General features: G+C 36.5%; 2 protein-coding genes across 4 annotated transcripts; both read right to left on the bottom strand.

Moving 5' to 3' along the window:
• Positions 1 to 7801: 7801 nt before the first annotated feature.
• On the bottom strand, positions 7802 to 11153 carry LOC137818413 (E3 ubiquitin-protein ligase RMA1H1-like). Of its 3 annotated transcripts, none has more exons than XR_011082073.1 (3): positions 11003 to 11153; positions 9225 to 9367; positions 7802 to 8756 (listed from the first exon to the last, which is right to left on the bottom strand). XR_011082073.1 is itself a non-coding variant. In XM_068621838.1 (3 exons), exon 3 carries the CDS (start codon positions 8713 to 8715, stop codon positions 7990 to 7992), a length of 726 nt encoding a protein of 241 aa, XP_068477939.1. In that variant the 5' UTR covers positions 8716 to 8756; positions 9225 to 9335; positions 11003 to 11144; the 3' UTR covers positions 7802 to 7989. The 3 variants fall into 3 exon arrangements, 2 of the variants coding, with proteins under 2 accessions (XP_068477939.1, XP_068477930.1); XM_068621838.1 differs by having other exon boundaries at positions 9225 to 9335; positions 11003 to 11144; XM_068621829.1 differs by lacking the exon at positions 9225 to 9367 and having other exon boundaries at positions 11003 to 11142.
• A 21891-nt stretch (positions 11154 to 33044) lies between these two features.
• LOC137835189 (filament-like plant protein 1) lies at positions 33045 to 53305 on the bottom strand. The gene is made up of 2 exons (XM_068643571.1): positions 52446 to 53305; positions 33045 to 33081 (listed from the first exon to the last, which is right to left on the bottom strand). The coding sequence occupies exons 1-2, from the start codon at positions 53303 to 53305 to the stop codon at positions 33045 to 33047; spliced, it is 897 nt and encodes a 298-aa protein (XP_068499672.1).
• Positions 53306 to 63149: the final 9844 nt, after the last annotated feature.

Genomic DNA, 63149 nt, shown 5'->3' with positions numbered 1-63149 from the left:
ACTAAGACTTGTTGAGAAGAAGTTTAATCCATCTTCAACACATCTGAACCCGAAGTTCATGAAGACGAGGAGTAGAGGGACTAGAGGAGTACGAAGAGGACATTTAAGTAGAAGGGAGGAAAGGTTGATCGACCGATTAAGGAGGAAGGCAATTGTTCTCTTGGTTCCAACTCCATTCTAGAACACTAACAATCAATAATAAAAAATCACGTAGTACTGAAACATTTGCAATCTTTCTAGTCTTGGATTGGTCCCTCCAAACATTAACAATAATAAGTCCATGGTATTGGTCCTTCCAACATTAACCACAATTGTGCATGCGTTTCAAAATCACTACTCTTCTTATTCGAAATTAGTTTGAATGGTTTGAGGTGGATATACGAGTTTTTTAAGTTGATTGGCCTTTTTATGAAGGATAACTGAGTTTTGTTGATGAAAATTGAGTAATGGTCCACCTGTAAAATAATTTTTGACACTCAAGTTAGTAAGAACTTTAGAGAATATGTAAGTAAGAAGTGAGTAAAAGTATTGAGTTGAGATGAATACTCCATAAGAAGGTATTTATAGACTTTTAAACTAGTGAAAAAATCTTAGTAACTGATATTCATCATCGAATATCAAGTTGATTCTAGCGGCAACATAAGTCAATTATTTCCAGTATGTCCGAGTTATGCAAACTCTGTAGGTGATTAATTTCCACTATTATGAGTGGGTATTATCTACTCATATTTTTCAAGATTTGGGTAGTACACAAGTCCCCAAGCTGGGGAACTCAGTTTTAGGGTAATCAGGCTTTTATTTTGAATTTTAGCTCCATTTATATCTTTGTTAAGATCTTAGAAATGTTTTGTATTTTCATTACTAGTCATAGGTTGGACTATGCAACAACATATATAGTCTTAACCTAATGAAAGAAGAACCAGAGACATGTTTAGTAAGGAGATAGACTACTTGAAACTAAGCAGGAAGGTGCACCAGATTTAGAAGACGTCTGCACCCTTTCACGGACGAAATGTAGGTCTAACTCAAAATGTTTGGATTTGGAGTGCATTACTGGATTCATAGCCAATAAAACAACTCCAAGGTCGTCTAAAAATATCTTTGGAGTGGGAGTTAGAAGATGCAACTCGATTAGAAGAGATTGAATCCAGGTTATCTTAGCAAGGACGACAACGATACTCTTATACTATGCTTCAGTGTTGTTACGAGAGGCAACTTTTTGTTTTTGAGAAACACATGAAACTAGAATTTTTCCAAAATAAACACAATAGCCCGTTGTGGACCTTTTGTCATCTAAATCATATGCCTAGTCTACATCATTGAAGCCAATAAGGCAAGCTTAAACTGGTTTGAGGATGAGATCATGATATTTAGTTCTAGTTAAGTAAAGTAAAATTTTCATGTTGAAAAACAAGAGAAGATGAAGAGGTAAACATGATAACAAGAAGAGATTAATAGCTCTTGATTGATACCATGTGATGATATGAGAAAGATAGAGAAGGAGAAAAAAGAAAAGCAAAGTATTTTCATATATCAAAATTACATATAAAAGGCATACATCAAAATATATATATATATATATATATATATATATAATAACTTTATGCATGCATATGAAATATACGAGACTCGTACATATGCTACATTATATAACAATCCACATACATAATTTGTTTCTTTTTTCAAAATTAGGACATTCATATTGAAAGTGTTTAAGCTTATAACACTTTTATTATTCAATAATAAATTTGTTGAAGAACTAAGGTCCTCTCCCTTTATCTTGTCTTCTAAAGGATTTTTTACCATGACTTTATGTAAATCCAAAAGATTTGTATGAGTTGAAAGGATTTTTCTACTCAAATTTTGAAAAAAAAAAAAAATTTGACAAATTCTATGAAACAATTCTTACTTAAAGTTCATAACAAAATTAATATATAATATTGCATTGGTCAGGAGTGCTCGGAATCTCGGTCCAAGTGTTTAGGTATGGTCAGCTCGGTTGTGCGAGTTATGCCTAGTTCGGTCTGAACCGGGTATGGGTCCAAAGTGTGTTACGAGATCATCCCAGGTTTTCTAGTAAGTTTACATAGGAAAGATAATTAAAAATAACTGAAGAAATAATTGAATTGGTTGAAGAATATTATTAAATACAAGAATAATTGAATTGGTTGAAAAATATTATTAAATGAAGTAAAAACGGTTAAAAATGTTTGTACCCGAAAGTAACAGGTACACAGTGAACCAATTATTGTTGAATATTATACTCTGGATGTTGAGATTATATTCTCGTTGATGAAAATTGTTGAAGGAATGTCTATAAAAGGGTTTTGAGACCCCGAGTAAATGTACGCTTTCTGAATACTCTAGACTCGAACAGTTTTTAATTTGAATGTTCTCACTGACTTGATCGTCAAAGTGTGATCAATAGGTAAAGCCCCTGTTATCCGAGTAAAACAGTATCTCAAAGCACCAATTGGAGACCGATCAGAAGTGGAAACAAATGTAATGCATTTATTACAAATAAATAAACATTCATCTATTAAAAACCATTAAAAATGAAAGCAAAAACTCTCACTGTCTATATTTCATCAAAATAACCATATAAAAATTATTAAGACTATAGGGTTGCCTTTTTTTCTTAACTTTAATTGTTTAATTTTGCTACATATCTAATAAATTGACATCTAATTTTAATAAAAATATATTAATACAACAGTGCTAACATGGCACGCGACAATAGTGTCACACCATTGTTTTATTGAATATTAAATATCAAGTTAACATATAAATCAATATTGTATAATTAAGGTAGTGGTGAAACTCATTCCGAAAAATTAGAGGACTATCTTTATAAAATATCAATAACAAGAGAATAAAATGCAATTAAAAAATAATAGTTATTTATACTATTAGTTTAATTATTTTAATTATTTATTGGTATGAAGTATTTATCTAACTTAATTAATGATTGATCTTCATAAAAAAATTTAACTAACCAACTTTATTAACGTGCGATATGGATCAACTACTTGTTCTTAATGAAACAGTTTACCCAGTTTAACAAGTCAATATGACCACTTCCTATATTTGGATTTGTTTAAAAAACTTTAGATAGATTATGCTTAGCATTCCATTTTAATTAGCAGTTATCCATGATATGCGTATTAACTAACTTAATTTTAAATTTATTTACTTTGTTTATGTTGCTTGTAAATGAAATAGTACCTTTCTGTTCCAATTTTTTTTTTTTAAATGTTGCACCCAAAAAAGCAATGAAATACATTTAATTAATAGAATACTCCCACAATTACTACCTTCACTCTCATAATTTTTATCTTTTATAATTTATTTCAGATACAATATTGTTCTTCAAAAACATTCATGAACAACCTTTTCATAATATTTTAATCTTTGTTGCTATTAGATGCGATGGAGGTAGTGGAAGCAAAAGCGTCACGATTCTTGTGTAGTGTTTGGTTCTTTATGGGCTAAAGCCTGCCACACCTCAAGGCCCCAATAAATTATCATTGCGAATGACTCCTATGTTTTATGTGAAATAATAAAATAAATCCTAAATCCTAAATCTTAAACTTTAAACTTTAAGTCTAACTTAATTATATGTGAAATTTTCAACAAACTTTTATTAAAATGAATTTTAAATAACTTTAATATTATATTAAGAAGTAGACTTTAAACCTAACTCACAATTTATAAAGTGAAATTTGTATTCATTTATAAAGAATTAAATATTTTAATCTCTAGTCGACGCGTTATTTCCAATAATATTTTATGTGAAATGATAAAAAAACACATTTTTAATTTTTAAATAAAAGAGTGGGTGTAGATTAAAATATATTATAAATTTGGTATTCTTGAATATATTTTTAAATGTAACACTTTTTAGGTTTAGGTTTTGGAATTTTTTTTCTGAAATTTCAGATTTTTTTAAAAAAAAACTATATTCTTTTTTCTGGATTTTTTAGATTTTGTTTTCTAAAAAAATATTTAAAATATTTGTTTATTCTAGAATTATTTTTTTCTAAAACAGTTTTTTAATTCTATTTTAGAATTTCATTTCAAGAACACAAAAATCTATTATAATTTTTTTTCAAAAATATATATTTTTATTTTCAAATTTTCGATTTGAGAATGAAGAATAATTTTAGAAATTCAAAAATTAGTTGGATGCAAGTAGAAAATCAATCGGGTGCAGAAAGTCTCAACCATTAATATTTAATGGGATAAAGTTTATGCTATGACTCTGATGTGTTCTTTAGTTTACCATAACACGTTTAACATGTTGAACTATATAATATAACTAGTTAGATAAATAATATAAGTAGTTGAACATGCTGTGACCAAATCAATTTAATTTATTCATTAAAGAAAGATAATAATGTGAGATGCATTATTCTAACAATAAATCAAATTCATATGCTTATAAGCTGAAGAAAGTACCATTGGAGATTGACAGTGAAATAGGATCTATGTTCATAGAGAAAATACAGCGAGTTGAACTACTACGAGTAATATTAACTTGTTTTTTTTTTAAACAAAGTTTATTATTCATGACAGAAAAATAAATAAATACTTCAATTCTTATAAAGATGAAGGATAAGTGTGTGGGATGAAGCTATTTTTTATTTCCACTTAATTGTGACATTATATGTGAAGACCAAAGAAAGTGAAGAAAAAAAAAAGCAGCAGAATTGACAATTCAATGTTCAGCAAATGATTATATTAAAAAGCCGGTGAACGGTTACGGTAGGTTGCTATTAGATATATTCATTTATATAATTCACAATGTTAGGTGCTATACAATCTCAGCATAGGATGCATGTTTATCCAATGTTATTTTTATTTAAAATTTAAATTATATATCAAATATTAAAATAATAATATATAAATAAATATAAAATGTTAAATTTTAATTTATCATAATTTAATAGGATAATAAAATATTTAATTAATTTTTAAGTTCCTAATAAATTTGAATATTTTTAATTTAGTCTTTATTAAAAAAATCAGCTTATTATTGAGTATAAAAAAATATATTTTCAATTTGTGCTATCGTCAAGTGGAATGGATGAATGAGTCTATCGTTTTACTTTGAATTATCATTACTTATGTGTATTCACATAAAATAAAATAAAAGATTACATAATTAAGTTTTAAGTTTTTCATAATTTTAAATATTTTTAATTGAGTGTCTATTAAAATATATATATATATATATATATATTTGATTATATATATATATATATATATATATATATTTGATTCAGTATTTTAATTTTAATTTTTTTAATTAAATTATTACTATTTGATTTTGTTATCAATTAAAATGACATAATATTTTGAGGCACGACATCATAAACTTGAACAACAATGAAAACAAAAATTTAAAACTCTAATTAAATTTATAAAAATAACATTGTTTCACTTTTTTAAATACTAAAAAAAATTAATCCAACCATACTAATAATATGATGTCACAAAACAACATCATTTGATAAAGATAACTAAGGTTCTTGGTTTTTTATTTTTTTATTATCTAGTTTGTGGTGTTGTCCTTTAGACATGTTAATTGATTGTAGCAACTCATTGAAAAATATGATTTGGACACTTATGGTAACAAATTCTTTTAACAGGAACTTAATTAAAAATAATCTAATTTATAAAGTAGTTTAAAACTTAATCAAGAAGTTCTTTGATTTACATGTGGAGACATATTAACAATGACAATGCAAGGTAACCAACTCAATTGATACTAAAATTAAACAATTGAGATTTAATTGAAAAATATAATTTTTTAAAATATTTAATAAAATGAAAATGTTCAACTTAACTAAAATAGTCAAATTTAAACTTAATCAATTCATAAAAAAAATATGAAAATTTGGTTTTGGTGTGTATTTTCGGTAGTATTGATAATAAACATAATTAATTCTGATTTAACTGAAAGAGGGAATCTCACGAATGTAAATTCTAAGTGTGGTAATGGATTATTCTTTAAACATCTCATGTTAAAGTCCTTCGAAGGAAAAATCCTAATCGACAAAAAGAGATCCAACTAAAAATACTTCCTAGACAAAAATTAATCATTTACTGATCAATAATTGAAAAATAGTTTTGATCGTCTTTAATCCTTTTTCATGAACTACGTTTCTAATCTCTTGTTCGTACCAATACTAATTGATAACTTCATATTTCTTAAACCTAAGAACTGTTTTACTTGATATGCTCTATCTGTGTATGACAGCATTTGAGAGCATGACAACTCCCATTTCATTTACCATTTCCTTGTGGTGAATATAATGGTGAATTGCTACCTCTGCCACACCTCTTCAAATCAGTGTTTCACGTGGAAAATCGTTATTGGCATGGCATGACAGTGCAATCTAATTTGGATTCAGCCTTCAAAATGATGAAGGAGAAGAACAGGGACGGAGTGGCAATTTCGCTTCAAACAACAACTGGGACCACAAGTCACTTTCATTATCACTAAACCGATCTTTTGTGAACACTAGATGCAGTGCCCCCCCTTACTAGTCATTTTCAGTTTAAGGTCATGAAATTGAACAAGAATAACGTAAAGAAATTGTGTTCCATACACACAAGTCTCTTTTAAGATGTGACAACATACGTTCAACATTTTCCCACCATTTACCATTTTACAACTGAAGTACAGAACCAGCTCCATGCATTGGCATCATTCAGTTACCATTTCTCATAAAGGTTTTTGTATATGCTAAGCTTGAAACACATAGAATACGTATATTCAATGTTCTAGACTCCTACGCCTTTTATAGTCACTCATCTATTTAGGGAAGCCAAACTTCGAAGATTAGAACAACTTGTAGTTGATATTTTATTGCATGGACCACAGCAACTAGCTTCATCCAAAGCAATGGATACGGTATGACTTTCAAGGCTATATGCATCCAATGCCTGCCTCTACCAATAAGTCATTCCTCCTATTTCGCCTTCCTTTGTGTAAAAGTATTATTAGTTGGTTTTAACAAGTCTAAAGGCTAAAACTAGAATACCAAGTGAACTTGTTAGAGATCTATGACTTTGATTTCAACCAAACTTGGAAATACTCTCAAAGTGGTTCTCTCTTTGGGCATGACAGGTCAGTGGTAAAGGGTTGAGATTCTTACAAATGCACTACTCACAATACTGCAAATTAGTGAGAAATTTTACAAAGTAACTGTAAATGTCATAAAGGTGAAATTACACAACTGATAATGACTTGTTTATGAGGATGTTTTTAAATAAATTAAGATAAATTGGATTAGAGGTGTGTAAAAAAGGTTTGATTTAAAAAAAATATACGAATATTAAATGATTAATCAATTGAACTGAATCATGTCAAATAATAAAAATGATCTGTTTTAAGGGGGAAAACTGAACCAATTTAACCAAATCATTTATATAAAGTAGTTCAATTCGGGTTTTCTCAAAGATGCAAATCTAGTAATAAATTGTGTAGGGTCCAAGGCTTATGTTAGACAAATTTTACAGTTTCAAAGTAATATACTTACTCGCCAAGGTATGATTCCAAGCTGCAGGGTGTATTCAATTTATTTTCTATTTGCAACTCAGTGGATTGAGCTGGTGTAGTCAATGTAAAATATCATCAAATTATAATCCTTTGTTTCTCTAGTGTATAATTCTACTGCCGCAAAACTCTTATGAAAAATGTTACAGTTAGGAACAAAATGGGATAACAAAAGATAGAAGTCAACAATGTGATGAAGAGATATGCACAAACAATACAAAATGTTGTACAAGAAGGTAAAGATAAATCATGTAAGAATATCATTATTCATTTCATATATAACTCCTAGAGAGAATGGTAGTAAGTAATTACACATAACTCAGCATTAATTTGAAACTTCTCTAACATAGAATACATATGGACCAATGGGCTATTGTATTCAATGCAAGGATGTGCTATAACTAAAGATATAAATGAAGTGTCAGTCAGAATAAGAGGAGACACAAAACTAGGCAGCATAGGAGGAAACAACTTATTCTGCTGAGTGATTTATCAACGTGCATTAAATGTCTTCTCATCCTTGGGTTACTGATCCCTGAAAGATTGTACGAATTAGCATATGGATGCATGTTTGTCACCTGGTTACCAAACACCCTTGCATATATCATTTCCCCAAAGATTCCAAATGAGTTGTCTAGTGAACCACTTGTTCTAAGCATTGGTGAGGTATAACCGCTTGGAACTGAGTTAAATTGCTGAGTATAATAAGGATTACTATAGGGATGATGATAACTTTGAGAAATAGGTTGGGAAACACTGCTAGTATTCAATGATCTCGGACCATAAGGTCTCTGTGGTATGACAGTCCCAACTTGATGTGCCTTCCCCTTAGAAGGTCTGGTTGTTAGGCCACGACCATATAATGGAACAAGGGAGGATTGAGAAACTTCTGCTTTGCATACTGGACATTGTGGATTCTGTTGCTCTTCACTGTCTATAGAGGTACGTTGAAAATAATGAAGCCATTTGTATATGCAGGGCCAGCAATAAAGATGACCACAAAGTGTGACCACTGGATCTTGCACACACTCAAGGCAGATGTTGCAGTCAAAGCCACTAGAGGCGTTTATATCAGAATCTGCAATGACTTCATTGGATGATTTCCACTTTTCGTTTTGGGGCACAGTCTCCTCCAAGTTATCTAAGGCCATTTTTCCCCTTTTACAATATTTACTCTTACAGGTACCTGAACCTGAAATGCACAACCACATCATGTATGAGTTGAGTGCCTCATGTTATTAGATATTGGTCCATAGTTTTCACAGATGAAGTTTTGTTATGATCAGACGGTTTAAATTTTAAAAAGCACTCAAAATTAAAGGTTGAAATAAGAAATGTCAACCTTTAATAGTACAATGTTCAATTATTTCCAAATTTCCCCATATCTAACATATACTAACTGTTTCTAAAAATCAATGAATGTGGAATATGTAAATAAAAAAGACAAAAATTAAGTGAGATATATATCAACCAACTAAATGAAATGCAGTGTGTTCATCATCTATAGATTAGGAGAATTATGGTCACTTGGTTAGCAATTTTAGTTTTAAGTTGGAAAAAATAACTGGTATATGTAAAAAAAAAAGTCTTGAGGTCAAATCAAAAGGTTTACAGGATAATACTAGAGCAGCAACACCATTCACAGAAATTTGGAATCTACCTTTTATAAGGGGTGACGATTATTTTCATCAGGGCATTACTTGGTTGGTGAGGATGTGGTCCACTTTGGCTACAGTTGATAGTTCAAGTTATGGATGACAACCACTCCTAGCTACCAAAAGTTTATGTTTAAAGAATAATTTTCTGAAAAGTAAAATTTATATAAAAATATTTTAACTGTCTCAAATGCCAAATTTTGGAAGAACCAACTATTCCGGCCACATTTAAGTAGACTTTATCATGGAAAAAATATATATAATAGGAAAAATGGAGAATACTTTATCATCACAGGCCCTACTTTGAATACAAAGTCTGTGGTATGCGACTATAATTATTCTATTTTATTTCTTCAAAGTTGATGAAAATGGATTTGGATTTTCTTGTGAGATTAAATAACATAGCATGGTTATGTCGGAGAAAGAAGCACACAACTTTTATTCTATTTGTAACAAATAAGAACTCATCATGATTGGTTATACTGCACCCATAATTATATTTGTCAAAATTTGCATTTCTCTCTCCATCAAACCATATCACATTATCCAAATCCGTTAAAAATAACCCCACTTAATCTCTTCCTGGAAAAAAAAATGTAATGGTAATAAAGATTTACAAGTCTACAATCACCTGTGGTCAATAATTGCAAGGAAAATGACAATTAGACCTACAAACATGAAACATATTTTTTCTATATTTTACAGATTAAAACAATTGCAGGAAGAACTCATCAAACTACTTAATTAAACAAACTAATTTCAAGAAATAAGCTAGCCAGAATCTAGTGAATGAAATTTACTTTTTCCCCCACAGATATTATTCTCTTTCCAAGAGGATATGTTCATATCCTGTTAGACACTAAATATATTATATAAATATCTTTATGAACTGAAACTCAATCCTTAATTCATTGCATAATCAGAGACTAGTTCTCTTCCAATTGACCTAACTTTCGCTTATAGTCAATGCAATTTACTTATTATACTAATTACATTATACGAGAGATAATTATTATTGGGCTCAAGGAAAAGGTTCTTCCAATTGAAACAAGCAAATTAATAGCAAAATATCTCTCAGAGCTAAAGAAAGGTTGAAAAGACAGAGAAACTAATGTCCAAATTGTCATAGATGTCCTGCATCATGCACATCATGTACTCTGAAGGAAAAAAAAAGCTTCAGATATCCACCATCCATCACCAAATTACTTCTTGCAGGAACAAGAAAATTCCTATCGATTTCCTTTCCACTTTCTGGTTTTAAAAACTATTTTCTGAAACAAGTTCATACTACATCAATTTTGTTTAAGAACAAAAATCAGTTTTCAAAAAATAGAAATCAAACACACCATAAACAAATTTCTCTCTAGATCTGTCCTGAGAGAAAACAAATTCAGCCATCAATGAACAGTAGAGTACAGTGGCGCGTGTTGAACATAAAAAAGCAAGAAACAGTGGTGTCTGTTTCCATCTATAAGAAACATAGAAATCAGGATCTCAATCATTAACGCAGAGTATTGACAGCAGTTACTTCATAAGTTTCCTTGGGTAAAGTTAAAGCGCATCCATTGAAGACCAAACAGTTCCCACACAATAACAAAATTAAAAAATAAAATAAGAAAAAAAGATTTTTGATAGAAAATTTCAACACCCAGATGAACACAAGAGGCTACGAACATATAAATAAGGTGAGTAAAGGAAGATAAAAACGAAAGTGCATGACCCATGTTTTCATATAGTATGCAGAAAGAAAAAATGAGAGAAAGAGAGGAATTCGAATACTTACAGATAAGTAGAGAAGGGAAGTTTGTGCTTGCAGAGAACAATTAAAATTGCAAGGTGTTGGAAGGTGGGTGGGTTGAAGGACAGAGAGCAGAAGGAAGGAGGAAGAACAATGATGATGAAGTTGAGGTAAGATGGAAAGAAGGATTCGCCCATAATAGGATTTTATAATAGAATAATTATATCTTTAATGGTGACTACGGTATGATATACGCGGAATAAAATAAATAAATATAATAAACCTTATGATAAGAAAATAATGATAAAATATAAATATGAGGAGTTTTTTTTATCATGTAAAATCATTATCAATGCGATAGGATATAGTGTTTGTGTATTATTTTTTTATTTTTTTTAACTTTTCATAATGATAGAAATTTATCATTTTGAATGAATCAAAAATTGAAAAAAATAATAATATGATGTAAAAAAATAATTAATTGATTAATCAAACTTTTTTCTTTTCTATGGTTTGAGTTTTGTTTTTTTTTTAAAACTTTTTCTTATCTTCTATTGGTGGTATTAGGATTGAAGAGTGTGATGATGCTCACGTTAAGGTTAGGATTCACTTGATGGTGATAGAAAAAATGATGGTTTTATCAAAGAATAATGTTATTTGAAATGGAGTGCAGAGATAGAATAATTGGAAATGAAAGTTATTTTATTTGATACCTGAATTTGGTAAAGACTGAGTGAGGATGAGCATATGTTCTCTTTCTTTTGTTGCCTTGTAATAAAGAATTGAGAGAATAGTGTTTAGTTAGTTTGCATGTAAAAACTATTAATTTAAAAAATTTAAAAATAATTTTATTTTTAAATAATTTATATAAAATGACAAAATACTCAATTAAACTAATAAATAAGATATATAAAATAAGGTTAAAATCAGAAAACAATTATGTTAAAAAAAATTAAAAAAGAATTCCTTTTATTTATTTTTTTCCTACTTAATTCTTTGTCTTTTTATATTTATTTTAGTGTTCTAGAAATACTCTTATTGAAATTACAATTGAAATATAAACAATTTTATTCTTGAAACATCAAATTCTACTTAAATTGAAACAACCAACCATAATCTGCATTTTACATTCTTGAATCTGTATTTAATTTTTATTAGTACTTTTTTTTAACCAACCATAATCATATATGACCAGAAACTAAATTAATATAACATCTAATAAGTTCAAAAAATCTGTAATAATAGAAAATAAAATAGTATATACCATAATAATATTTGGGTGGGGGCAATTATTCATGACGTTCCCAATGTATCTACTAAAGTAGCATATCTTTATTTCATTATAAAAAAAAAGTAAACAAGTAATCAAGTAGAAATCATTAAAATGTTGTTCCTCTCTCAAGTGTGCATGCATTTAGAACTAAATTTTGATTAATAAGTTTTTAAAAAATTAAAATATACCAATTAAATTTTTTTTATAGATAATCTTATGTAATGTGAAATCATTCAAATGTTGTTCTTCGGACAAATTCTTAAGTGTGCATGCATTTAGAATTAAATTTTAATTAATAAGTTTAAAAAATTAAAATATACCAATTAAAAATTATAGATAATCTTATGTCACGTGCCACTTCGAATGATAATTTTTAATGGGAATGGATAACCTTGCTGATGTGGCTCCAACTAACGTCTTTTCCTAACAACTTTTAATCATTATATACATATTATAATTTAAAATAAAAATAAATAGATTATTTTCTTTACATGACTTTTTTTTAACTACTATCAAGTAATTTTATTTATAGCACTATAGTTATAATACTTAAATTACAGTTATTTTTGACAAAATTTTCTCTCAATAATATAATACAATCTTTTCATATGTTCATGTCATAAAACAATATATTAATGACGAATGAATAGTACATGTATTACACTTAATAATGAAATTAAATTTTCCAACTGTTTTATTATGTATATATTAGTCTACATTTCGCATTCATTAATCAGCATTCTAGTTTTTATAATTTAAAAAGACTATCCATGAAATTATAAGTGTTTTTACTATATAATTATAATTATAATAATTAATAAAGTTAAAATATTTTATAATTATTTTTTATAAATATTTTATTATTTTGTATTTTTTTAATGAATTTTTTTTATATAATTATAATATTACTAAACTAGTTATAATTATATAATTTATTAAAGAAATCTTTATGTAATCTCACTCAACTAGTGTTATAGTAATGTGTTTTCAAGTGATTAACATTTATAATAATATATGCACTATATATAACTAGTTATATTCAGTTCAGTTCTACATGTCCATTATTTTATAAAATTTATTTTGTGTACACTTATCATTATTGGAGGAAAGATATTTTTTCAATAAAAAAAAGTTGTTAAAAATATTGACAATTGGTTTCACTTCCTATATAGACAAAAGTGTCGCCTTCCTTAATTGCTGATAGTATTTTATTAATTCCTGACAATATTTTTAAGAAAACATTTTAATGTTGTACTTATGTAGCACAGCTGTGTGTTGACGCAACATATATATATATATATAGAAATCTTAATTTGGTATTTCAAATTGAAATTGTGAAAATAATTTCAAAAAATATATTTTATGAACAAATATCCATATAAAAAATTACATAATAATATTTAACATACAAGTTTTTATAAAATAAATATCCATATATGTTAATTTATAAATGTATTATTAGAGTTGAATGATTACGTCGCATATTTATATTTAGTACCGACCAAATGATATGGTCACGCATATTAACATATAAAAATTAGATAATATAAATTTTAATTGTGACATATCTTATATATTATATAGGTTTAATATTTGAATGATTCATTAAATATTATAAATAAGTGTAATAACTAAGATATATATATATATTATTATAGTATTGATAGTAGTTAAATACAAAATATTCACTTAAATGTTGAAAAAAAAATTTAAAGTTACACTCAACCGAGAATAAAGTCCGAAAATTAAAAATAAAAAAAAAAGAAAACAATTAATTATTCAATCAATAATAATTATTATTAATAATTACTGTTTTAGTTTCTCACAAAAGAATAATAATATAGAAATATGAACTGAAACATAGATTTTATGAAAAAAATTTAGACAAAATTTTGAACTCAAATAACATAGTGATGAGATAAATAGTGAATAAGATATGAGGTAAAATATGTAACAAGAAAATAATGGTTATTCTAAAAATTGTATTAATACGAAATTTGATAAAGAAAAATTAATTGACGTAATTAGTAGTATTTTTTTTAATAATTTAAGTAATGAAAATTCTCACATTGAATAAAGAAGAAAGAAGAGAAAGTTGAATAACACAGAAAGATTTATTATAAACATATTGTATCCCCTTTAAAAAGTTAAAAAATGAGAATCTCTTGTAGAACTAATGTGACTCTGATAATTTATTGGTGGTAAATTTTTTACAATATATCCCTTTAAAAAAAATAAAAAAATTATATTTAAAAAAAAAGTAAATTAAGTTAAATGATTATCATAATTTACCTTCTTTAGAGAAAAGAAAATGTAAAGAATATTGTAAGTATCTTAATATGTATAGATAGTATTTTTTTTTAGAGAAAAATCTAGTGAGAAAAAATTAAGAAATTTGAGGTGAGTCCATAATATTCCAAAAGACTCATGGACAACCTGGATTAGAAATAACATATTAAAGAATAGGTTTCAAAGAATGAGAAAGTTTTAGAAAGAAAATTAATATTTTCAAAACCTTATAAATCTGTATAATATTTTAAGCGTTCAATAAAATCGGACTTTAAATAGATTTACTTCATCAAAATATAATATTTTCGTAACATTTTATTTCCTTCCCGTTTCTTATTAAAATTTGATTTATACATTGCATAAGTTTTATGTCTACATTTGTTTAAAAAATGAAACTTCATATAAAAATATTATTCTTAAGATTTTTCTAAATAAGAAAAATCAACAGATTCTATGTATTATTATTAAATAATACTAAATAAAATCTTGATTTCAATTTCCCAAACAAAACACTAACAAATTCATTGGATAAGTTTTGAAATGTGGTAGAGATTGAATAAAAGGGAGAAACAAAAACATTGTGATGTATGACAAATACCTAGTGATGGGTAATGGCTCATTACTCGTGTCTTCTCATCATTAATTTAATATTTGTCTTTTATACACACATCAGTTCAATATTTATATTTAAGTAGTAGTGTCTTATTTTATAACACCATTTCATCCTATCTCATATCAAAATGTTAACCAATGAATCATTAACTCTTTCAATTTTGAACTTCACAACAAATGGCACAAGTAACAACCATATATATATATATATATATATATATATATATATATATATTTTTTTTTTTTTTGTTCGAACTAACATGTTCCCTGAAGAAAAGTAACAGTGAAACCTTTCATCTTTCCAAAGCAAAGACAAGTAACAACCATATTGCTGTAAACTATACATATTCTATAAAGTAATAAGAATCACCTTTTTCTAATTTTACTTAGCTTGGTGGGAGCAAGTGTAAAGATATATGCTCATTTATTTTATCCATATAAATATATAATATTTTACAATATCCATATTAAATAACTAAATGAATCAAAGTATGGAACTTATGCTAAATCCCTTTAATAAAGTTGTCAATATTGACCTTAGAGGAAAGCATATGGCCAAATGTAGGCATTTGTATAAAGTTAATTATTAATTATATTATATATTAATTTCATAAAATGCAATTAACTTGGTTGTTGGTTATTTATTTTAAGTATAAAATGTATTTTTAATTCTTGAAATGCTTTTCTGTTAAAATATAATTTTTAGTTCTTAATTTTTGTCCAGACCCCTGGTATTTTTTTAGCTTTGTCAATAACTATTTTTTGTTGAAAAATTTGATCGGTGTTGCTCTTAACCTTGTCTTTTTTTTTTTTCTAAAAAATGGAGTTTGAAATTATTTAAGAAATTTGAATCCATTTTTACGCTAGTCAACTATGGACTTAATATTTAATAAAAATAATGTTAATTTAGATTTGTATCATAGATTATAAATACATATATTCAAAAAAATTTAAAGATTAATGTACTAATTTATGAGACTCAGACACTTATCTTAAATAGCGTGTTCGTGTCGAACACACGTATCAGACACCGACACTTGTATGATACGTATAAGTCAAGTGTCAAATTCAAGAAATATTTATTAGATTTCTGACAATTCTAACATAGTTCTCACACAATTTTAAAAAGAATAAATGTATTAATTTTTTAAAAACTGAAACTTAATGTATAAATTTTTATTATGATTATAAAAATAAAGAACATATCTTTTTGAACCAGTAATGAAAAAATCTTTCTGCTCTAAACAAAATGTAAAATATACTTATGCAGATAAATCTTTATTATTAATTTATATAATTCAAAATTATGTAATATATAAATTTATGTCTCATATCGTATATTTTAAAAATTATACATATCTCAATATCCATATCCATATGAGTGTCCATGTGATATTAGTGTCTTACTTAGTTTTAGTTTCAATAAGTATCAGATTTGTTGAACTCGCCACCGCGATAGATAGTGAGAATTAAAGTCTTGTATACAGGAGATACTGAAAATTAACTACCTCAAATCGTTAGAACCGGATTAATATTTAATAATAAGTATTAATTATTAAGATATTATAGGTAAAAATCTAGAATACTTTTATGATTTCAATATTTTCATTTACTATTCACTCATTCAGATATTTACAATTTTTATTAATTTAAATGTCAAAGATTTTTCTTTTAATGTAAAAGAATTTTTACTAAATTTTCATCCATAAAATTTGACAACCTTTTACATGTATAAAGAAACTAAACATATATTTAGTTAACATTTTAGTTTGTGCTTGGATAAATACTTATTTAAAAATAATTAAAAAATTCATAATAAATCAAGATTTTGAATATATAATTTTTTATAATTAAAATCTATAATAAATATCTTTAAATATAATTGATTTTATTGTAGTGGTAATGTGGATGAGTCCATCTGTTTTAATTTGTCCTAGACTTGCTAAAACGACCACATAATGAGTTGCCGCTTATAAACTTTATGATTTAATTGGTGTAACTTGTCCCGCATAATTACACGTTTTTGAGTGTATTTATTAAAAAAAATTGAATAAGACCTTTGTAATTTTTTTAATTCCGAATTTAAATATCTTATAAAATTCAGATTTACTGAAAGATTAATAATTTATTATTTAATACAAATAAATAAGTAAACATGTTGTAAAAAAATATTAAAATCATATGAATTATAAATTATAAAAGTGATAAAATAATACATAAAAATATCTAATGATAACACAATCAATAATACATACCAATAAAAAATTTAAAATTATTAATGCTGAGTACACAAATTTAAAGGTACAACTTTTCCTACTCTTTTTCACAGCAGATAATTTCCTGAATTGAAAAATATGATTTCTAAGATTTAGATTTAAAAAGAGAGCAGTTTATTAGTTGGACAATAAAGTTTACAAATGGCAACTAAAAGTAAATAAAATAATATTAAGAATATGTAACCGAAACAATAAAAAATGAAGCACATAATTTTTGAAGTTGGATACTTTAGTTGTCACAGAAAAGTTATTGTGTACAAGTTATGATAAGACCAAACTCATGAACCTCTGCAACATCTTCCTAATGTTTTGTATTAGGAGAGCAGATAACGACAATATGTTTGATATTTTTTTGTGAATGAAAATATTGCGTGTCATTCTTATCCGTCCCAATGGAAAAAAATAGAATGTGATAATTATTTGTGGGGTTTGTGTTTTTTATTCTATATTTGTCCAAACAATTGGAAACGACAGCACGGAACATGATGTGGTAAGAAGAAAGGGTTTAAAAAAGTGGAAGGTGGTGGTGAAAATATGAGAAGCAGGGAAGAGAGATCTTGTTAAGAGTAAAGGAAGGACCGTCAAATTGATACTAGCAACTTAAGCACTGTTAGAAATGCCAATTCGAATATATTTGAGTTTCAACATTCCCTAAACAAAATTTGCATTTAACTACATTATTTATGGTTAATAAAAAATGAACCACAAATTACCAACACGTTAAAATTCGTTGATAATCGTGGTATTGGGAAGAATCGCCTCAGACCTACCATTAAATAAACTTTGTTAAAATATTATTATTAAAGATAATAATAATAATAATATTATAATTATTAATAATAATGTTATTCTTATTATTATTGTTAATAATATTTATAATAATAAAAATAACATTAATAACTATAATATTATTTTTATTATCATTAATATTATTATTTTTACTAATAAAATTATTAGTATTATCTCACCACAAAGAAAATGGTTTTAACAGAATTTATTTTTACATTATCCAGAGTTAAAACCTCTATTAAGTCATTTATTTAGGGTTGTAGTTTCACTACAAAGAAAAACGCGAATTACGTACGGATTAAATTTCATATGTAAACAGGATTAACCACTGCACCAAGCAAATTCTTTAATATTATTATGATTTTTTTTATACTTATTATTATTAATAATATTAACAATATGAATATAATATTAATAATATGAATATAATATTAATACTAATAATATGAATAATAATAATAATATTAATATTATGAATATAGTTTATTATTTTATTATTATTAATAATTATTATATTAATATGTATAAATTATATTAATAATAATAAGTATAATAAAAATGATAATATGACCAAAGAACTTGTCTGATTTAGTGGTTAATGTTTCCATGGTCACTGGAAGGACTTGAGTTTTTTTAATAATATAAATAATAATTAGTAATAATGAAAAAATTAAAAATAATTTTTTTTACATTACATACGGATTTTGGTTGTATGTAATTCCAAATTTTCTTGTAGTGTTTTTGTCGTAAATCTACGTTATTTATATATTGAAAAAGAAAGCGAGCTGTTGCAGTGCACGTTCCTCAGAGTCGTTGCAGTGCACGTTCCTCAGAGTCGTTGCAGATCGACGGACACTGCGGGATCTCTTATGTTTTTTCGGCGATCCATTTCTCCACTCGTTTTCTGTTTCAAGTTCGTGCCTTTAAGTTTGAAAGGGACTTTTTGGAACGTTGCAAGACCTATTTCATGGTCTTTCTTCTGTTGTGGTGGTCTTCCACCATTTCTGGCGCGTCTCCGAAGTTACCCCTGAACCGCCGGAATAGCATTCTCCATCTCTCCTTTTTCGTGGGTTTTGAGCTTCTCTCCTTACCTATAAATAAGAAGCACGAGAATGCTCAAACACACTGGCTTATTGCGCATCCTTCTACTCTTCATCTTCCTCACAGCACTCACCGTGCACTCCTCCTTTCCTCTTCACTTTTATTCTTTTTAATTTATAATATTTCTAGGTTTATTGGATTCTTATTCTTTTAAGAGTAACTTGCTAGTTTTGATCCTCGGACATTTCTGGAAAGTTACTGCTGTATCTTGGGGGACTTACACAATACACTGCGGCTAAGTCCTTACGGACAATGATTACTCACGTCTCGGAAAATCATTTTTGTTCGTGTTTAAAGCCTCACTACTACAATTGTAAGGACTTACGTCTGACACAACGGACAAGACCAACAACGCTGCTTCGGAAATGTCAAACACGATTTTCGCAACGCAAACCATTTTTGCGAAACCATTCCAGATGTCTCGAAAATTGAAGTCTTCACCGATCAAAATTTCCGACGTTGGCAAGAACGTGTGTCCACCCTATTGGACATGTATGGAGTTGTTCTTGCACTTACAACTTCTAAACCCGACTCTACCACGGCTGCGAAACAACTTGATGATTGGATCCATGCAAATAAGGTATGTCGTCACACCTTACTCAGTGTGTTATCTAACGATTTGTTCGTGTTTATGCTTCTTATAAGAATGCAAAAGATATTTGGGATTCTCTTATCCTCAAATATATTGCCGAAGACATCGTCAGACAAAGGTTTGTAATTGCAAACTACTACCGCTGGGAGATGATCGAAGACAAACACATCAAAATCTAGATAAACGAATATCACAAGCTGCTTTAAGATATCAAAGCTGAAAACATAGCCTTGCAGGATGAATTCGTGTCTGAACTCTTGATCGAAAAGCTTCTGCAATCTTGGACGGATTACAAAAATAACTGAAGCACAGACACAAACAAATGTCACTATCAGATCTGATCACTCACATCATCATTGAAGACACAAAGAAGAAGGAGTGTGCTGCTGTAAAGGCCAAAACTTTGTCTGCCAAAACAAACGTGGTAGAAGACAAACCAGCTCCAAAAAGGTACGAGAAAAAATCTAATCACAAAAAGAAATATAATAATAAATTCTCTTGTCCCAATGGAACTAACCTTACTTTCAAGAAAAAAGGTAATTGCTTTGTCTGTGGAAAGCCAGGTCATCATGCACCTCAGTGCAGACGTAGGGCCAAAAACGACTATCCTCCTAAGGCAAATCTAGCCGAAGGGGAAGATACAATTGTGGCAGTCGTTTCACAAGTAAATCTTGTGACAAATGTGAGCAAATGAGTGGTAGACTATTGGGCTACCAGACACATCTGTGCAAACAGAAATGTGTTTACCTCCTACACAAGTGTGGGGGATGGAGAAGAACAAGTTTATCTCGGTGACTCCATGAAAACTCCTGTCCTAGGAGAAGGAAAAGTTCTTCTGAAGCTCACATCTGGTAAAACTCTGGCTTTGAGTGATATGCTACATGTGCCATCAATTAGAGTTAATTTGATCTCTGTGGCATTGCTAAGCAAAGTTGGGGTTAAAGTGTCATTTGAATATGACAAGATTGTTATGACAAAAACCAATGTTTTTATGAGAAAGGGATATTGTGATCAAGGTCTTTTTGTATTGAACATTTCTGAAGTTATTAATGAATCTGAATCTTCTGCTTATATTGTTGATTCGTATGATATATGACATGCTAGATTAGGACATGTGAATTCTTCGTATGTTATGAAATTGCAACGACTAAGATTAATCATGCATGATAAACAAAATAGTAAATGTGATGTATGCGTAGAATCTAAAATAATGAAGAAAACATGTCATTCTATAAAACGTCAAATTGAACTTCTTGATTTAATTCATACCGACCTTGTTGATTTAAAACAAACCATGTCTAGAGGTGGTAAAGATGATTTTTCTAGATACACAGTGTATTTAATTAAACATAAGGATGAAGCATGTTTTTAACTTATAAAGTAGAAGTAGAAAATCAATTGAATAAGAAAATTAAAATAATTAGATCAGATAGAGGTGGTGAAAGGAAAAATAGGACTCTTAAAGAAATGATGAATGTCATGCTTATTAGTTCTAATGCTCCTTATAATTTATGGGGGTGAATCTCTGCTTACTGCGTGTTTTTTGCAAAATAGGATACCACATAGGAAAACTGATAAAACACCCTATGAGTTGTGGAAAGGTTATCAACCTAATATGAAATACCTAAGAGTGTGAGGGTGTTTAGCTAAAGTGATGTTACCTGATCCTAAGAAAAGGAAAATAGGCTTTAAAACATCTGATTGTATGTTCTTACGATATGCAGAACATAGTGTTGCCTATAGATTTAGTTCTTAATAGTGATATAATTGAACGTAACACTATAGTAGAGACGAAAAACGTTGAGTTCTTTGAACACATCTTTCCTCTAAAGAGTATTGGTACATCTGAACAACCTATAGATAGTGTTAGTGATTCCTTGAGTGAGGATGTTAGGAGAAGTAAAAGACAGAGAAAGGAAACATCATTTGGAGATGACTTTTACACTTATCTAGTTGAGAATGATCCAATAACTTTTTTAGAAGCTACTAGTGCTCCTGATGCTAAACATTGGGATAAGGCCAATAAAACTGAGCTTGATTCAATTAAGAAAAATAATACGTGGACCTTAGTAGATCTTCCTAAAGGAGCAAAACTCATTGGTTGTAAGTGGATCTTTAAGAAGAAGTACCATCCTGATGGATCCATAGAGAAATATAAGGCAAGATTAGTTGCTAAAGGTTTTACTAACAAACATAACATAGATTACTTTGATACTTTTGCCCCTGTTACTAGGATTTTCTCTATCCATGTGTTGTTAGCCTTAACATCTATCCATAAGTTAGTAATTCACCAAATGGATGTTAAAATAGCCTTTCTGAATGGTGAACTAGAAGAGGAAATTTATATGATTCAACCTGAAGGATGTGTAGTTCCAGGTCAAAAGGAAAAAGTATGCAAACTTTTAAAATCTTTGTATGGCTTAAACAAGCACCAAAACAATGGCATGAAAAACTTGATAATGTTTTACTTTGTGAGGGTTTTTCTACCAATGATGCTGATAAATGTGTGTATTCTAGATCTGAAAATGGTGAATATGTCATTATATGTTTGTATGTGGATGACATGCTAATTTTTTGTACATGCAAATGATATAGTTTTTAAAACAAAATTGTTTCTTGGATCAAAGTTTGAGATGAAAGACATAGGGGAAGCAAGTATAATTCTAGGAGTTAAAATCATAAGGAAGGGAGATAATATATTATTATCCCAAGAAAAATACAATGAGAAACTTCTTAAGAAGTTTGGTTACAAAGACTTTAAGTCAGTGAGTACCCCTTATGATGCTAACTCTAAATTAAAGAAGAATAGAGGATAATCTATTTCTCAAACTCAGTATGCCTAGATAATTGGGAGCTTATTGCATTTAATGAGATTTTCTGTACCAGATATTGCTTATGCAGTAGGTAGATTGAGAAGACACACTCAATGTCCTAGTTGTTGAAGATGGATGAAGCTCATCTCTACCTAGCCTTAGTGTGTTTGATGTAGATGTTAGCTAGTTTGCTTTGTAGGTTGCTATATGTCTTAGATGATTCTGTTGTTTAGGCTTGTGTGTTGTCAAGGTTGCCTTTTGCTGCATGACCCATCCTAGATACCAAATTAAGGTAGTAAGATCAAGCTCATGATGTGGTTAAATGTTTTTGGAAAAGCTTTTTAAAGTTTTCTTAAATGGTTTGATTCAGTACAAAAATAAATCTGTTTTATTCAAAAGTAATCGGTTTATTTCTTCTCTGTTAAAGGTTTTTCGAAATTTTGTTAGGGCACCAAAGGTACAACTCAGTCTGTTATTTCAGTTAAGCTGAGCTGGCAACTTTATCATCTTTTAACCTGTTGTTTTTCATAATCAATCTATTGTTTTGCTAACTGCTCTATAACTGTTTTTTTTAAGTGGTTGGAAACTGTTCTCTATAAAATAAAATGCCCTTCTCATGTAAAGGGATGCTGAACAATCACAATTTTAACAGAGATAGAACATTTTGTGTGTGAGAAAGTGAATTGAAAAGGTTTTGCAAAGGTTTTTCAAAAGTGAAAATACATGTGAGCTTGTTCTTGAAGAACCTTGTGCTGGATGAAGGTGCTGGTACTGTCTTGGAGCAAATAGAACAACTGGTTTATGTTCTTGCAACACTGTTTCAGGTGTAATCTTTTCCCTATTCTTTCTTGTAGTGGTTTTGAGTGTTAGTCACTGTAGATAGGGTTTCTTGGAGTGCAAGGTATGCTGGAATAGTGTTTTTCAGCCTTGATTGTTGAGGTTCTTGAAGGGTTCAAGAACTGCTGTGTGTTTGTAATTGATTGTATCAGTTTTAGTGGATTACACCTTGGAGTGAGGTGAACTGGACGTAGCTCTTGATGAGTGAACCAGTATAAAAATTCTCGTGTGTTTCTTTTCTCATCCCTACTCTTAATTATGTAATTTCACATAATCTGTCAAGAAAGGAATCTGTTATATTGAAACTAAATCTGTTAATTCTGGACATGGTTAAATATGCCGTTCTAACTTGTTAATCAATCCTCTAATCATAAATCAAGCTGCTGTGTGAATCTGTAATAGGATAAGAAGGGTGAACTGGTTCCTTTAACTAAACTGTGACATTTGGTTCATTACTCTAGATGGATTATGTTAAGTAAAAATTGATTAATCTTGTACTTTAAACTGCAACTTTATAAACTGAGAAAGTTAATCAATTTGGTTCTGGTATTGCTGCTGGTTGATCTAAACTGTGCTGATCTTGTTTTAATTGAACTAGATTCATCTGTAAAAACAATATGTTCCATTTAATATCAATCTGTTCTTTTCACCTCTGTTACATAGTAAATTAGATTGTTTTGCGAAAATTTGATAAGCTCAATTCACCCCTCCCCTCTTGATCTTAGACACTGCTTAACTCTAACAATTGGTATCAAGAGCTAGGGCTTGTATTTTGCTCTAGTGTATGCATGATGTCTGAGTTTAAAATGCCTTTTGCTGAAGGTGCGTCTATTAATAGACCTCCTATGTTTGGTGGTGTTAACTATGCTTTCTGGAAAATCAGGATGAAAATCTTTATGGAGTCTATTGACATGGGAATCTGGGATGCAGTGGTCAGTGGACCTTTCATACCTATGCAGGTTGTCAAAGAAGAAACAATAAAGAAGCCTTGCTCTGAATGGAGTGAAACCGAGAAGAAGAAGGCCCAATATGACTCCTTAGCCAAGAATATCATCACCTCTACACTGAATATGGATGAGTTCTTTAGAGTCTCTCAATGCAACTCAGCTAAGGAGATGTGGGAGGTACTAGAGGTAACTCATGAAGGGACTGATGATGTGAATCAGGCAAGGAAGCACTCACTAATTCAAGAATACGAATTGTTCAGAATGCAATCAGAAGAAAGTATTGCAGATGTGTAGAAACGATTTACACATATTGTAAATCACCTCACTGGTCTTGGTAAAGTCTTTGACAAGAAAGAGCTCAACATAAAGGTGCTGAAATGCCTTGATAGGAGCTGGCAGCCTAAGGTAACAACAATCTCAGAATCCAGAGATTTATCCAAGATGTCCATTGCTGCACTTTTTGGAAAGCTGATGGAGCATGAAATAGAGCTGAAAAGATTGAAAGACCAAGAAACTGTGGAGAAGAAAGCCAAAGGAATTGCCCTGAAAACTACCATGGAACATGATACAAGTGAGGAAGAAGATGATTCTGAACATGATGAGACTTTGAGTCTGCTCACCAGAAAATTCAGCAGGTTTCTCAAAAAGAAAAACCGTGACAAAACTCAACAAAGAAAGAGGTACTTTAAACCCAATGATTCAAATTCTTCCAATTACACTTGTTTTGGATGTGGTAAACTAGGTCATATAAAGGTTGATTGTCCAAACAATCAAAACAAAGAAAAATCAGCAAGCAAGAAGAGTGAAAGAAGCAAAGGCAAAAGAGCATACATCTCATGGGAAGAAAATGATGTATCCTCATCTAGTAATTCCTCAACTGAAAGTGAGGAAGCAAATTTGTGCTTTATGGTGAATGATGAAGAATCTAACTCTGATTCAGTAAGTGATTTTTCTACTGATTCTGAAAATTATGGTTAGTTGTTAATTGCATTTAAGGAAACACATGATGAAGCAAACAGATTAGCTGTAATTTGCAACAAATTGAATAGAGTAAATAGGGTACTTGAACCTAAGGTCAAAGCTCTTGAAGAAGAACTGCACAAAGCTAAAACTGAATTGGTTAGCCTTGAATTAACTTGTTTGCATGCATCAATAAAAACCTGTGATAATTGTAAGAAGCTGGAAAAACAGGTTGAATATTTGTTAAAAACACTTTCAAATTTCACCAAAGGAAGAGAAAATCTTGAAACTTTATTAGGTTCACAGAATGCTGTTCTTAATAAAAATGGTCTAGGATATAATTCTGAAATGAAAAGCAATGTGAAAAAGTTGTCCAGTTTTTTTGTTCCTTCCAAAACAGGTTTTTCTTCTTTTAGTTGTTAAAAAACAATGCATACTGCAACATGTTTTTACTATATGAAGTCTGGTCATATATCTAGAACATGTAAAGCTAGAAGGTACCTTCTTCCTAAAGGATTGGCCAAATGGCTTCCTAAGGAAAGGTATTAATCATGCTGGACCCTAGACTAAAAGGGGTACCATATAAGCTAAATCTGTTTTTTTGCAGAAAAACAACAGGAAAAATCAGTGGTACCTGGACAGTGGCTGCTCAAAGCACATGACTGGTGATGTGACCCAGTTCATAAATCTGAAACTCAAAGCTGAAGGGCATGTCACATATGGGGACAACAATAGAGGAAAAATTCTTGGAAGAGGAGATGTTGGTACTAAAGACTCAACCACTATTGAGAATGTACTGTGTGTTGAAGGGCTAAAACATAGTCTTCTAAGCATTAGCCAGTTGTGTGACAAGGGATACAAGGTCAATTTCGAAGCTAACACCTGTACAATTTCAAATGAAATTTCTGGTAAGGTGTTGTTCACTGGAAAAAGGGTAAACAACATCTTTCTCTTAGATATTATAAAGAGCTGTTCTGAAAATGAGTGTTTGTTGTCTAAAAGTGATGAGTCATGGCTGTGGCATAGGGCTAGCTCATATTCACACAAATCACTTGAATAAGCTAAAGTCTAAGGAACTACTTTCTGGTTTACCAAACATAAAATTTCATAATAACAGATTGTGTGATGCTTGTGTAAAGGGAAAACAGATAAGAACTTCATTTAAATCTAAAGATGTGGTTTCTACAAATAAAGCCTTGGATGTTTTACATATGGACTTGTTTGGACCATCTAGGACTGTTAGCTTAGCTGGAAATTACTATGCCTTGGTGATTGTTGATGACTTTTCAAGATGTACATGGACCTTGTTTCTTACTTCTAAAAATGATGCATATAAAGCCTTTAAGAAACTTGCTAAGGTTCTGCATAATGAAAATGAAAATAGGATAAAACAGATTCGTAGTGATCATGGAGGAGAATTTCAAAATGCAAAATTTGATAGATATTGTGAAAAACATGGAATCACACATAGTTATTCTGCTCCTAGGACACCCCAACAAAATGGTGTAGTTGAAAGGAAGAATAGGTCACTAGAGGAGTTAGCTAGGACCATGTTAAATGAATCTGATTTACCTAAATATTTTTGGGCAGATGCAGTATACATTGCTTCTTATGTGCTTAACAGAACTTTGATTAGACCAATTCTTAAGAAAACTCCCTATGAATTGTATAAAGGTAGGAAGCCTAGCATTAGTCATCTTAGGGTTTTTGGCTGCAAATGTTTTGTTCTAAATAATGGTAAAGACAATCTCGGGAAATTTGATCCTAAATCAGATGAGGGAATACATATTGGATATGCTATAAATGGTCATGCTTATAGAGTGTATAACAAAAGATTGCTTGTAGTAGAAGAATCTATACATGTTGTATTTGATGAACCTGGTATAGATGATTTAAGAACCATTTTGCAAAAGAATCAATCCAGTGAGCTTGATGCAACTAATCAAAATTCTCTCAAAGAATCTACTGTGAATTCAGGATTGCCTAAGGAATGGAAGACACCCAAGGATCTTACACTAGACAATGTAATTGGTAAAATTGAGAAAGGAGTCTCAACAAGGAATTCACTTAATAATTTCTGCAGAACAGTGGCCTTTGTTTCACAGATTGAGCCTAAAAGTCTGGAAGAAGCACTGCAAGACAGCAATTGGATAACAACAATGCAGGAAGAACTGAACCAGTTTGAATACAATGAAGTGTGGACTTTGGTTCCAAGAAAGCATGAGATGAATATCATAGGAACCAAGTGGGTGTACAGGAATAAGATGGATGAACATGGGGCTATCACTAGAAATAAAGTAAGGCTGGTTGCTAAAGGTTATAACCAAGAAGAGGGAATTGATTTTGGTGAAACCTATGCACCAGTAGCACGTCTTGAAGCTGTCAGATTACTCCTAGCACTTTCCAGCATACAAGGTTTCAAGCTATTTCAAATGGATGTCAAGAATGCATTCTTAAATGGTTACATTAATGAAGAGGTGTTTGTATCTCAGCCTCCAGGGTTCGAAGATCATAAAAATCCAGAGCATGTGTACATGCTTAAGAAGGCGCTATATGGATTGAAGCAGGCACCTAGGCAATGGTATGAAAGACTAAGTGAATTTCTGCTTTCTCAAGGATATAACCGTGACAATTATGATAAAACCCTGTTCATAAAGAAGAAAAGAGAAGACATTATACTTGTGCAAGTCTATGTGGATGATATTATCTTTGGATCCACAAATGAAGAGATGTGTGAAGACTTTGTAAAAACAATGAAGAGTGAGTTTGAGATGTCAATGTTAGGAGAAATGAATTTCTTCCTTGGACTTCAAGTGAAACAACTCAAGGATGGAATTTTCATAAGCCAAGAAAAATACTGCAAGGAGCTGCTTAAGAGGTTTGATATGGATCAATGCAAAGCAATCAACACTCCTATTTCAACAAGCTGCCAGCTGGATCAAGATTCTGCAGGAAAATCAGTGGATCAATCTAAGTACAGGGGTTTAATTGGTTCCTTATTATACTTAACTGCTAGCAGGCCTGACATTATGTTTGCTATGTGCTTATGTGCTAGATATCAATATGATCCAAAGGAATCACACTACAATGCAGCAAAGAGAATTCTGAAATACTTACAAGGATCTAAGGATGTTGGGTTATGGTATCCTAACAATGTATCTTTAAATTTAACTGGTTTTTCAGACTCTGACTTTGCAGGTTGCAAGGTTGATAGGAAAAGCACAAGTGAGACTTGTCACATGCTTGGATCAAGTCTAATCTCTTGGCATTGCAAGAAACAGGCGTGTGTTGTTCTCTCTACAACAAAGGCATAATACATAGCTGCTGGAAGTTGTTGTGCTCAAACCTTATGGCTAAGGCAGCAACTAAGTGACTTTGGAATTCTATTAAACAAGATACCTATAAATTGTGATAATACTAGTGCTATAAATCTGTCTAAGAATCCTGTCATGCACTCAAGAACTAAACATATTGAAATTAGACATCACTTTCTAAGAGAACATATAGCTAATGGAACTTGTGATATAAAATTCATTGGCACTGAATTTCAATTAGTTGATCTATTCACTAAACCACTTGCTAAAGATAGATTCTATTTTCTATTGAATGAATTGGGCATCATCAGTTTAAATTGTCCACTGCAGTAACATTTTAAATATGTTATTTTATTTTTTTTAACGTGTTTTCTCTCTGTTTCAGAATCACTGCTGTGACTAGGAAAGAGAAATATTTACTTTTCTCTCTCTCACTTTATCCTTGACTGCTTTTACGGTTATTAACCAGCAGGTCTTTGACAATCATTATGTGGGTATCCTAACTGATTGGATTTTGTGTGGGTGCAACAGATTTGATTTATCAAACTAAAATCTAGTTCCAATATATTCTTGCGCAAATCAACACCTGAATCTGTTGTACCACAGGAATAAAATCTGAAGCATATCAGATTGATTTGATTTTTTTTTAACCCACAATCCTTGAAATCTGATTAAATTGATTTCCTTTTAAAATTTGTGATTTTTGAAATCTGAGTTAAAGCTCTATATAAAACTAGCACTAATCAATTATCTCTCACACCTTCTCATCTCTGCTACGTGCTGTCCAGGTTCAAACAGATTACTGTGCTTAATTTCTATCTTGAAGTGATCATGTGAACTGTTACTAATCCTTTTACTAGCTGATTTATCTTTAAGTGACTAAGTGCAGGTAACAACAGATCAAGCATGGCATCCTCATCACACAGAAAGAAGAAATCCAAAGAGCAATCCAACAGCAGCCAAGGCATCCTGGAAAAATGGTTTGCTGGAGATTCTGAAGCCATGACTAGGTTCATCCATGAGACAAGCAAAAAGCAAGTCAATGTGCCCAAGGTGCTGGAATTTTCATGGTTAAGGGAAGAAAATTTGACTGAAGCAAAAGCTCTGCTCAAGCATCAAAAGCTGAAAAACTTCTTAGAAATGACTGGAAATGTCTATCCAGACTTGGTGAAAGTGTTCTACAACAATCTGGTTCAAGATGGCAAAAATCTGGTCTCCCATGTGAAAGGAGTGAAGCTGAAAATTACAAGGGAAATATGGAGCAATGTGGGAGGAATCAAGTATTCAGGAATGAAGGTTAGCAAAGGGAATACTGCTGGAATTCAAGGGTTTAACAAAATGCAGTTTTATAGGAGCCGTGTTAGGAATCCTGCTGAACCAGTAGCTAGATTTCATGCTGAAAATATGACATTAATTCCAAGACTCCTAGCCTACATAATTGCTTGGCAGCTTACTCCAAGAGGAAGTAATCATGCTACTCTCCATGAAGAGGATTTGATTCTGCTATACTGTATAATGAATCAACTCAAGTTAAATTGGGTGAGTACAATGGTAGAGCATATGCTCAAATCCACACGGCTTCCAGATTATCGTTTTTCATATGCTATTTTTGTGTCAAAGCTAATTGATTATTTTGAAGTTGACACTGCAAATGAGAGAAATGACACCATTAAGGCAGCAAGCGAAATAGATAACTCCACTCTCCTAAAGATGGGGTTCCAAAAGGAGGATGACAGCTGGGTATTTAGAAGGAATGCTGCAAATAGAGCTGAGAATGAAGCAGCTGATCCAGCAGATGAAGAAGAAGAAAATGCTGATGGTGTGCAACACATGGATGAGTCACCAGCCCACTCTTCTGCAAAGGAGGATGTTGCTGCTACAAGCCAAAATGCACCGGTTGCATATGAGGAACCTGTGTATAGAGGTGAACCTCTATCCATGTTCGAAAGATAAGTTCTAAGCAGGCTGGACATACTCACATATGACCAAAAGGCACATTATGAAATGGCTCAAGCCAGGTTTCAACACCTGGATGACCAAATTGAAGGAGTTCAGGAGCAGCTAGCTGAGCTTTACTACCACAACAAGTGATCCTATTTCATAGTCTTTATCTTTTATATCTTGTTGAACAATTTGGGTTTAGTCTATTTGTCTTTATTCTGCACTGGTTTTAGTTGGTTTTATTTTGGGTTGTAATAGAACTCTATACTGGTTGTTTGTTTGAACTGTTATGAATGTCTATGGTATGTCTTTATCCCATGCCTTATTCTGTTTGATGAATCCAAAGGGGGAGAAGAACAGAGAAACAACTCATAAAAGTTGATGTTCTGGTTCAAGCTGCAGGGAGGTAGCAAAAAACTCACACACTGCTATATTCTGGTTTTATTTCTAAATGTTGTTGTGCAGGTTTTGGCAGTTAGTACTGTGCAGGTTCTGATCATCAAAGTATGCAAAGCAAAGGGGTTTTGTCTCCATCAAACAGGGGGAGATTGTTGAAGATGGATGAAGCTCATCTCTACCTAGCCTTAGTGTGTTTGATGTAGATGTTAGCTAGTTTGCTTTGTAGGTTGCTATATGTCTTAGATGATTCTGTTGTTTAGGCTTGTGTGTTGTCAAGGTTGCCTTTTGCTGCATGACCCATCCTAGATACCAAATCAAGGTAGTAAGATCAAGCTCATGATGTGGTTAAATGTTTTTGGAAAAGCTTTTTAAAGTTTTCTTAAATGGTTTGATTCAGTACAAAAATAAATCTGTTTTATTGAGAAGCAATCGATTTATTTCTTCTCTGTTAAAGGTTTTTCGAAATTCTGTTAGGGTACCAAAGGTACAACTCAGTCTGTTATTTCAGTTAAGCTGAGCTGACAACTTTATCATCTTTTAACCTGTTGTTTTTCAGAATCAATCTGTTGTTTTGCTAACTACTCTATAACTATTTTTTTTAAAGTGGTTGGAAACTGTTCTCTATAAAATAAAATGCCCTTCTCATGTAAAGGGATGCTGAACAATCACAGTTTTAACAGAGATACAACATTTTGTGTGTGAGAAAGTGAATTGAAAAGGTTTTGCAAAGGTTTTTCAAAAGTGAAATACATGTGAGCTTGTTCTTGAAGAACCTTGTGCTAGATGAAGGTGCTGGTACTGTCTTGGAGCAAATAGAACAACTGGTTTATGTTCTTGCAACACTGTTTCAGGTGTAATCTTTTCCTTATTCTTTCTTGTAGTGGTTTTGAGTGTTAGTCACTGTAGATAGGGTTTCTTGGAGTGCAAGGTATGCTGGAATAGTGTTTTTCAGCCTTGATTATTGAGGTTCTTGAAGGGTTCAAGAACTGCTGCGTGTTTGTAATTGATTGTATCAGTTTTAGTGGATTACACCTTGGAGTGAGGTGAACTGGACGTAGCTCTTGATGAGTGAACCGGTATAAAAATTCTCGTGTGTTTCTTTTCTCATCCCTGCTCTTAATTCTGTAATTTCACATAATCTGTCAAGAAAGGAATCTGTTATATTGAAACTAAATCTGTTAATTCTGGACATGGTTAAATCTGCCGTTCTAACTTGTTAATCAATCCTCTAATCATAAATCAAGCTGCTGTGTGAATCTGTAATAGGATAAGAAGGGTGAACTGGTTCCTTTAACTAAACTGTGACATTTGGTTCATTACTCTAGATGGATTATGTTAAGTAAAAATTGATTAATCTTGTACTTTAAACTGCAACTTTATAAACTGAGAAAGTTAATCAATTTGGTTCTGGTATTGCTGCTGGTTGATCTAAACTGTGTTGATCTTGTTTTAATTGAACTAGATTCATCTGTAAAAACAATATGTTCCATTTAATATCAATCTGTCCTTTTCACCTCTGTTACATAGTAAATTAGATTGTTTTGCGAAAATTTGATAAGCTCAATTCACCCCTCCCCTCTTGATTTTAGACACTACTTAACTCTAACACTAGTTAGGATCATTGGGATGCAGTTGCGAGACTCATGAAATACTTGAGAGGTACAATGGATTATGCCATTGAATATTACGGATTTCCTGTTGTGCTAGAAGGCTACAGTGATGCTAACTGGATCTCTGATTCAGATGAGACAAAGTCCACTAGTGGTTATGTATTTACACTTGGGGGTGGTGCTAAATACATGGAGGTCAGTCAGGCAAACTATTATTGCAAGATCAACAATAGAATTTGAGTTTTTTGCTCTAGAAATGGCTAGTAGTGAAGCTAAGTGGTTGAAAAACTTCTTAGCAAACATTCTGTTAGGAATGAAACCAACCCAATCTGTATCAATGCACTGTGATTGCCAATTGGCAATAGCTATAGCTAAAAATAAAAGTTACAATGAAAAGAATAAACATATATTGAGACATAATTTAGTAAAACGGTTGTTAAAGAGTGGAATGATTTCTATTGACTATGTCAAGTCAGAATGGAATTTGGTAGATCCTCTGACAAAACCCCTAAGAAGAAAAATGATTTTAGAAACATCGAGGGGAATGAGACTTAAGCCACTTGCAAACAAACAAGTGATGAAAACCCAACCTTTGTGATTGGAGATCCTATGAATAAGGTTCATGTATCGACCTGTCCTCGGGCGTTGACCAAAGTCAACACTGGGTGGGACCCATCAAAGGCACAGGGAGAGGAGAAGGAAGATGGTCAGGCCTTGGGCGTTGACCAGCCTCGGGCGTCGCCTGGGTCCGAACCAAAGGGCGCTTACATCCGATGGGCGCCACCTCCCAATACCCACGGGTAGGAACGACCGTGGAGGAGGCGGCACCATAGGACACGCCCACAGATAGGAGGGGTGATGGAATTTCATGTGTTCTTCTTGAATCAAAGTAGTAAAAAAGCGATGCGGAAGCAATGGGTGAGTGAAACAAAGCCCTCCTAGGAGTTGTGTTGGCTTTGAAGGTGCATGAGGAGTGTGGTGTTTGAGTGGTTCGGCCAGCTCAAGGGAGAAGGTGAAAGGATTGATGTACCAATTACAAGGCTTTCCCAAACCGTAGCTTGATCCATGTGTGGTGAGCTAGACGGTCCTTCTAGATGCTCCTTATGTAGCCACTCCTTATCATGGTCTAGACGCTCCATATCTTAGGCTAGACGCTCCTCTTTGAGTCTAGACGCTCCTCTTCATAAGCTAGACGGTCTTAGCCTTGGAAGCTTGGCTTTCATAGTGTGGTGAGCTTGGGCCCTCCTCCATCATCCCCTCCCTCTTGAAAAGGATTTGTCCTCAAATCCAAGGCTTTTGCTTGGGGGATGGTTGTGGCTGGATGGTGTCCATCATCTCCTCCTTCATGAGAAGATCTATCCTCAGATGTGCATTCTTGATCTCGGATAGCAGCCTCTTGCTTCGTCAAGATGTATCCTCCCGGATCAAATGTCAATCTATGTGAATCCTGAAACAAAGCAAAGGAGTTAGGGTGAGCCTTTGGAAAACAATTAATTGTGTGAAGTTGCCATCTTTGTTTTTCTCTTGTTTTGGTCAACTTCTCACAATATCTCCCTTTTGAGGATTGTATTTGCCCTCTAATCCTCTTATATTTTCTAAAATTTTCAAAAGTAGTTACTTTTTCCTTAGGCATAATACCTTTAGGAAATGGTGACAACTTTAAAAAGGCAAGAGGACTATGTTCACATACAACTTCAAATGGAGAGATATGAGTAATCTTGTGGACTACTCCATTGTATGCATGTATAAAAGGGAAAGGATTCTCATCCCAAGAATTGTGGGTGTCCCTCATGATTTCGTGAAGCATAGAAGGGAGATCTATGTTTTCAAATTTTGGAGCTCTATCCCTTATTTTTGAAAATAAATCATGGAGGCTTGTCACTTTTCTTAAGAAGAGTTTATCCACTTCCATGAAGAAAGAATCAAGACCTTTTGTTGTCCTAGGAAGCTCTAATAGGAAATGTGTGTCTTCCCAAGTATCTTTTACAAAAGGTGAAGGAGTATAGAGTTCTTGAGACTTTGCTTTAGGTGTAGTTTGAAAACAAGAGTTGTACCTAAAGTAATGTCTTTGAACCTCTTTTCTCATGGGTGACAAAAGTTTTCCTCTTAAAAGCTCTAGAGTTTCATCAATTCTCATTTGCCCCATGAGTTCTCCTTCTTGTAGACTTTTTCTCTTATGTGCAAAGAGAGTCTCGTTGGTACAACCATTGTTTATGAAAATTTGTACATTTTGCAATGGTTGTCTCAATAAGACATGGCAAGTTGTTCTAGGCACTACTTCATACAAAAATTGGTAGGTGCTTATAGATAACTTGTCATTCTTTTGGGGATATCTTAACACATTGGAGAAATAGTCTTGATCTATGCAAGCTTCTTTTAAAGACTTTTCTTTTGTGCTCATGCTTGCAAGTGTTCCTTTACAATAGGAAAGGCTAGGTTGTTCAACAAGAAGCATGTTTGTAAAGGTAGTTTCATTGTGCCTGACTTGTTGAATGACCTTGTGGGAAGGAACACTATTCTCCCACGCCTTTTGTTTCCCAAAATTTTTTTCTTTTTCTATTTTTTCTTCATCCCTTTTTTGTTTCATTTGTATTTGGTCTTTTACCACTTGGGAATGTGGTAAAGGGCTAAGTACAAATCTTTTGTGCTTGTGGATGAAAGAAATCTCGTTAGTTAGACCATTATGCGAGGTTTTCTTATCAAATTGCCATGGTCTACCTAATAAGATGTGGCAAGCTTCCATAGGTACTACATCACATAAAACATTGTCTTTGTAGTTACCTATAGAAAACTCGATTTCCACTTGTTTGTCTACACGTAGTTCTCCATCCTCATTGATCCATTGTAAATTGTACGGTTTTGGATGAGGAACTACTTGTAGTTTTAATTTTTCAATCAATCTAGTGCTACAGCAATTGCAGCATGACCCACCATCCACAATAAGAGAGCATATATTTTCTAAAATATTGCATCTAGTATGAAAAATGTTCTCTCGTTGTGTCTCGTTGGATGCACTAGGTTGATTGTGGAGGATTCTTTGAATCATCAATAAGTCCCCCTCCAAAGGATTTATCCTTTCTCCTTCCCCTTTTTCTTGAGTACTAGGTTCATCCTCACCACTTGTGTACTCATCTTGTCCTTTTAAAAACAAAACCCTTTGGTTTGGACATTGTGCTTGCACATGCCCTCTTCCAAAACATTTAAAACACTTGGTGTCCCTAGCACGGATGTATGGGGTGGAGGCATCTTTCACTAAGGGTTTGGTAGTTTCTTTGGATTCGTCTCTAGGTGTACTACCCTCCCTTTTAAAGTCTTTCTTGGGATAAGAGTTGGAGTAAGAACCCACCCTTAGACTTGAAGTTTTGCGCAAATTTTGTTGTTCAACTTTAATGCAAAGTTGAACGAAATCATTCAAGTCTTGGTAGGGTAATAGTTCTACTCGATCCCTTATCTCAAGGTTGAGCCCACTTAGAAACCTAGATATGGTGGTGGTTTCTTCCTCTCTAATGGATGCTCTCATCATGTAGAGCTCCATTTTCTGCCTATACTCTTCCACACTTAAGTTCTTTTGTTGGAGTCTTTGGAGCTTGTCCATCAACTCCCTATGGTAGTAGGAAGGTATGTGGCGACGTCTTAGGGCTCCCCTAAGGTCATTCCAATATTCTATGGAAGGCTCCCTACGAAGACGTCGGTCTCTCTCTAAAGAGGTCCACCAATACATGGCATTGCTTTGGAAACTAAGGGTTGCTAAGGGTACCTTCCTCTCTTCACTCACCCTATGGCAAGCAAAGAGTTGCTCTACTTTCATCTCCCAATCTAGGTAGGCCTCTACGTCTTCCTTACCATAGAAATGGGGTAGGTCTACCCTTACTTCCTTTGGGCTCTCTTGCTCCCTTTGTCTAGTTCTTCTAGGGGGTGGTTGGTAATAATCATTGATTCTACGGCTGCCCTCCCCTAGAGACTCAATACTTTGAGAATGGGATGCATGAGTTTTTTTTTATTTTTGTGATTTTTGTGACTTCTCTTCTTGAGCTTTAGCCAACTCATTAATTTTGTTCTCATTCTCCAATTGTCCAAAAGAGATCAATTGTACCGCTTGGGATACTTCTTTTAAAAGAGTTTTCAAAGATTTTACTTCACTTTCTATAGACTTTGGAGAGTGAGAAGAAGAAGACATGGCTAAAACTTTGTGTATATAGGTGTTTTACTTGGAGAAAGTTTAGGAAAGTTAGAGAAGGTAGTTTTCCAGGTAAGGGAGGTGAGTCACAATGGACTACTTAAGTACCAAGCCTTTTCCTTGCCAAAAACTTTCCTCCAATGACTTCACACAAAATTTTCTCTTAGTAGAACACTTAGAACACAAGAAGTTGAGAAATCAAAAAGCAAGAAAACTATGTAAGCTAGATATGCAGCAAAGCTAGTCGGTATAGCACAAAATTAAACAATACTAAGCATGCAAAACGTTTCTACCAAAACAAAAGAAAAACAAGTTCAAACAAGCAACAATTTACTAAGCAAAATTACTATGCTATTCGGCCCTAGGTGAGGCTTCTCGGACACTTTGAGCCCTTGAAGACACACTCACCGTCTAAAACGTAATTTAAAATTAACAATAAACCAAGTTGTAAAGGAGATAAGAAAACCCCCTTTGTTGTTCCTCTTTTTGGTTAGTGCACTTTCTTTGTTGTCTTGATTGTTGATCTTCTAGGTGTTTGTAGTGTTTGTTTCAAGAAAGCTTGTTTCGGCCTTAGCTTTGACTCCTCCTTAGAAAGTTGGCTTTAATTCTCCAATTTCCAGCACCTATTCACAAGGGCTTAACCTTAAACCAAGTCAATTTCCATGCACATAAGCACCAAGAGAGAATTAAATTCCAGCACCCAAAATGAGAGGTCAAGAAACAAAAGCAAGAAACAAATTTAATTGAAAGAAAACAGTACTACCAAAAGGATTTATAATATGACAACTTAGAAAGAGATTCAAGAAATTAAAGCAAACAATTAAAGGTACTCAATAAAAGTTGGCACACAAAAGGAATTCCTAAAGAAAAGCACTAGATTAGATGACCAAATAAAAAAAAACAGCACCACTGGAAAATGTTGTGGGCCAGAAAACGTATTTGTTCCCCGATTTATGCTGAGCTGTAATTGTAAAATTTGTTTCTGAAATTTGGATGCAAGAAAGTTCAGGATCTTATCTAAATTTTGGCTTTGGAATCACCTAAAAAGCATGCACCATTTTTTTTTAATAATTTTTGTAAATTTGGTGTGCAGTTAGGCCAGCTGGAGCGCTCAAGATTTGCACTCTGATTTTGTAAGATTTATCATTTTTTTTCTGTTGCTTCTTTTGACCTCATTCTTTTTTTGTCTTTTCTATAACACTTTAAACTTGCATTTTCCAGAAAATCAGAATTTTCCTATGGGTGGAAATATTTTTTTAAAACAAAACAGCCCAGAACAGAGAGATGAAACAGGGGAAATCTGGAAAACTGGAAGAAAACAGCAAGATAACCAAAATTAACACAATGGAAATGTAAGAATGGAAATTGTGTAAGAACTAAGACACAATTATGAACTCAAACTAAAAATAAAAAGCACCAAAGGATCAAAATAACAGCAGATTAAAGCAATATAAAGAGACCCAAAAACAAGAAACAATCAAGCCAAAAAATAGGACTACTAAGAATTGATGACAATTATGGATTCACATGACTTGACACAACATTTATAGATTCAGAAAATAAAGACTCAAAGCATAAAATGAAGCAATTATAAGAAAGCAATAAGGACTCAATTTCCTAAAAGAAAAACAGCCACACAATGGTGTAAGGAATCCTATCACAAGCTGCACAGAATTTGTTCAAGATCAATTGAACAATTGTGCTTTGGTTGGATCTTCCATAAGCACACCAAGAACAACTTAAAATATAAAAACAGCAAGACAAGTAAGGAATTGAAATGACAAAGATGAAATAAAGAAGAACTGAAATTAAAAGACCAAGCTACTCATCTTGAAGAACCAAAAGCTCTGATACCAAATGATGGCATTTCATGTGTTCTTCTTGAATCAAAGTAGTAAAAAAGCGATGCGGAAGCAATGGGTGAGTGAAACAAAGCCCTCCTAGGAGTTGTGTTGGCTTTGAAGGTGCATGAGGAGTGTGGTGTTTGAGTGGTTCGGCCAGCTCAAGGGAGAAGGTGAAAGGATTGAAGTTTTAAGCCTAGATTTCTAGGAGAAGTAAAGCTTGTGCACAAAAATGGCAGCATAACCTTACTCAATTAAAACTTGTCCAATACAATGAGATAGCCTTCCTATTTATAGGCTATCTTGGACGTAATTTGTAAGCTGAATTACAAGAAAAAGAAAACCAAAAATTAAATCTAAATGCTAAGCCATGTGCCAAGCAATGACCGGCCACACAAACCCTACATTCTAGAATGTTTCCATCAAAAGTGCTTTCTACACTATCCTATCTACTAAGTACCCCTAATGGGCCTTCATGTACCAATTACAAGGCTTTCCCAAACCGTAGCTTGATCCATGTGTGGTGAGCTAGACGGTCCTTCTAGATGCTCCTTATGTAGCCACTCCTTATCATGGTCTAGACGCTCCATATCTTAGGCTAGACGCTCCTCTTTGAGTCTAGACGCTCCTCTTCATAAGCTAGACGGTCTTAGCCTTGGAAGCTTGGCTTTCATAGTGTGGTGAGCTTGGGCCCTCCTCCATCAAGGGGCCACCCCTGATACCCACAGGTAGGGAAGACTATGGAGGGGGCGGCACGGTAAGAGGCCATGGTACGGGCGTGGAGGCCTTGGGCCTCGGTACCTCATAATAGTAATAAAGAGAAGAGAAAGGTGGCTTCAAGGCCATATTCCCAGTACCAACAAGGAGTGACCTGTCTCGTGAAGTACCCATATATGAGGTGTAGGGACGCGGCAGTGCACGCCACCTTTGGAGAACCGCTGGGACAGGCACGACCCGGGAGAGGGCCACGTCCCAGGGGTAATCTACATGCATGGTGCGAGAGGAAGGCTGAGATACTCTCAGGGCGAGTGACTAGAGGCTGGGGCGCACGAGTTGGCACCCGGGTAGTCATCCCCTGCACCGGATGCACTTCGAGGAGGGAAGACTTACGCGCTGGGATTTCCCTAAGTTGGGCTACAGCGTCGTAAGGCCTTCCACGTGGAGTTGCACTTAAGTCATAAGTGACACGTGGCAGTAGCACTGAAACCCAAGGTATATAAGCTTTTCTGAAAGCTTAGTGAGGTACATTTTAATCATTTGCTAGCTTACACATTGTATGCACGAGTGATTGGAGCACAAGAGAGAAGTTGTTTAGAAAACAGTTACGCACCTTCAGAACACTACAGTTATGGTGTTCCGATACGGAGGTGCACGGTGTTTACTGCCACACTGACTTGAGCGTCGGAGTGCAAACGGCCGCGAGGGCACCCTTTGTTCTCTATGATTTAGGTACTCACAGCGGCGAAGGGTGGAGGTTTGGAACAAAGACGAAGGAGTCCCTGATACGCGAGTCTTAGCTATGCACGAAGCACGATTTGGTCAGCTGGCAGGAACAATTCATATGGGTAAAAACAAGTCACTTGTTAGTTCTGCTAGCACTAATGTTGATTTAAAATCAATTTTGTCCATTCCTATGGTGTGTGTGAAAATGCAAGATACTGCATAATCGAGAGGATAAACTTTGTGGTTAAAATTTTGAGGTAAAAGAGTTTTAACGATTTACAAAGTTTTAATGATTTTCATATTCCTTATGGGTGGTGTATGATTTGCAGCATATACTGGATGAAATCACCTATATGAGTGTCAAGTGGGGTCGTTTGCATGAGATCTTGGCAAGATCTCTATAACACTCATGAATATCGGGCACACGAATGGCCTAGTAGTGCAACACAGCGATAAGAACAAGTAATGTGGGGGAGTATTGTGAATGATAAACCTTTAACACATACTAAGTGTCTTGGTTCATATAGCTTGCTATACCAACTACATTATGTGTTAAGTTCATCAATCTAAGACTGGTTCATATAGCTTGCTATACCAGCTCTGATGCATTACATCATAGATAAACCTAGAATTTCCTTTTTTGTTTCTTCTTTCTTTCTTCTGCAATATGTTGGGGATTGTCGTAAATTTGTGTTATTTATATATTGAAGAAGAAAGCTAACTGTTGCAGTGCACGTTCCTCAGAGTCATTGCAGATTCATGGACACCGCGAGATCTCCTCCGTTTTTCTGGCAATCCGTTTCTCCACTTGTTTTCTATTTCAAGTTCATGCCTTTGAGTTTGAAAGGGACGTTTTGGAACGTTGCAAGACTTGTTCCACGGTCTTTCTTCTGTTGTGGTGGTCTTCCACCATTTCCGGCGCGTCTTCGACGTCACCTCCGAATCGCCGGAATAACATTCTCCATCTCCCCCTTTTCGTGGGTTTTGAGCTTCTCTCCTTGCCTATAAATAAGAGGCACGAGAATGCTCAAACACATTGGCTTACTTCGCATCCTTCTACACTTCATCTTCCTCACAACACTCACCGTGCACTCCTCCTTTCCTCTTCACTTTTATTCTTTTTAATTTATAATATTTCTGGGTTTATTGGATTCTTACTCTTTTAAGAGTAACTTGCTAGTTCTGATCCTCGAACATTTCTGGGAAGTTCATGTTGTATCCTGGAGGACTTGCGCAATATACCGCGGATAAGTCCTTACGGACAGTGATTACTCATGCATTAGGAAATCATTTTTGTTCGTGTTTAAAGCCTCATTTACTACAATTTTCTCCGCTAAACCATTCCGAAGTTTTTTGTAAACCTCATGAAAAGTCTTTCAGAATCCTGTTAAATACCATGAGTTTAAAAACCTCTTTAAAATACCATGGGTTTCAAAACTTCTGTAAAATACCATGGGTTTCAAAACCTCTGTAAAATACCATGGATTTAAAAACCTTTGTTAAATACCATGGGTTTAAAAACCTTCGTAAAATACCATGGGTTTCAAAACCTCCGTTAAATACCATGAGTTTCAAAATTGTTGTAAAATGACTTGTCGTTTGAAATAACCTTCAACCCCATTTTCCACAATCTCTAACGATCCACTCGACTTCCCGTAGACACACTACTCTCCAACACAGACTCAATGGCCACTGAGTCGTAACAAAGAATTACAATCAGCCACACTTATCTCTATTATATCAAGGAAAAAAACTAAATAAGGCATTATCTTCTTCTTACTCCAATATTGCTTCTTCCATCACTTTACTGCCCCAACTTGTGTCACAAGCCACTGTTACCTAACTCAACAACAACTGTTGTTTATCACTGCTTTATATATCCTAAATAATTGCATTATCTATCAGATGTGGGTTTCAAAGTCATATGTGTTCTTGGCTAAAGATTTCAAGAACATATTGCGAGGAGAAATTAACCTTATTACTTCTCACTTTCACGGTGAATTAATTATTAGATGTATTTTAAAATAAAGATCTTAATTTAAAATATTTTAAAATTATGAGAATTAAATATTAACAATTATAATTAAAACTAAAATTGCACATAAAATATATGTACATCAAAATTTTAAAAAAAATAAGTAAAGTTTTTGAAGTATGAGCTCGTAACAAAAAAACTAAGAATTATATTGGCCAACTACCATCAATCATAGAAAAATATGCAAATAATGTTGAGATACTTATTATCCAATATTAGTTGTTGAAATACTTATTATCCAAGGTTATTTTGCTGAGTTTTTAAAATAAATTTTTGAAACTTTAGAAAACTTATTTGTAATGTAAAGTTACACTTTCAAAATTCTAGAGAATTTAGTTATAAATATATAAAATATATTAAAAATATGTAGTTTTTAATTATTTATTTATAAATAAATTTAATTATATTTATTTTTTGAAGTTTGAAAAATCTGAAATGTTTTATTGAGGTTCTACAATAAATCTTTGGAATTTAACAAAGGTTAAAAAAACTCTATTATTTTGCTGAGATTTTAGAATAAACCTTTGAAACTTAACAAAAGTTAAAAAGACTCCTGTTAATTTGCTGAGGTTGTAGAATAAACCTTTGGAACTTACTAAAGGTTAAGAAAACCTCCATTATTTTGCTGAGATTTTAGAATAAACCTTTGGAATTTAACAAAGGTTAAAAAAATCATCATTATTTTGTTGAGGTTTTAAAATAAACCTTTGAAATTTAATGGTTAAAAACACTTATGTTATTTTGCTGAGGTTTTAGAATAACCTTTGAAACTTAACGAAGGTTAAAAAAACTCTCGTTAATTAAATCAATTCTTAGGGTTATATTAACCTCTGTTAAATAATCTTCGTTAAGACATTTTTTTTTCTTGTAGTGTCTATGGATACAAATATGTAGATCTATAAATACAAATTCATAGGTAATATCCACATATCTAAATTATTTATGGATGGATCCGTAGGTAATTTATCCAGGAATCTATATTTGTGGATAATATTTTTTATTAATATTACCACAAATAGGTTTGTAGATAAATTACGTACGAATCTGTATCGTATGTAACATTGAATTTATCTACGAGTACTAATTTGCGGGTAATTTATTTACAAATTTGTGTTCATAAGTAATAATCTGTATGTAGTGTTCACTTTATCAATAGATAAAAGTCTATAGGATAATATCAAACGAGTAAAGATTCGTATGTAACATTCGTATATAATGTTGAATTTACCTACAAATTTATATTCATTTGCAATAATCTGTGGGTAATTTTGAAATTTCTTGTAATGTATTATGTAATATAGGGTAGAGACTAGAAAATAGTTGGTTCTCTTAGAAAAATATAACATGGTTCCATATAAAATTAGTTGGTTCTCTTAGAGAAATATAATATGATTCCATAACTATTCATCGTAACCTACCTCTACTAGAAAAAGTATGTCGTATAAATATATTCACACACACTCACACACACACATATATATTTCACTACAAGAATATGGATAATTAAAGACCAAATATTAATGTCAACTACATGTAGGACGCTAGTAGAGTGGGTTATCTTTAACAAGATGCTTTGATGTCTCCAAATCCAAGAGGAAAGCTTGAAGACCTTGTTATTGGGTGTGTGTGTTGTCTAGTTGTTTGAAACTTGTTAATTCACTCCTTAAGATGATCCAAGTTCATTTGAATCTTTAACCTTTTGAAAAGATGGGTTTTCTAAAATGTTGTTGAAATTTCAACAGGTTGTTTTTTGAAACAACTGGTTGTTTTACCTTAGTAGTTTCAACAGGTTGAAATTTTGAAACAACAGGTTGTTTCACCTTAGCAGTTTTTCAAAAGGTTTTGAAAAGCTTGACTTTGTTGTCAAGTCAATTCAACCGATTGTTTCGACAAAACAATCGATTGTTTTCTGAAAACCTTAACAAAATTATGTTAAGTGGTTTTAATATGCTTTAAATGATTCTAACTGTACCGTCCAGGTGGTCGGAAGTGATGACGTGGCAGCAAGCTATTATATAGGCGTGTTGAACGGGGCACCTGGCTGGTAGAAGGGAAGGAAGTCGGGGGGCTCGTGTAGTCGCCAGTTATTAAGTTGGCGTGCTCCGATCTCTAGCATACCTAAACCGGCGGTCACCAGGTTTGAGATGAAGTCGCCGGATGCGAACCCAGACGACCAAGTGATTAGAGATCGCCGAAAGAAGGACATCGCCGAAGGATCAGGGAAGCTTGTTCCAGGCTTTCGAAGCAGAGGATAAAGTCGTCAGATAGTCATTCCCTAGCTAGCCAGAGGTTGAGGTCGGGGAACAGCTTACCCGAACATGCACGATGAAGCAAGTGAAGTAGATCATGATGGCGGCCGGCGAGACCACAGGGAAGGTGTGTATGATGACACCCGTACTCGCCACACAGAAGAGATCGCGCTCCAAGGCAGCTATACACCGAGTTACTCCTCGCGTGGATAACTTAGTCGAATAAAACCTGAAGAGTAAGAGGTGACGCCCAAGTCAAGGATGCTCCAGATGGCGACACATGTACAGCTGGATGCGAGCCACGTGTCCAGATGTGTAACTGTCAGGAGAGAGAAAGTGCACAGGTATATAAGAGATTCTAAAGAACTTCTGAGGTACGCACGTTTTAGAATACTTCTTTACGCTTGCGAGAACTTGAGTACGCTGAGAGAGAATTTTGCACGGTTCCTGAAGTTCTTAGTTTTCTCTTAGTATTTTGGTGGTTCAGTTGCTGACTTGGGCGTCAGAGCGTGATCGGCCGCAGCGGCGCCGTTCTGTCTTTTTGCAGGTTCTTGAGGTGAATCAAAGCGAAGGACGGAAGCTAACACGGCGCAAAGTCGATCCAGACTTGACGATGCAAGGCTCTTGCGTCCCGGTCAACAGGCAGGATCATCAGGTGCCCACCGTGGGGCCGTGTAAAACCTGTCCCCATCCACAGCGTGAGTTCTTGGAGTTTCTGTGTGGTTGTGTGCTGGTGCAACCATTTTCCGTCGTTCATTCAAGCTTCGTTCGGTAAATTTGCGTTTTCCACCGTTCGTTCGAGGTTTTGTTCGGAGGATTGAGGTTTTCCCCCGTTTGTTTGAGTTCTTGTTCGGTGAGGTGAAGTTTTTCGCCGTTTGCCCGAGTTTCAATCAGTGAGATCGAAGCTTCGCCGTTCGTTCGGATTTTCGACCGGTGAATCAGAGGTTTTGGTGGAGAAGCGGTGGTCTGTGGTGAAGTTGCAAGTTTCCGCAAAGGTTTTTGCTGATTGGGATTGTGTTCTTGAAGTTCTTTAGAGTTTACGAAGTTCTGATCGATTGATTGCTGGATCGATCGTTGCTGAAGGAGGTTTTGTTCGTCGCTCGTTGTGGTCTGCTAAGTTTTCATGAGAAAGATGAGAAGCAACCGTTCAAGTCCAGTTGTGCCAGTTGCTGCTGAAGGCGCCATGACTATGGCGCAGATGGTGGAGATCATGCGTGCGCTGCAGGCGAATGTGCAAGCCTCGCGCATAGAGCAGGCAAAGATGCATGAGGACCTAGTCGCCTCTCGGGCCAGGAATGAAGAGCTCAGCAAAGTGACTGAGGAATTGCGCCAAGCTCTTCAGGAGCAAAGAGGGCGCCCAGTCGCTGAAGAGGTCGCTCCGTCGTCGTCACCTCGCGTTTTTCCCATGCCATTTGCTCAGGCGATCACAGACACGCCTATCCCTGCAAGTGTGGTACCCGTGAAGGCTACTTTCACCGGCGTGGAGGATCCTGAGGCGCATCTCACCACGTTCCACACGCAGATGATGCTGTCAGGAGGCTTGGATGCTGTGTATTGCAAGATGTTTGTGAGCACGCTCCAGGGAACAACGCTGGAATGGTTTGTGAGCCTGCCTACAGGTCACAACCAATTTTCAGCAGTTTTCGAAGCTTTTCGTCGAGCAGTACATAGTGAACAAGGCGCCACCTAGGGTGTCTTATGATCTGTTCGACATAAGGCAGTACCAGGGAGAGTCCCTCAGGGACTACTTGAATCGCTTTGGAGCGCAGATGGTCCGCTCGCCAGCCAAGGACGAAGAGATGCTGGTATACGCCTTAAAAAAGGGCGTGCTGCCGGGACCTTTCTGCGAGGCACTGATCAGGGCTCACCCCGCCACGTTTGCTGAGGTTAGGCGACTTGCGGTGGCCCACATCACCGATGAGAGTGAGGTCGCCGAGAAGAGAGGGAGCGTGGCCCCCGCTAGGCCACGTGCCTAGACCAGGATCCAGCCACAGAGGGTGCTGGAGACAGTGGCGGCTAAGAGGGATCAAAGGACCCGCCATCCTTATGATCTAAGGAAAAACAAGGGCAGGGGCCCAGGGCGCCCTAGGGAGTACAATCGCCCACCAAAGCATAAGTTTGTCATGGGGTTGGCGGACCTGATCGCCATCCCTAATATAGCAGCCAGGCTCAAGGCACCCGAGAAAGTGGGCGACAAGGTGTTGGGACCAAAGCCAGACGCGTGGTGCGAATTTCACCAGGGTTTTGGTCACACCGTGGATTCATGTTTGGCATTGGGATACCAGCTCGACGACCAGGTCAAGAGCGGGTTCCTAAATGATTACCTGCTGGACAGAAGGACGGGGGGCGCGTCGAGCTCCCAGCCGGCGGGTGGTGAGGATCAGCAGCACGAAATGCCCACTCACGGAGAGATCCACACCATCGCGGGAGGTTTCTCGGGTGGTGGATGCACCGCGTCGCAGAGGAAGAAGTATGCGAGGTCTGTGATGACAGTGGACATGTTCGAGGACCACTCGCCAGATGTGGACATCACGTTCACAAGGGAAGATCTCAGGGACGTTGTGCCTCATGACAACGATCCAATAGTCATCTCGCTTGTTACGGCAGGAAGGAAGGTTCACAGGGTTCTGGTGGACCAAGGAAGCTCGGCAGATGTGATGTTCTGGCCGACTTTCACACAGCTGCAGTTGCCCCTTGACCAGCTGAGGCCCTATGGAGGGTGCTTGTATGGTTTCGCTGGCGATCAGGTGGAGGTCAGGGGGTACATAGAGTTAAGAACTACATTCACGGATGAGGCGGGCTCGAGGACGGAGAAAATCAAGTACCTCGTCGTGAATGCTCCCTCAGCATATAACATTCTGTTGGGAAGACCAACGCTCAACAGAATAGGAGCTGTGCCTTCAACCAGGCACATGAAGGTGAAGTTGCCATCGATGGAAGGGGTGGTGATCACCATCAAATCTGACCAGAAGGAGGCGAAGAAATGCTATGAGAATAGCCTCAAGAATAAGAGGTCAGTGATTTACATCACAACGACGCCGCCTCCCGGTGTGAAGCCCAGGCCAACAGAATGGCGAGTTGTTGATGCAGCGATGGAGGTGGCCGCCAGAGGCGACGTCGCCATGATGGATGCTGAGGCTGAGGGAGAGAACGCCGATCGGGAAGAAGAGGCGAGGAACCACCCAGAGGAAGCGAGGGAACTAGGAATCGCCAGGGCGGTGATCGCCAGGGAAGCTAGACCCAAACCCGTCGAGGAGTGGCTCGAAAGGGAGATCGGGGGAAAGGTATTCAAGTTGGGAAGATCCTTTGAGGCTGAGCTCCAAGACCAGATCGCCAAGGTGATAGAGCGGCATCTGGATGCTTTTGCATGGTCTGCTTCAGACATGCCGGGAATCGACCCCGACTTCTTGTGCCACCATCTAGCAATGGACAACCAGGTCAGACCAGTGCGACAGAGAAGAAGGAAGTTCAACGAGGAGAGAAGGCAGGCGATCAGGGATGAAACACTGAAGCTCCTCGCCGCAGGCCATATCAGGGAAGTCCAGTACCCTGAGTGGCTGGCCAATGTCGTACTGGTGAAGAAAAGCAATGGGAAGTGGCGCATGTGCGTCGATTTCACTGACCTAAACAAGGCTTGCCCAAAGGATTCGTATCCTTTGCCAAGCATACACGCCCTGGTTGACAGTGCTGCAGGGTGCAAGTTGCTGAGCTTCCTGGACGCTTTCTCGGGGTACAACCAGATAAAGATGCATCCCATGGATGAAGAGAAGATCGCCTTCATGACCGAGAGATCGTGCTACTGCTACAAGGTGATGCCCTTTGGGCTGAAGAACGCGGGGGCCACGTACCAAAGGTTGATGGATAGGGTACTTGCACCAATGCTGGGGAGGAATGTGCAAGCGTACGTGGATGATATGGTCGTGACCTCGCCGGAGAAGAGCAAGCACGTTGCGGACTTGGAGGAGTTGTTCACCACAATCGCCAAGTTCAGGTTAAAGCTGAACCCCGAGAAGTGCATTTTTGGCGTGGAGGCAGGGAAGTTCTTGGGATTTCTCTTAACCGAAAGGGGAATAGAGGCCAATCCTGATAAGTGTGTTGCCATCTTGGCGATGAGGAGCCCGGCTACCGTGAAGGAGGTGCAGCAACTTACAGGTCGGATGGCCGCCCAGTCTCGTTTCGTATCGGCTAGCGGAGAGAAAGGCCACCCGTACTTTCAGTGTTTAAGGCGAAACAACAAGTTTGCCTGGACGAAGGAGTGTGAAGAGGCCTTCGTCAAGCTTAAAGAGTACCTGGCGAGCCCGCCGGTTTTGTGCAAACCATTGGTGGGAACCCCTCTCAGGTTGTACTTTGCTGTAACTGAGAGGGCGGTGAGTGCGGTGCTCGCCCAAGACCAAGACCAGGCTCAAAAGCCTATTTACTTCGTCAGCAAGGTGCTGCAGGGCCCGGAGGTGAGATATCAGGCCTTGGAGAAAGCTGCGCTGGCTGTGGTATTTTCGGCGAGGAGGTTGCGCCACTATTTCCACAGTTTTACCATACTGGTGATGACCGACTTGCCCATCCAGAAAGTCCTGAAGAAGCCTGATGTAGCTGGGAGGATGGTGAAGTGGGCGGTGGAGCTGTCGGAGTTCGATATCAAGTACGAGCCCCGAGGTCCGATCAAGGGGCAAATTTTCGCTGATTTTGTGGTCGAGCTCTCGTCAGAAGCAGCGCGAGTTGAGGGGGATGATTTCCGTAGGGTGCTCTCGGTGGACGGATTGTCGAACCAGCAGGGTAGCGGTGTTGGAGTCATCCTGGAAGGGCCCAACGGTGTGCTGATTGAGCAGTCCCTGAGGTTTGCCTTCAAAGCCAGCAACAATCAAGCAGAATATGAGGCGCTGATCGCCGGAATCTTGCTGGCCAAGGAGATGGGAGCTAGGGTGCTGATGGCTAAGAGTGACTCGCTGTTGGTCACGGGACAAGTAACAGGCGAGTTCCAGGCCAAGGATCCACAAATGGCGGCTTACCTGGAGTATGGGCAGGAGTTGAAGAGTTCCTTTGTCTCCTTTGAAGTGGTGCATGTGCCCAGAGAGCAGAATGCCCGAGCTGACTTGCTAGCTAAGCTCGCCAGTTCAGGCAAGGGGGGTAGGCAGAGGACGGTGATCCAAGAAACTTTGAAGACGCCTAGAGCATTTGTGGCAGACCACCTGGTTCTTCAAATAAGCAAATCGACGGAGAAAGCGGCGAGGAGTCACAGGTCTTTGACTCAGGAAACCTTGAGATCGCCGAGAATAAGAGCATGTCGGGGGAAGAAGGTGAACATGACGCAGGTCTGCGCTATCCATGAGCCAGACACTTGGATAACACAGTACAAGCGATGCCTGGCAGATGGCCTTCTCCCGCTGGATCTGACGGAGGCCAGGAAGATAAAGAAGAACTCCAGCAAGTTCACAATGATTGATGGCGAGTTGTATAGGTTTGGGTTCACACACCCACTCCTGGAATGTGTGCAAGGAGAGAAATGTACAAGAATTATGGCCGAGCTCCATGAAGGGATATGCGAAAGTCACGTCGGGGGTCGAGCTCTCGCCGCAAGAACCCTCCGTGCAGGTTACTACTGGCCAACAATGAGGGAAGACTGCAAGAAGTATGCACAGTGTTGCAAGCAATGTCAGCAGCACGCCGATTGGCACAAAGCGCCTCCCGAAGAGTTAAAGTCGATTTACAGCCCTTGGCCGTTTCATACGTGGGGAATCGACATTCTGGGACCTTTCCCATTGGCGATCAGGCAGATGAAGTACTTGGTGGTGGCAATTGAATATTTCACCAAGTGGATCAAAGCAGAACCAGTGACCCAGATCACCGCGCACAAGATCGAGAGTTTTGTGTGGAAGAACATCGTGTGCCGGTTTGGTGTGCCTAAGCGCCTGGTGTCAGACAACGGGACTCAGTTTGCAAGTCACCTGCTGAAGAAGCTGTGCGAAGAGGTGGGAATTCAACAAGTATTTGCATCCGTCGAGCACCCTCAGACAAATGGCCAAGTAGAGTCCGCCAATCGGGTATTGCTAAGAGGCTTGAAGAGAAGGCTAGAGAAAGCCAAGGGATCGTGGGCTGAGGAGGTACCCCGTATAGTTTGGGCGTACCACACCACCGAGCAGTCAGGAACCCATGAGACCCCGTTTAGCTTGGTCTATGGATGCGACGCAATGATTCCAGTAGAAATCCAGGAGAGTTCGCCGAGATTCCAGAACTTTGTAGCGGAAGACTCGAATGAGGAAAGAAGGTTGAATCTGGATTTGCTGGATGAAGTCAGGGAGGAGGCGAGAGTAAAAGCCGAGGCAGTGAAAAGAAGGATTGAACGAAGGTATAACTCGAAGGTGATGCCAAGGCAGTTTAAAGAAGGCGACCTGGTGATGAGGAAGGCCCACCAGTACGAGATGGAGAACAAGTTGTCGCCTAAGTGGACGGGACCGTTCAGAATAACCGAGGCGCTTGGGAACGGCGCCTACCGCTTAGAAACATTGGAAGGAGGGGCGATTCCTCGCACTTGGAACGCCACGCACCTCAAGTTATATTACAGTTGAAGCTTTGTAAGTAAAAACAAACACAAAGAGTTTGCAAGCTTTCTGTTAAAACAGTTTGAAGGGGGCACTCTTTTTTCCCTAAGGAGGGTTTTTAATGAGGCCACCCAATAAAGAAGAGTTTTCGAAGTTTAAAGTGTTTTAGATTGCATGCTTATTGTTACGAAAGTTTTAGAAAAAAGACCTTGTCACTCGTATGTGATTTAAGGCGAGTTTGAAGATATGCTGCATGCTTTCTAAAAAGTTTTTAAGTCCCCATCGCTTTTCGGCGATTGGCGGCATCAGTTAAAGTTAAAAGTCCTCATCGTCTTTTGGCGATCAGAGGCACCAGCAACGTTTAAAAGACCTCAACGCCCTCGCGCGTCCTGAGGCGAGAAAGATATTAAAAGACCTCCTCGCCGTCAAGCGAGTGCAGGCGAGAAAGAGATAAAGTCCTCAGTGCATCCAGGGGGAGGAGATGTACACCCTGGGCAAGTTGAGGCACTAGATAAAGACCTTCTCGCCGTCAAGCGAGTTCAGGCACTAGATAAAGACCTTCTCGCCGTCGAGCGAGTTCAGGCAAGATAAAGACCTTCTCGCCGTCGAGCGAGTTCAGGCAAGATAAAATCCTTCTCGTCTTGAACGAGTTCAGGTACGGTGTGGAGGGTGGAAGAAGTTTAAAGGATGGCTAAGGTAGGTTCGAAGAGAACGCCTAGCTGTCCGGCTTATTGTTCTGAAACTCAAGGAGGTAAAGAAGGATCCGAAAGGCGCCTCTACCCCCCAGATGAGGGAACAATAGCCAAGTTACGAAGGCAAAAGGGGGCTTACATCGCCGGGACCCTCTGGCGATCAGAAGAAATTCAGGCGATGGCAAGTGTAAGGGCCCATTTTGATGGAGCAGATCAGGTGAACTATATCTTAAAATATCAGTTGGATTGAAACTTGCCGTTTAGTAAGTAGTTTCACGCTGAAGTTCGTTGTCTTAAGTTCACAAGTTATTAAAATGTCATCGTTGGAAAGTTGATAGTTCGCTCGAGTTTGAAGCAGTAAGTGAACGATTGAGCCCGCATGATCGCTAAGTTAATTTCCTTAAGCGGTTTCTACTACGAAAAGCAGAGTAAACAGAGAGACCATATGCGGAAGCGGAAAAGTTTATAATAAGGGTGGTATCAGTTCGAAATGCATAAGAGGAAAAGAAAAGTTATTACAGGTAAAGTTTGTACAAAAGGAAACAAGCGTGGGGTCCCAGTGAATAAGTAATGGAGGGAGACGACTAATCTTCAGAAGGAACGATCTTCCCATCCATCACTTCATTACATATTGATACCATGGAGAGGTCGAGCTCGGGGTACTGGCAGGCGACTTGCTCCAGGGCGGCGTCGAACCCAGCGGCGAGGACTTGGGCGGAGCTTAGTTCGAGCTCTTCGTTTTGTTGTTTGAGCCCCTCGGTTTGCTGTTCCAGCTCGTCAGCTCGTTTCTTCAGTTCTTCAGTTTTCCCACGAGCTTGAACAAGGTCTTCAGCAACCTTTTTGCTTTCCTCCCGCGCCTGGGCCAGCTCTGCAACAGTTCTCTTGTTCTCCTCTCTAGCTTCGGCGAGCTTAGCCACAACGTCATCCCTCTCCTTTTTTACCTTTCCAAGGAGAACTTCCCGATCAACCGACCTTTTTTCAAGGTTCTCTACCTTGGCTGCATCCGCTTTTATTGATGCCTCCAAGTCAGCCACCTTGAGCCGGTAAGGAACCAGCTTACTCTCCAGCTCGATCTTCTCTTGAGCTAGGAGGTGCAGTTTCTGGCGTAGATCGGAGGTCTCCTTGCGTGCAACCCTCAGCTCGGCACTCATGGCGTCCTCCACCCTTGAGTGGTCGATCTCCGCCATCATCAGGTTACAAGACAGCTTCTCCGCCTCGATTCTTATCAGGCGATTCTCCTCTTGGAGTGTGGAGATATCGTCCTGAAGTTTTTTGTTGGAACTCTCCACAGCTTTTGTTATGATTGAGGGGAGGTCCTCTACCATCATTTTGAGTTTAGCTGTGAAGGGCCCCCAGATTTCTTTGACCACGGGGGGAAGGCTTGCAGCTGCTGTCGGTGGAGGTGCTGAAGGAGCCTGGTGCTGACTCTCACCGCCACCCTCTTGAATTGGTTGATGAGGTTGGGCTTCCTGGCGTGGTGGTGATGTGGGGGACTCGGTAATGAGTATTGGCGAGTTGTGAGCGCCTTCATCCCCACCTGGTGCAACTTCAGCGATTGAGGCAGTTGAAGGAGGACCCTCTCCAGCAAATACGAATGGCGTGGAGGCGCTTGGAGGGTTCTCCATGAAGTTGGGCTCCTTGCCTTCAACCGCAGGAAGTGCAGCTGCCAAGGGTATTGCTTGGACTGGCGGTGTTGGAGCTGGGGGAGAGGGCGGTGTTGGTGTTGGGAGAGCAGGTGGTGAAGAAGGTGCCACCCTTCTCCTTTTGGTAATGAGGCCGTCCTCAGTCGCCTCATCATCCTCATCCTCGTCTTCTTGAACCACTTGAGGAGTTTTCCTCTTTGGTTTCTTTAAGACGAGCTTCTTTCGTTGAGGGGCGGGCAGTGCCTCTGGAGGAGCTGGGCCTTGAGGGGGCGATCTGCCCTGGGCAGCGGCGATCTCCACCACCGAGTTTGGCACGGTTTGAGAACCCGACGCCAATTTGTGGGTTCGGGCGAGCGCCCTCAGTTCAGCCAATTTGCCTCTGCCCAACATGAGATCTGCACAGTGCAAAAATATACAAGTAAGCGCGAAGGCAAAAGTAAAATATACGAGTACGGGTGCGAATGATACAAACAAATGGTGCAGGAAAAAAAACCAGGTCTAGTGCGCAACAAGTAAGACGCCCAATAATAGATAACAGAGATGCAGCACAAGACAAAAACCTAAATGTCGAGGTAAGTGCTAACCTATGTGAGCTTCGAGTTGGCCCTCGAGGAACTCGAAGGAGATTATTGCAGAGGTGGGAAAGGTGATGTTAGCGACTGCCACGCTTTTCCAGAAGAGGCATAGATCCTTGTCCAACTCGCCCATGTTGTCAGGACTTCTTGGCCTTCTGAAGCTTTCTTTGGAGTCCTTATTTCCCTTGTTTACCCAATACAAGGGAAAGCCATCGAGCAGCGAAGGGTCTTGATCATTTTGGTGCACTTGGACGAACTTTCCCTTCCAATCTTTGTAAGATTGCTGGAAGATAGAGAGGATCGATCTCCCAGCAATTCCATTTAAGCTCACCCAGGGGCGGTCTCCAGGATTCTTAGCCTCGAACAAGAAAAGGAAAACGTCTACCGAGGCCGGTAGTCCCAAGTGCGCGCACATGATTTGAAATGCCCGCACGAATGCCCAACTGTTGGGATGGAGCTGGGCAGCAGCGATGTTGAGCTCGGTTAATAGTTCCCGTTCGAAACGGGTGAAGGGAAGCCTGAGTTTCACCTTCTTGAAGAGGGTAGTGTAAACGAAGTAGAACAACTCGCCGTTGTTCCCCTTGTCATCCGCGCAGATTGGCACGTCAGGAGGGCAAGGCAGCACTGTTAGTTTGTCGTCATGCTCCTTGTGGAACGAAAGGTTGGGTTCGTCCCCTTTCTTCAACCGTAGCACCGCCAACGCAGAGTTCACTGAAGAGGTCTCCTTCAGTAAAGTTGGGGTGGCCCACGGGTAGAGTTTCTTGTAATCTGGTGTGGGAATGGAGGCTCCTCCGGCGACTGGTGGAGTTGCCTGAGCGAGGTTGGGACGAGAGGTTGCAGGCCTCTCAGCCTGGGAAGAAGGAGCACCAGATGCTCATGGTAGGTTATGCGCTTGGGATGGAGGGTTTCGTGATGAAGGAGGAGGATTTGCGGTGGTTTTTGTACGAGCCATCGCGGGAACTGCAAAGGAAAAAGAAAAAAGGATGAACAAGGGCTGTAGAGATCGACTCGATTGTGGACGCAGAATGAAGAACGAACGAACGAGAGTTCGTTGTGATGAATGTAATGGAAGACGAAGCCCTAAGTTACGAGAAGGAAGAAGAAGAGGAAAACAACCCACAGCGTATGCACCAGACAGATAATGGATGATGCGAATCGGTTAAAATGCAGCAAATATCAACAGAGGAAGTAAAAGAGGAACCTTTCGATGAGCGTTGAAGGGAGTTGGGGATTGAGAGAGTCGAAGAGCGTTGTGGGTTTGCAGAGAAAACTCAGAGCGTTTTGAGAAGGCAGAGAGATGATGAAACAGTAAAAATGAAAGGGTTTAAGGGCTTTTCAAACGTTTTTGGAAGCGCAAATGACAACTAAAGATGATCGTTGATGAAGCCACGTGTCGAGCGATTGGAAAAAGGTGTTTGGTGGAGCGTCAGAGAAACAGAGGGTACGATCTTTTGTAATTCTGTGCCAGCGCCACGCAGATCGGCAGTGACGTGACCTCTTAGTCTTTTCGCTGGACAAGTCTTCGCTTAAGACTGGGGGGCTTGTGTACCGCCCAGGTGGTCGGAAGTGATGACGTGGCAGCAAGCTATTATATAGGCGTGTTGAACGGGGCACCTGGCTGGCAAAAGGGAAGGAAGTCGGGGGGCTCGTGTAGTCGCCAGTTATTAAGTTGGCGTGCTCCGATCTCTAGCATACCTAAACCGGCGGTCACCAGGTTTGAGATGAAGTCGCCGGATGCGAACCCAGACGACCAAGTGATTAGAGATCGTCGAAAGAAGGACATCGCCGAAGGATCAGGGAAGCTTGTTCCAGGCTTTCGAAGCAGAGGATAAAGTCGTCAGATAGTCATTCCCTAGCTAGCCAGAGGTTGAGGTCGGGGAACAGCTTACCCGAACATGCACGATGAAGCAAGTGAAGTAGATCATGATGGCGGTCGGCGAGACCACAGGGAAGGTGTGTATGATGACACCCGTACTCGCCACACAGAAGAGATCGCGCTCCAAGGCAGCTGCTATACACCGAGTTACTCCTCGCGTGGATAACTTAGTCGAATAAAGCCTGAAGAGTAAGAGGTGACGCCCAAGTCAAGGATGCTCCAGATGGTGACACGTGTACAGCTGGATGCGAGCCACGTGTCCAGATGTGTAACTATCAGGAGAGAGAAAGTGCACAGGTATATAAGAGATTCTAACGAACTTCTGAGGTACGCGCGTTTTAGAATACTTCTTTACGCTTGCGAGAACTTGAGTACACTGAGAGAGAATTTTGCACGGTTCTTGAAGTTCTTAGTTTTCTCTTAGTATTTTGGTGGTTCAGTCGCTGACTTGGGCGTCGGAGCGTGATCGGCCGCAGCGGCGCCGTTCTGTCTTTTTGCAGGTTCTTGAGGTGAATCAAAGCGAAGGACGGAAGCTAACACGGCGCAAAGTCGATCCAGACTTGACGAGACAAGGCTCTTGCGTCCCGGTCAACAGGCAGGATCACTAACTATTAGAATGTATGGCTTTAAACTAGAAGGGGGGGGGGGGGGGGGAGGGTGAATGGTTTAAAGAGGATTTTCGCAAACTTTTAAGTCTAAAATGAAATTACTTCGAGAAAACTTGATCAAGAATTCAGTTTGCCAAAAACACAAAGCAATTTAGCACAACACCAGAAAAATAATCGGTTGTTTCGCATAAACAATCGGTTGTTTATACTAGTTCACCTATATAAACTGAAATTAAAGAGTTCAAGGGATAAAGAGATTGCACACACAGGTTTATACTGGTTCACTCTTAAACCAAGAGCTCCATCCAATCTTCCCAGAAACCACTGGGGAATCCACTAAGCAATCAACCCTAGATTACTTACAACACCACCAAAGAAGTGACCTTGATCCCCTCAAGACACACACTTCCTTTGGCTCAGCACAAACACCTCCAAGAATGTTGATCTTGACAACCTCAAGAGCACACAACACTTCGTAGCTTCACACACAGAGTTTACAGAAGGTACAAAAGGATTACACTTGTTACAGAAAAGATCTGAAATCAATACAAGATGAAAATCCTATCACACTCTCTTGATCAAAACAATCTTCAACTCTTCAAAAGCAAAAAAAAATAAAAAAAATAGTGAATAACTCAAATTTGTTTTTCTTTTATTAAATCTAAGTTCTTGTTTGTTACAAAATCTAAACAAACTCTTTATTGCTTTCAAAGATTGGTCAAAGCATTTAAAATTTGAGCGTATTCAGTTATAAAATCATTTAAAGCTCAGTCAACGCACAAAACAGTTTTCTGTTATGGTTCCAAAACAAACAATCGGTTGAATGCTCGAATCAATCGGTTGTTTTGGTTTGACAGCAAGTCAACCATAAAAAACAGTTTTCAACCTTTCTCAAAACATCTAAGTATAAAAGAATCGGTTGTTTCGATAAAACAACAGGTTGTTTTTCACTTAGTTTGAAAAACACTTTCTATTAAAAAGGTTTGAGAATGCTTAAGCTTTGGATTCAATCAAGAGTGGATTTACACAGATAATCTACCCCAGATCCTATTCTAAAACACATCATCAACAACAAGCACATCCAGCCTTCCATCAAACTTCAAGGATTTGGATTCTTCAAATCTTGAACATACTTGATTCAACAATCTCCCCCTATTTGATGAAGACAAATCCCTGGTTGCTTATGTTGGATTTGATTGAATCTGAAGCAGTTCCTGTAAAAAACAACATATATACAATCCAATGTTTCCTACAGCAGCAAGTTAGATTTTCACATGTAGAAAACAATATTTCAGACAAACAATCAGTTGTTTACATGAAACAATCAGTTGTTTCTATCAGCAGAAGCAGGAATAGATATAATATTAGAGATTTCTGCAGTTTGAATCAATTTCAGAGAAGTATACACAAGAACCAATCAATTCTCCCCCTATTTGTCTTCACAAATAGACTCTGATAGGTATTAAAACAGATTTAGGAAAGATTTTGAAGGTCAAGGATACCTAACTCATTTCACAAAAAGAAGAACCTCTCTTTTGGTAGTGGTTTAGTGACTGCAGTTTTGTCTCAATAAACTTCACATCACAGTCCCCGTTGCTCACATGATCCCTGATGAAATGATGGCGTATCTCAATATGCTTAGTTCTTGAGTGCTGAATTTGATTTTTAGTAAGATTGATAGCACTTGTATTGTCACACATCAAAGGGACCTTGCTGATTTGCAATCCAAAGTCTGCAAGTTGCTATTTGAGCCATAGGATTTGTGCACAACAGCTTCTAGCAACTATGTACTCAGCCTTAGCAGTAGAGAGAGCCACACATGCTTGCTTCTTGCTATGCCATGAGATGAGGCTTAACCAAGAAGGTGGCAAGTACCACTTGTGCTTTTCCTATCTAGCTTGCATCCTGCAAAATCAGAATTTGAATAGCCAATTAAATGAATGGGAGAGTGAGAAGGATACCATAACCCAACAATTGATGTTCCTTTGAGATATTTCAGAATTCTCTTTGCAGCTTTGAAGTGTGAGTCCTTCGGATTTGCTTGATATCTTGCACAAAGGCATACCGCAAACATAATGTCCAGTCTACTTGCTGTTAGATAGAGCAAAGAGCCAATCAAACCTCTGTATTTTGTTTAATCTACCCCTTTTCCAGCAGCATCTGCATCCATGTAGCAGCTTGATGGCATAGGTGTGCTTGCTTCCTTGCAACTCTCCATTTCAAATTTCTTGAGGATCTCTTTACAATACTTTGATTGGCATAGAAAGATTTCATCATTTGTTTGTTTAACCTGCAATCCAAGAAAGAAATACAATTCTCCCATCATAGACATTTCAAACTCACCTTTCATAGCAGCCACAAACTCTTCACACAAACTATCTTGTGTAGCACCAAAGATGATGTCATCAACATATATTTGCACAAGGATAATTTCAGAATTTGACTTTTTGATGAAGAGAGTCTTGTCAATCATTCCCCTTTCATACCATGAGACAAAAGGAAGTTGCTAAGCCTTTCATACCACTGCTTTGGAGCTTGCTTCAACCCATACAAAGCCTTTTTCAGCTTGAAGACATGATTGGGATATTGATGATCTTCAAAGCTCGGTGGTTGATCCACATACACTTCCTCATTGATGTAGCCATTCAAAAAAGCACTTTTGATATCCATTTGAAAGAGTTTAAAACCACTCATACATGCAAAAGCCAACAGCAACCTCACAGCCTCCATCTTGCAACAGGAGCAAAGGTTTCACCATAGTCAATTCCCTCCTCTTGATTGTAGCCTTTGGCAACTAGCCTTGCTTTGTTCCTTGTGATCACACCATCCTCATCCAGTTTTTTTCTGAACACCCACTTCGAACCAATGATGTTCATCTCAGCTGTTTTAGGGACAAGAAACCATACTCATTCCTTGCAAACTGATTCAACTCTTCATGCATAGCTTCAACCCATTTTTCATCCTTGAGAGCTTCATCAATTGACTTTGGTTCAATTTAAGAGACAAAAGCAGTGTGCCTGCAGAAGTTTGAGATGGAGCTACGTGTAGAGACACCTTCCTTTATCTGCCCAATGATGTTCTCCACTGATAGATCTCTAGGAATCCTCCATTCTTTGGGCTACTCACTCTGCTGCAGAATTTTAATCGGTTGTTTGGAGGAATCAACCGGTTTTTTTTTTCTGCACAGATGTCCAGCTTCTCCAAACTGATGTTCTGCTCATCCTCTTCATCACTGTTCTTCGAGATTTAAATGCTTTTGCAATCCACTTCATCAAAGACAACATGAACAGACTCGTCTACAGTCATTAGCTTCTTGTTATAGATTTTGTATGCATGACTAGTTAGAGAATAGCCTATGAAGATACCATGATCAGCTTTTTCATCAAACTTCCCTAGGCTTTCCTTTCCATTGTTAAGAACAAAACAGCTGCAACCGAAAACTCTTAGGTGATTGATGTTTGCTTTCCTTCCATTGAAGAGTTCATAAGGAGTCTTCTTCAGAATTGACCTAATTAGCACTCTATTCATCACATAGCAAGAGGTGCTAACTGCATCTGCCCAAAAATACTTAGGAAGAGAAGATTCACTTAGCATTTTTCTAGCTAGTTCTTCAAGGGACCTGTTCTTCCTTTCCACCACACCATTTTGTTGTGGAGTTCTTGGAGCTGAAAAATTATACATAATTCCCATCTTTTCACAGAACTTGCTGAACTTTTCATTTTGGAATTCACCTCCATGATCATTTCTTATTGAGCCTATGTTGGTGTTCTTTGTATTTTGCAATCTTCTAGCAAGCTTCTTGAATGTAGAGAAGGCATCACTTTTTGATTCCAAGAAGAGAGTCCAAGTGAACCTAGAAAAATCATCCACAATAACAAGAGCATAGTAGTTTCCACCAAGGCTCATGGTTCTTGAAGGTCCAAAGAGATCCATGTGAAGTAGCTCAAGAGGTTTTAAAGAAGAAACAACATTTTTTATTTTAAAAGAGTTTTTCACTTGTTTCCCCTTTTGGCAAGCTTCACAAATATGGTCCTTCTCAAACTTGAGCTTTGGCAGCCCAATCACAAGATCTTTAGAAATTAACTTGTTCAAGTGATTCATGTGAATGTGAGCAATTCTTTAATGCCAAAGCCAAGACTCATCATGCTTGGATAGAAGACAACCAATTGAACAAGGAGAAGAGATATCTAGAAGATAAACATTTTTTATTCTCTTACCAATCAACATTACCTCATTTGTGTTGGAAGACAAATTTCACAGGAGTTTGTTTTGAAGATAACCTGATATCCTTTGTCACACAATTGACTAATGCTCAGCAGATTGTGCTTTAATCCTTCTACATAGAGAACATAATGAATGACCAAGATATCTTTGTCTCCTATGGATCCTCTCCCAAGAACCCTCCCCTTGTTGTTGTCCCCATAGGTAACGTGCCCTTCTTGCTTAAAGGAGATGCTTAGAAACTTTGATTTGTCCCTAGTCATGTGCTTTGAGCACCCACTGTCTAGGTACCATTGCTGCATGCTCTCCTCCAAGGTTTCCTACAAAGAAGATTTTCAAGTACAAAGATTTGGTCCCCTTATGAATGTGGGTCCATTTGGTTTACATTCATCATTTGAACCTTTACTACACTAGGGAATCCACTTCATAAAGCCCCTAAGAACAACATATTTTCTGATTTTACAAAATCTAGCAGAATGGCCTCTTTTAATGCAGTAGAAGCATGTAACAACCGGTTGTTTCGACAGACCAATCGGTTGTTTTTCTGGCAGTTTTGAAAATGACTTTGAAAATCTATCTTGCTTGTTCTATGGGTTAAAACCCAATCTAAGTTTTCCAAAAACACAGTTTTGAGATGCCAAGACATTCTCAAAGTTGGATTGACCTTTAGAAAGCTTATCCACAGTTTTAACAAGATAATGAATTTTATTTTCAAGATTTTCGCAATTTTCACAAATAAGAGTATCACACTTGCAAGAGGAGTTTTTGTAAACTATTTCAAGGTTTTGAAAATCTGTTTTTGAATTTTCCAATTCCTCTTCCAGTGTTTTGACTTTGTTTTCAAGCCAGCTATTCATTCCCTTTAACCGGTTGTTCAAGAGGGCCAATCGGTTAGCTTCTTCATGTGTTTCTTGAAAAACTTGAAGTAATTGACTGTAATTTTCAGAGTTTGAGGAGTTAGAAGAACTTACACTACTTGAGTCATCTTCCTTTTTGGCCATGAAGTAGAGATTGAGGCTTTTTCTGTTTTTCCTCCTTTTCCTTCGTGCTTGACTTCTTGACCTTACTTCCTTTGATTCATTGATGTTCCCATGAGTAGCTTTGAGTGTGTCCCACATCTCTTTAGCAGATTTGCATTTTGATATCCTGAAAAACTCATTAGTAGCTAGTGCAGAAGCTATTATGTTTTGAGCAGTACAATCAAGCTTCGCCATCTTAAATTCTTCATTGGTCCATTGAGACCAAGGTTTTGCAATAAAAGATCCATTCTTTTTAAGCTTTGGAATGAAAGGGTCATTTTCGATTGAATCCCAAATTCCTTGATCAATGGATTCAACAAAGATTTTCATTCTAGCCTCCCAATACTTATAATTCAAACCACAGAATAAAGGTGGTTTGTAGATTGAAGCACCTTCCTCAAAAGATAGTTTTCCAGCCATTGAAAAAGATTTTCGGATCAAACTTGAGTATCTTTCAAGTACCAAGCTCTGATACCAATTGTTAGAATGTATGGCTTTAAACTAGAGGGGGTGAATGGTTTAAAGAAGGTTTTCGCAAACTTTTAAGTCTAGAATGAAATTACTTCGAGAAAACTTGATTAAGAATTCAGTTTGCCAAAAACACAAAGCAATTTAGCACAACACCAGTAAAACAATCGGTTGTTTATACTAGTTCACCAATATAAACTGAAATTAAAGAGTTCAAGGGATAAAAAGATTGCACACACACGTTTATACTGGTGTTCACTCTTAAACCAAGAGCTCAATCCAATCTTCCCAGAAACCACTGGGGAATCCACTAAGTAATCAACCTTAGATTACTTACAACACCACCAAAGAAGTGACCTTGATCCCCTCAAGACACACACTTCCTTTGGCTCAGCACAAACACCACCAAGAATGCTGATCTTGACAACCTCAAGAGCACACAACACTTCTTAGCTTCACACATAGAGTTTACAGAAGGTACAAAAGGATTACACTTGTTACAAAAAAGATCTGAAATCAATACAAGATAAAAATCTTATATCACACTCTCTTGATCAAAGCAATCTCAAAGCAATATTTAACTCTTCAAAAGCAAAAAAAAACCAGTGAAAAACTCAAATTTGTTTTTCTTTTATTAAATCTCAGTTCTTGTTTGTTACATAATTTGAACAAACTCTTTATTGCTTTCAAAGACTGGTCAAAGCATTTAAAACTGGAGCATATTCAGTTATAAAATCATTTAAAGCTCAATCAACGCAGAAAACAATTTTCTGTTATGGTCCCAAAACAAACAATCGATTGAATGCTCGAATCAATCGGTTGTTTTGGTTTGACAGCAAGTCAACCATCAAAAACAGTTTTCAACATTTCTCAAAACACCTAAGTATAAAACAATCGGTTATTTCAATAAAACAACAGGTTGTTTTTCACTTAGTTTGAAAAACACTTTCAATTAAAAAGGTTTAAGAATGCTTAAGCTTTGGATTCAATCAAGAGTGGGTTTACACAGATAATCTACCCCAGATCCTATTCTAAAACATACCATCAACAACAAGCACA

Source organism: Phaseolus vulgaris, chromosome 11 (assembly GCF_000499845.2).
Source record: "Phaseolus vulgaris cultivar G19833 chromosome 11, P. vulgaris v2.0, whole genome shotgun sequence".
In the NCBI taxonomy this organism is placed as follows: domain Eukaryota; kingdom Viridiplantae; phylum Streptophyta; class Magnoliopsida; order Fabales; family Fabaceae; genus Phaseolus; species Phaseolus vulgaris.
Note: the sequence above shows the minus strand (reverse complement) of the source record. Positions and strands in the feature narration are given on the sequence as shown.

Coding starts and splice junctions, on each gene's coding strand:
- LOC137835189 (XM_068643571.1), bottom strand. CDS start 53,305: ATGGAGAACCCTCCAAGCGCCTCCACGCCATTCGTATTTGCTGGAGAG. Junction 33,082..52,445: donor CGAGCTGACGAGCTGGAACA/GCAAACCGAGGG, acceptor TTTTATTTTTAG/CTATAGCTATTGCCAATTGG.
- LOC137818413 (XM_068621838.1), bottom strand. CDS start 8,715: ATGGCCTTAGATAACTTGGAGGAGACTGTGCCCCAAAACGAAAAGTGG.